The sequence below is a fragment of the Pleurodeles waltl genome, chromosome 4_2 (genome assembly GCF_031143425.1).
Source record: "Pleurodeles waltl isolate 20211129_DDA chromosome 4_2, aPleWal1.hap1.20221129, whole genome shotgun sequence".
In the NCBI taxonomy this organism is placed as follows: domain Eukaryota; kingdom Metazoa; phylum Chordata; class Amphibia; order Caudata; family Salamandridae; genus Pleurodeles; species Pleurodeles waltl.
This window is the reverse complement of record NC_090443.1, coordinates 1,064,513,265-1,064,585,353: the sequence shown is the minus strand read 5'-3', so window position 1 is coordinate 1,064,585,353 and position 72,089 is coordinate 1,064,513,265. Positions and strand designations below refer to the sequence as shown.

At 48.0% G+C, this 72,089-nt stretch overlaps 1 protein-coding gene across 1 annotated transcript; it reads right to left on the bottom strand.

The window, feature by feature from the left end:
* Window positions 1-20,432: 20,432 nt before the first annotated feature.
* On the bottom strand, window positions 20,433-65,101 carry LOC138293761 (oocyte zinc finger protein XlCOF6-like). Its single transcript, XM_069233102.1, has 3 exons — window positions 64,982-65,101; window positions 53,570-53,628; window positions 20,433-23,300 (listed from the first exon to the last, which is right to left on the bottom strand). Exon 3 carries the CDS (start codon window positions 22,618-22,620, stop codon window positions 20,995-20,997), a length of 1,626 nt encoding a protein of 541 aa, XP_069089203.1. The 5' UTR covers window positions 22,621-23,300; window positions 53,570-53,628; window positions 64,982-65,101; the 3' UTR covers window positions 20,433-20,994.
* Between the last annotated feature and the right edge of the window lie 6,988 nt (window positions 65,102-72,089).

Genomic DNA, 72,089 nt, shown 5'->3' with positions numbered 1-72,089 from the left:
TTCTGGGTTTTCTGCAGTTCCTGCAAGATAGATGTTAGGGCTTGCATAGCTGCAGCCTGATCTGCAGATGACATCATGCACGAACGCATCCCCTCAAGGCTGGCTGCCATAGTTTGCATCTCCACCCTCACCTCCTTTGCCAGCTCCTGCTGTACTCCAACTACAGTTCTCTCAAAGCTGGTGCCAGTGTCGTCTGAGTCCTCAGCTGTATTGGAGCTGGCAGGTCTTACAATTGGGGTGGTGGGTGGTTCTTCTGCGATGGCTGCTTGTTCTGTGCTCCTCCTTGTGACAGAAGGTGGGGTCTGGAGGGTTTCAAGGACCTTTTGGATGGTCTCCTGGGGAATGTTTATCGGCTCGTCATCCATGTCATCACAGAAATCTGGGACAGGCATATCGGCAGGAGATCCATCTTCCTCTGCAATGAAACAGGGTACAATTAGTGTGTCTGTATTGTGGCAATTTTGATGTGACGTGCCTGCCTTTTGATGAATTCACTTTGTGATCTTGTTTTGTGTTAATTTCTCCAGTCCTTCAGATGGGCATTCTTCCAGGCCTATGGCCCACCTGAGTGTCAAATGTATGTTATTGAGTTATCAGACTTGTCAGCCTCATCGCTTCTAGGGGTTGATTTTTGCCAAATAGTGAATTGCCACCTTCTTGTCCTACTCGACCCTCTGTGTACATCCATTCTCATGGTGAACTGGCTGTGGGTGTTCTGATGGCCCTGGCAGAACACTTAACAATCTGGACCTGCCCCAATCTCTGATCTTTCACATTGACTTAAATGTAATTGACATGTGGCATATCCTATGCATGGCAATGTTATGATCCGATATGGATGTTGACATTGGTAATGTGCCCTGCTGATGTTTGGTAATGTGTGTTACAATGGATTGCCCTTAATCGTATCAGTGTCCTATTTCCTCCTCTGACTGTGCAGGTGTATTTCAGTGACCAGTTACATGTGTCCCCTCCTCAATGCTGTTGTCTGAGCAGTATGACATTTGGGATGTTGCCTTGTTACCCAGGCACAGGATGGACCCTGACATATGCGGCATGGGTGTATCCTTAGTGCTGTGTAGCTCCTATTGTTGTTTACATTGGGTGATGTTTGTGACAACTATGGGCATTGACATTTGAGAGTACTGGGGCCTTTGTCTTATTACTGGCGATTGTTGCAGTTATCATCCTCACCCTCTAATTTAGGTATGTATGATCCATGGGGAGGTTACTGCCATTGGCTACTTGAGCTGCACACAGAGCAGAGCTGGTAGTGGCAACTGTTGTTGCAGTTACATTGCAGTTGTTGGTTTGGCTAGAGGATTGCTAATAGGGCCCTAGTTAATGTAGGGGGTATGTTGGCTGACGAGTGCCAGGATGTAAGTTTGACGTAGTGGCCTTCCCTCCTGTCGTGGCTTTCCCTTAGCTCCATCGTTGGCATGACAGCATGCCCCCATGGGACTGTTGTTGGTGTAGTGTAATGGTGTGCCCCAGCTTCTGTCTGTGCAGGCCATGCCGTGCCCCTTTACCCATGCCACTCCATGTATGTGATCACTTACATGCAATGTGTAGGAGGTGTTCCCCCCGGTTGCAGTTGACATAAGTGCATTATAATTCCCCATGCGACTTACCCTGCATGTGCGTTGTCTCCTGGTAGTCTGCGCTGTCCTGTCCTTGAATCCCTGTGACGATCTCCTCAGGGATGACGGCTGCAACCATCTCCTCCATGTGGTCCAGGGCCTCCTGGTGTGCTGGACTTCCACTTCCAGTCTGCAGTGCTGCCTTCCTGTTCCTGGCCATCTTTTCCTTGGTCCTGCGCTTGCAGTCATGCCAGCGTTTCTTGCACTCAATGACTGTTCTGCATACTTCAGCCACAGGGGTTAGGTTGCTGAAGTGCACAAACCTGTGTGCATTTTAAGACTACAATAAGCACACAGGTGGTGTAGACAGAGTAGATCAGAGGTTGGAAACTTACGCTGCTGCTCGTAAGGCTTATGTTTGGTATAAGAAATTGGCTATACATCTCTTCCATTTAGCAACTTTTAATGCTTTTGTTCAAGGATGATTGTTCTCCTGAGTCAAAGATGATATTGGTTAAGTTTCATGAATCTGTGATAGAGAGCCTTGTAGTGGAACAGGCAAGAGTTCCTATAGAAGCAGTGGTGGACGATGTGGCTACATTGAAAGATTGCCACTTTCCTGATTACATTTCTCGCATACCCAAAAGACTTTCTGGTGGACCATATAGCCTTAGGGTCGTCATCCCCCAGCTTTTTACCTGCCTCCCTCCACTTTTCTGACACGGGTTTTGCTGGTTTTACTCTGCGCACTTACCACTGCTAACCAGTGCTAAAGTGCATGTGCTCTCTGTAGGAAATTACCATCTTGTCTGGCATGTTACCCCCATTTTTACATGTATGCCAGTTTGTTTTTTCCTGTCTCACTGGGATCCTGCTAGCCAGGACCCCAGTGCTCATAGTTTGTGGCCTGAATGAGTATACCTGTGTAGTGACTAACTGTGTCACTGAGGCTCTGCTAATCAGAACCTCAGTGCTTATTGTAGGAAAGTACCATCTTGCCTGGCATGTTACCCCCATATTTCACTGTATATATGTTGTTTTAGTGTATGTGTCACTGGGACCCTGCCAGCCAGGGCCCCAGTGCTCATAAGTGTGCCCTGTATGTGTTCCTTGTGTGATGACTAACTCTCACTGAGGCTCTGCTAACCAGAACCTCAGTGACAATTTAGAAAGCAGAGAGAGCATAACCACTAACAGGCTAGTGACCAATTTCACCAATTCACATTGGCATACTGGAACACCCTTATAATTCCCTAGTATATGGTACTGAGGTACCCAGGGTATTGGGGTTCCAGGAGATCCCTATGGGCTGCAGCATTTCTTTTGCCACCCATAGGGAGCTCTGACAATTCTTACACAGGCCTGCCACTGCAGCCTGAGTGAAATAACGTCCACGTTATTTCACAGCCATTTTACACTGCACTTAAGTAACTTATAAATCACCTATATGTCTAACCTTCACCTGGTGAAGGTTGGGTGCAAAGTTACTTAGTGTGTGGGCACCCTGGCACTAGCCAAGGTGCCCCCACATCATTCAGGGCAAATTCCCCGGACTTTGTGAGTGCTGGGACACCATTTCACGCGTGCTCTATACATAGGTCACTACCCATGTATAGCGTCACAATGGTAACTCCGAACATGGCCATGTAACATGTCTAAGATCATGGAATTGTCATCCCAATGCCATTCTGGCATTGGGGAGACAATTCCATGATCCCCCGAGTCTCTAGCAGAGACCCGGGTACTGCCAACCTGCCTTTCCCGGGGTTTCACTGCAGCTGCTGCTGCTGCCAACCCCTCAGACAGGTTTCTGCCCTCCTGGGGTCCAGCCAGGCCTAGCCCAGGAAGGCAGAACAAAGGACTTCCTCAGAGAGAGGGTGTTACACCCTCTCCCTTTGGAAAAAGGTGTCAGGGCTGGGGAGGAGTAGCCTCCCCCAGCCTCTGGAAATGCTTTGATGGGCACAGATGCTGCCCATCTCTGCATAAGCCAGTCTACACCAGTTCAGGGATCCCCCAGCCCTGCTCTGGCGCGAAACTGGATAAAGGAAAGGGGCCTGACCACTCCCCTGACCTGCACCTCCCAGGGGAGGTGCCCAGAGCTCCTCCAGCGTGCCCCAGACCTCTGCCATCTTGGATTCAGAGGTGTGCTGGCACACTGGACTGCTCTGAGTGGCCAGGGCCAGCAGGTGACGTCAGAGACTCATTCTGATAGGCTCTTACCTGTGTTACTAGCCTATCCCCCTTCCTAGGTAGCCAAACCTCCTTTTCTGGCTATTTGGAGTCTCTGCTTTGGGGAATTCTACAAATACCGAATGCAAGAGCTCAGCAGAGTTCCTCTGCACTTCTCTCTTCACCTTCTGCCAAAAGATCGACCGCTGACTGCTCAGGACGCCTGCAAAACCGCAACAAAGTAGCAAAGACGACTACTGCAACCTTGTATCGCTTCATTCTGCTGGCTTTCTCGCCTGTTTCCTGGTGGTGCATGCTCTGGGGGTAGCCTGCCTCCTTCTTGCACCAGGAGCTCTGAAGAAATCTCCTGTGGGACGACGGAATCTTCCCCCTGCAACCGCAGGCAACAAAAGACTGCATCACCGGTTCTCTGTGTCCCCTCTCAGCACGACGAGCGTAGTCCCTGGAACTCAGCAACTCTGTCCAAGTGACTCCCACAGTCCAGTGACTCTTCAGTCCAAGTTTGGTGGAGGTAAGTCCTTGCCTCTCCACGCTAGACTGCATTGCTGGGTACCGCGTGATTTGCAGCTGCTCCAGCTCCTGTGCACTCTTCCAGGATTTCCTTTGTGATCAGCCAAGCCTGAGTCCCCGACACTCTAACCTGCAGTGCACAACCTTCTGGGTTGTCCTCCGGCGTCGTGGGACTCCCTTTTGTGACTTCGGGTGGACTCCGGTTCACTCCTCTTCCAAGTGCCTGTTCCGGTACTTCTGCGGGTGCTGCCTGCTTCTGTGAGGGCTCCCTGACTTGCTGGGCGCCCCACTGTCTCCTCACCCAAGTGCCGACATCCTGGTCCCTCCTGGGCCACAGCAGCATCCAAAAACCCTAACCGCGACCCTTGCAGCTAGCAAGGCTTGTTTGCGGTCTTTTTGCGTGGGAACACCTCTGCAAGCTTCTTCGCGACGTGGGACATCCATCCTCCAAAGGAGAAGTTCCTAGTCCTCTTCGTTCTTGCAGAAACCAAAGCTTCTTCCATCCGGTGGCAGCTTCTTTGTACCCTCAGCTGGTATTTGCTGGGCATCTGCCGACTCTTGGACTTGGTCCCCTTGTTTCACAGGTACTCAGGTCCGGAAATCCACTGTTGTTGCTTTGCTGGTGTTGGTCTTCCTTGCAGAAACCCCCTATCACGACTTCTGTGCTCCCTGGGGGTTATTGGTGCACTTTACACCTACTTTTCAGGGTCTTGGGGTGGGCTATTTTTCTAACCCTCACTGTTTTCGTACAGTCCCAGCGACCCTCTACAAGCTCACATAGGTTTGGGGTCCATTCGTGGTTCGCATTCCACTTTTGGAGTATATGGTTTGTGTTGCCCCTATACCTATGTGCTCCTATTGCAATCTACTGTAACTTTACATTACTTGCATTACTTCCTTTTCCTATTACTGCATATTTTTGGTATTGTGTACATATATCTTGTGTATATTTGGCATCCTCATACTGAGGGGACTCACTGAGATACTTTTGGCATATTGTCATAAAAATAAAGTACCTTTATTTTTAGTATATCTGTGTATTGTGTTTCCTTATGATATTGTGCATATGACACCAGTGGTATAGTAGGAGCTTTGCATGTCTCCTAGTTCAGCTATAAGCTGCTAGAAACACCTCTTCTACACTAAGAAGGGATAACTGGACCTGGTACAGAGTGTAAGTACCCCTTGGTACCCACTACAACCCAGGTCAGCCTCCTACACTTATGCTCTCTCTGCCTTTAAATTTGTCACTATAGGCTAGTAACCACTTTTCCCAATTTCAATTGGCACACTGGAACACCCTTATAATTCCCTAGTATATGGTACCCAGGGTATTGGGGTTCCAGGAAATCCCTATGGGCTGCAGCAATTCTTTTGCCACCCATAGGGAACTCAGACAAACCCTTACATAGGACTGCCACTGCAGCCTGAGTGAAATAACACACAAGTTATTTTACAGCCATTTTCACTGCACTTAAGTAACTTATAAGTCACCTATATGTCTAACCTTCACTTGCTGAAGTTTAGGTGCAAAGTTACTAAGTGTGAGGGCACCCTTGCACTAGCAAAGGTGCCCCCACATAGTTCAGGGCCATTTCCCAGGACTTTGTGAGTGTGGGGACACCATTACACGCCTGCACTACATATAGGTCGATACCTATATGTAGCTTCACAGTGGTAACTCCGAATATGGCCACGTAACATGTCTAATATCATGGAATTGTCCCCTATTCCAAATATGCTATTGGGGTGCCAATTCAATGCATTCCTGGGGCTCCACTGTGAACCCCGGGTACTGCCTAACCAGTTCTCTGGGGTTTTCTCTGCAGCTACTGCTGCTGCCACCCCACAGACAGGGTTCTGCCCTCCTGGGGTCTGGCCAGCCCAGTCCCAGTAAGGCACAACAAAGCATTTCCTCTGAGAGAGGGTGTTACACCCTCTCCCTTTGGAAATAGGTGTTAAAGGCTGGGGAGGGATAGCCTCTCCCAGCCTTTGGAAATACTTTGAAGGGCACAGATGGTGCCCTCCTTGCATAAGCCAGTCTACACCGGTTTAGGGAACCCCCAGTCCCTGCTCTGGCGTGAAAGTGGACAAAGGAAAGGGGAGTGACTACTCCCCTGTCCATCACCACAGCAGGGGTGGTGCCCAGAGCTCCTCCACTGTGTCCCAGACCTCTGCCATCTTGTTTCTAGAGGTGTGAGGGCACTCTGGAGGCCTCTGAGTGGCCAATGCCAGCAGGTGACGTCAGAGACCCCCTCCTGATAGGTGCTTACCTGACTAGGTGGCCAATCCTCCTCTGAGGGCTATTTAGGGTCTCTCCAGTGGGCTTTTCCTCAGATAACGACTTGCAAGAATTCATCAGAGTTCCTCTGCACCTCTCTCTTCGACTTCTGCCAAGGATCGACCGCTCACTGCTCCAGGATGCCTGCAAAACTGCAACAAAGAAACAAGAAGACTACCAGCGACATTGTAGCACTTAATCCTGCTGGCTTTTTTCGACTGTTTCCTGGTGGTGCATGCTTTGGGGGCTGCCCGTCTTCATCCTGCACTGGAAGCCACGAAGAAAACTCCAGTGGGTCGACAGAATCTTCCCCCTGCTTCAGCAGGCACCAAACTTCAGTGTCACCTGTACTCTGGAACCCCTCTCATCTCATCCTGACAAGCGTGGCCCCTGGAACACAGGTGGTGAACCCAAGTGACCCAGACTGTCCAGTGGTCAAGCTGTCCAAATTTGGAGGAGTTAAGTCCCTGCCCCCTCTCTCCAGACAGTAATCCTGTGCACCACGTGAACTGCAGCTACAAGGGCTTCTGTGCACATTTCCACAAAATCCTGCATGCACAGCTAAGCCTAGGTCCCCAGCACTTTGTTCTGTGATGCTCAGCTCCCTGAGTTGACCTCTGGTGTCGTGGGACCCTCTTCTGCAGTGTTAGGCCAACCGCTGAGTTCAGACTTCTTGAACCCGTGTTCAAGGACTTCTGCGGGTGCTTCCTTCTTATGCGTGAGCTCTCTACATTGCTGAGGGCCCCCTCTGTCTCCTCAACCAGGTGGCGACATCCTGCTCCTTCCTGGGCAGCACCCTTTTCCTTCAATCACGGCTCTTGCAGCTAGCAAGGCTTGTTTGCTGTACTTTGCCAAGGAAACAACTCTGCATCCTCCAGCACGCGTGGGACATCTTCTGCACAAAGGAGAAGTTCCTAGCACCTTTCGTTGTTGCAGAATCTTCAGCTTCTTCCATCCGGAGGCAGCCATTTTGCACCTTCATCCGGGGTTTAGTGGGCTCCTGCTCACCCCCCCCCCCCCCCCCGGATACTTTCGCTGCTCTTGGACTTGGTCCCCTCCTTTGCAGGTCCTTAGGTCCAGGAATCCATCTTCAGTGCTTTGAAGTCTGTTGTAGTCTTTGCAAAATCCCTTATCACAACTTTAGTGTGTTTCTGGGGAAATAGTAGTACTTTACTCCTACCTTCCAGGGTCTTCAGGTGGGGTATCTGTGACACCCTTAGTGTTTTCTTACACTCCCAGCGACCCTTTACACACTACACTAGCCTAGGAGTCCATTCATGGTTTGCATTCCACTTTATTTGTATATGGTTTGTGTTGCCCCTAGGCCTATTGCATCCTATTGTATTCTACAGTGTTTGCACTACTTTCTGACTGTTTTACTTACCTGATTTTGGTTTGTGTGTATATTTTGTGTATTTTACTTACCTCCTAAGGGAGTATACCCTCTGAGATATTGTCACTAAAATAAAGTACCTTTATTTTGAGTAACCCTGAGTATTGTGTTTCTTATGATTATAGTACCTATATGATATAAATGGTATAGTAGGAGCTTTGCATGTCTCCTAGTTCAGCCTTGGGTGCTCTGCTATAGCTGACTATCAACCTAAGCTGCTAGAACACTACTAATGAGGGATAATCGGACCTGGCACAAGGTGTAAGTACCATTGGTACCCTCTATAAGCCAGGCCAGCCTCCTACACTCTTCTCCTTTAAACATGGTAACATTGGTTCATTCCGAATTGGCATATTTGATTTTCTTTTAAGTCCCTAGTAAGGTGCACTACATATGCCCAGGGCCTGGAAATTGAATACTACTAGTGGGCCTGCAGCACTGGTTGTGCCACCCACATAAGTAGCCCCTTAACCATGTCTCAGGCCTGTGTGCAGTTTTCACTGCCACTTCGAATTGGCATTTAAAAGTACTTGCCAAGCCTTAAACTCCCCGTTTTCTACAGAGAAGTCACCCCTAAGGTAGGCCCTAGGTAACCCTGAGGGTAGGGTGCTATGTAGGTAAAAGGCAGGACACGTGTTTTTTATGTCCTGGTAGAGGATAAATCCTAAATGTGTTTTCTACTACTGTGAGGCCTGCTCCTTTCATAGGATAGCATTAGGGCTACCCTCATATACTGTTTGAGTGGTAGATCCTGATCAGAAAGGGGTAACCAGGTCATATGTAGTATGGCCAGAATGGTAATAGAAAATCCTGCTTATGGTGAGGTTGGATTTTATTTTAGAAGTGCCACTTTTAGAAAGTAAGCATTTCTCTGCACTTAAAATCCATCTGTGCCTTACAGTTCGTCTCCACCCCATGTCTGGGCTGGTTGACAGCTCCCTTGTGCATTTTACCCTGAAAACCACAAATACAGGATATTCAGCCGCACAGCCAAAACTTAATGACGCAGCTCGATTTCCTGAGTGAAGAATCAATACGCCTGCTGTGCGACAGAAAGTTTAACGCAACGCCTGTGTCTTAGTCCCGCACGCCCAGGATTTCCAAGCAACGTCCCTGGGCATCAAAAAGATCCCCGTTTCGCAGCGAGGAACCAAGACTGTGTGCTGGAAATCAACACAAAGAACCCTTGCAGCGTGGAAACGACAAATGGTCTGTTGGAAATTCAGACGCACACCCTTTTTTACCCCGCATCTCCTCCTCTGCGGTCTCTGTGCGTGTTATTTGTGCTTATTGAACCTTTATCGCTTTGGCCGTAAGTTAACCAGTTAAATATCATATATTTTTCTAAACCTGTGTGGTGTTCTGTGTTACTGTATGATTTATTGCAAAAATACTTTACAAATTGCCTTCTATGTTAAGCCTAACTTCTCAGTGCCAAGCTACCAGAGGGTGGGCACAGGATCATTTGGATTGTGTGTAACTTACCTTGACTAGGACTGTGGTCTCTACGACAAAGGTGAATACCTCTTCCAAATAGAAACCCCATTTCTAACACTTTCCCAATAAGAAATGTTGAGTCTGTGTCTGAAGAGTTATCCGGAGATAGTCATATGTACTGTCCCTCTAAGACTGGACAGTGTGTGGCCGCCTGTTTCAAAAGATACCACACCCAGAGAGTTATTGGTAACTACTGTGAGTGTAAAAGTGAACTGCCTGTTCTGTATTGTTTTATATATTTTTTTCAGTTTCATGGCTGACATTACTGTCATGTATTTTAGTTAGAGCTTTTTCGTTTGTAGTTTTGTATACTCTTAATTAGTGTTTTCTTTTTAAAAAAAATGTGTTGCAGTGTGCGTGCGGTGGCGCTTGGTTGGCCGTGTAGATAGTAACTTGTTGGCCACTACAAACACTACAAGGCAAACGTTAGTACACAGACTGTCAGCGGGTTCGATTGCTGTGTCAGGTATGTGGGCGCATGAAAGTGATGGGTCCTTGAATGGTGCCGTCTGTTGATGTGTGTTGTAATGTGCTTGGACTGCAGCGTGAATGGTCTTGTGCATGTCACATACGTAAGGTGTGTGATTGGCCTGTAAAGCAGCTCGTGCCCCTACATAGCTTTACAGGTCAAGAGCTAAGACGTTGGTTCAGTTTTTTGGCCTTTAAGTTATTAACAGTGCATATTATTTTGTGAAATCTCTTGTTAATAAAATGTGATCTATAGAACCATCACTTACCCTTGTGCCAAATCCAACCATTATGTGTATGCACTTGATGAATATATGGTTATGCAGTAATAATGGTCTTTTCTGTACTTCTCTGCTAGGGTGTTCATTCTCTTTACATTGTCTCTTTTCCTGAATGTTGTAATGTGCGGGGCCGTTGGCTAGTGGTGTGAATGATCTTGTGTTTGTCATGTGTGAACTACCTGTAAAGCGGTTGGTGCCTTGTTGTGGCTTTACAACTAACAAGTTGTGAGTCAGTGGTTCAGTTTTTGGCCTTTCAGTTATTAACAGTGCCTTTATTTTCGGGAAAACTCTTGTTAATAAAATTTGATCTATGGAACCATCTCTCGCCCTTGTGCCAAATCCAACCAGTATGTCCATTTGCATAAAGACAACCTGCACCGCTATAATCAGGTGTCGAAGCACACCCCTGGCACGTTAGGTGTCTTAGGTGAGACTCCAATGGTGAAGCAATGCAACAACTAGGTTGGTGGGTGAGGAGGCTTTTTAACAAAACCTATGGGTGTTTCTTTTCACAATTTCACAGAAGTGAGTCTTGATAGCGTGCTTGCTTATGGGCTAGGGAAAATCCACCAACTCTAGATATGTTTGAAGACTATCAACAAATGTCAAGGCACTTGTGAATTTATAAAGGGTCAAAAGTCCGTTTGTGTACGGTAAGGTCCTCTTCCAAACAGTCAAGTACAATGTAGACCGAGAAATGTTAGCATAAATCCAATGTATTCTTGAAGTGTGATAACAGAACAGCCAACACGTGTTTCTTCTTAAGAGAAGATAATCTCAATGACTTCCTCAGGGCTCAATAAATTGTTTAAGCAGTAATAAAACCAATGCGGGAATGTTCAAAACCTTTTCATTGTTTCCCTTAAGGTCCCAATTATTATGGATCCAGTATTGAGCACTGCAATCATAAATCCTCATTAATGCGTTAGGGGTGTGTGTGTGTATATATACACCTCCTTATCTCAAAAGTAACAGGAGGACACAGAGTAACGTGTCCGGAAAGCCAAATCGCACTCTCCGGTCGGCATGTAATTCACGAGTGCCTTGACATTTGTTGATTATGTTGTGTTTTTCTTAGAGAAACTTTGGAGGAGTGGGGAGGACCCTCTGGCCAGGAGCACCGTGCCTTTGATTGATTTATTCATAAAATAACTTGGTGATTTACTGTGAGCGCCTAATCCTATAAACTTTCTTCCCTTTGTTTCTCTATATTTATGTTTGAAGACTTGACATCCGGTGGAGTACAGGATGGTGCCTCTTGTGGATTCCAACAATGCACTGTAAACTTGAAAATGTGACTAAAATCACACATTTTTCTTGCATTTCTTTCAGAAGTAAAAATAAACCAGAAGCTTCCTACCACTCACTGTTCCTCCGATAAAAATGCTACCTCACTTTTGTGGGTGGGCCAAGTGCCCACGACAGGGAAGGGGTCAAAACACAACGTGGACACATCAAAATTATCTATTACAAAACTACCTGCTTTTGCAAGTGGGGCACCTGCGTTTTTGGTCCAGGGCTCGGTGGTGATCTAGGGAAATCTACCACACCCAGACATTTCTGAAAACTAGACACCCTGGGGAGTCTAGGGAGGTGTGGCTTGTGTGGATCCCCCATCATTTTCTTACCCAGTATTCCCTGCAAACCTTAAATTTAGCTTAAAAACAAAAAAACATTTTCAGTCCTTTCTTCAAGAAGCTTAACGGTCCCACATGAGATCCAAGAGTCTTTCACTTTTAAATGACAATGGCTACCACAAGCTCATCAGGTCTACCAAGAGGTCCACATCCTCCTCAAAAGCCCATTATGATACTCACAAGCCCACAGAAAAGGTTCAGCAGCTCCCCTTCAAGGGGCTGACTGAGCCCTCAAGAGCCTTCCATTCACAGGTGAACATCTGTAAGGTGTTCACTTGCCTTTAGGAGGTTCACCAACCTCTCTATAGAGGGCAGCAGTTCCTTGTTAAGGCTGATCAGCCCACCTCAAACAGCCGACTGCCCCATATCAACCCTTAGCTTTGGTATCCTCATTCCGATCCGGTTCTAGAGCTGTAAAGACTATAGAACTGAAACGGTGATGTTAAATGCGCTAGAGAACTTTCATTGCATGCTAGATGAAGGGAAGGCTGGCCTGCTGGTCCTGTTCGACAGCCTTCGACACAGTGCACCATGACAAACCTCTAAATATGTTGGAAGCAAGAATGGGCTTCAGTGGCAATGTGATAAACTGGTTCATATTCTTTCTTATATGACACTTTCAACTACTTAAACTGGTGAACTTTATGTCACAAGCAGAACAGGTAAACTGTGGCATCCCGCCAGGCGTCACCATCCTGCCTGTACTGTCCAACGTGCACGTTTAGCCTCTAGGAATCATTATCAAAGACACAGGCATAAAGCTCCACGGAAGACACTCAACCTTACTTAATACAGTCTTCAACCCATGACTTACACCCATTCCAGAGAGGTATTCAGAAATGGCCGCCACCTGCCTAAAATTTAATCCATAGAAGACAGAGTTTTACTAATCTCCTGTAAGTCCAATAATAAAATCGATCTTAATATAAGTGAATAATTAATTGAGTTGAGCTACATGTGTCCACACACTTAGCAACTATCAAATCGATAATGTTCATGATTGACACTTTTCTAGTAATGCTACTGGACAGGAACAAATGAGCTCATTCCCAAACTATCATCTTTACAAATTAAAGAAAAATGTATTTCGAATAACTAGCTCAAACCTTTGGCCCACGTGTGAAAGCCTACGGTGAACACTGTAGGAGGCTGGCCTGGCTTGTAGTGGGTACCAAGGGGTACTTACACTCTGTACCAGGTCCAGTTATGCCTTATTAGTGTAGAAGAGGTGTTACTAGCAGCTTAGGCTGATAGAAGGTAGCTATGGCAAAGAAGCTTAGGCTGAACTAGGAGACATGTAAAGCTCCTACTATACCACTGGTGTCATATGCACAATATCATAAGAAAACACAATACACAGATATACTAAAAATAAAGGTACTTTATGATAATATGCCAAAAGTATCTCAGTGAGTACCCTCAGTATGAGGATGCCAAATATACATAAGATATATGTACACAATACCAAAAATATGCAGTAATAGCAAAAGGAAGTAATGCAAGCAATGTAAAGTTACAGTAGATTGCAATAGGAGCACAGGTATAGGGGCAACACAAACCATATACTCCAAAAGTGGAATGCGAACCACGAATGGACCCCAAACCTATGTGAGCTTGTAGAGGGTCGCTGGGACTATTAGAAAATAGTGAGGGTTAGAAAAATAGCCCACCCCAAGACCCTTAAAAGTAGGTGTAAAGTGCACCTATAACCCCCAGAGAGCACAGAAGTGGTGATAGGGGGTTTCTGCAAGGAAGACCAACACCAGCAAAGCAACCAAAGTGGATTTCCAGACCTGAGTACCTGTGGAACAAGGGGACCAAGTCCAAGAGTCGCAACAATGTCAAGAGTGGGCAGATGCCCAGGAAATGCCAGCTGAGGGTGCAAAGAAGTTGTGGATTCTGCAAGAACGAAGAGGGCTAGAAACTTCCCCTTTGGAGGATGGATGTCCCACGTCGTGAAGAAGCTTGCAGAGGTGTTCCCACGCAGAAAGACCGCTAACAAGCCTTGCTAGCTGCAAGGGTCGTGGTTAGGGTTTTTGGATGCTGCTGTGGCCCAGGAGGGACCAGGATGTCGCCACTTGGATGAGGACACAGAGGGGGCGCCCAGCAAGTCAGGGGGCCCTCACAGAAGCAGGCAGCACCCGCAGAAGTACCGGAACAGGCACTTGGAAGAGGAGTGAACCAGAGTCCACCCGAAGACACAAAAGGGAGTCCCACGACGCCGGAGGACAACTCAGAAGGTTGTGCACTGCAGGTTAGAGTGTCGGGGACCCAGGCTTGGCTGTGCACGAAGGAAATCCTGGAAGAGTGCACAGGAGCCGGAGCAGCTGCAAATCACGCGGTACCCAGCAATGCAGTCTAGTGTGGGAGGCAAGGACTTACCTCCACCAAACTTGGACTGAAGAGTCACTGGACTGTGGAGGTCACTTGGACAGAGTTGCTGAGTTCCAGGGCCCACGCTCTTCGTGCTGATAGGGGACCCAGAGGACCGGTGATGCAGTCTTTTGTTGCCTGCGGTTGCAGGGGGAAGATTCCGTCCTCCCACGGGAGATTTCTTCAGAGCTCCTGGTGCAGAAAGGAGGCAGGCTACCCCCAGAGCATGCACAACCAGGAAACAGTCGAGAAGGCGGCAGGAGAAGCGATACAAGGTTGCAGTAGTCGTCTTTGCTGCTTTGTTGCGGTTTTGCAGGCGTCCAGAGCAGTCAGCGGTCGATCCTTTGGCAGAAGGTGAAGAGAGAGATGCAGAGGAACTCGGATGACACTTGCATTCGTTATCTAAAGAATTCCCCAAAGCAGAGACCCTAAATAGCCAGAAAAGGAGGTTTGGCTACCTAGGAAGGAGGATAGGCTAGTAACACAGGTAAGAGCCTATCAGAAAGAGTCTCTGACGTCACCTGCTGGCACTGGCCACTCAGAGCAGTCCAGTGTGCCAGCAACACCTCTGTTTCCAAGATGGCAGAGGTCTGGAGCACACTGGATGAGCTCTGGGCACCTCCCCTGGGAGGTGCAGGTCAGGGGAGTGGTCACTCCCCTTTCCTTTGTCCAGTTTCACGCCAGAGGAGGGCTGGGGGATCCCTGAACCGGTGTAGACTGGCTTATGCACAGATGGGCACCATCTGTGCCCATCAAAGCATTTCCAGAGGCTGGGGGAGGCTACTCCTCCCCAGCCCTGACACCTTTTTCCAAAGGGAGAGGGTGTAACACCCTCTCTCTGAGGAAGTCCTTTGTTCTGCCTTCCTGGGCCAAGCCTGGCTGGACCCCAGGAGGGCAGAAACCTGTCTGAGGGGTTGGCAGCAGCTGCAAGGAAACCCCGGGAAAGGCAGTTTGGCAGTACCCGGGTCTGTGCTAGAGACTCGGGGGATCATGGAATTGTCTCCACAATGCCAGAATGGCATTCGGGTGACAATTCCATGATCTTAGACATGTTACATGGCCATGTTCGGAGTTACCATTGTGACGCTATACATAGGTAGTGACCTATGTATAGTGCACGCGTGAAATGGTGTCATTGCCCTGAACGATGTGGGGGCACCTTGGCTAGTGTCAGGGTGCCCACACACTAAGTAACTTAGCACCCAATGTTCACCAGGTGAAGGTCAGACATATAGGTGACTTATAAGTTACTTAAGTGCAGTGGTAAATGGCTGTGAAATAACGTGGACGTTATTTCACTCAGGTTGCACTGGCAGGCCTGTGTAAGAATTGTCAGAGCGCCCTATGGGTGGCAAAAGAAATGCTGCAGCCCATAGGGATCTCCTGGAACCCCAATACCCTGGGTACCTCAGTACCATATACTAGGGAATTATAAGGGTGTTCCAGTATGCCAATGTGAATTGGTATGATTGGTCACCAGGCTGTTAGTGACAATTTGTAAAGAGAGAGCATAACCACTGAGGTTCTGGTTAGCAGAGCCTCAGTGAGACAGTTTGGCATCACACAGGGAACACATACATATAGGCCACAAACCTATGAGCACTGGGGTCCTGGCTAGCAGGGTCCCAGTGACACATAACAAAGATACTGAGAACATAGGGTTTTCACTATGAGCACTGGGCCCTGGCTAGCAGGATCCCAGTGAGACAGTGAAAACACCCTGACATATACTCACAAACAGGCCAAAAGTGGGGGTAACAAGGCTAGAAAGAGGCTACTTTGTCACAAACACCATGTCCAATTTAAAGCTATCTGCATTCTATAGCCCACTTAATTACAGAAAAATAAATCAGATACTGGCCCAATTGTGAGGCATCTTCATTGGCTGCCATCAGCAGTAGGGATAAAGTTAAAAGTCTTTGGACTCAATCAAATCTCTACATGCAGGCAGAGCAACCTAGGTAATTTCCTGACGGCTTCAGGTGCATTGTGATATTGCAGGAGCAAAAACGTGCTTCTTTTGTAAACACTAAGGGGCATATTTACAAGAAAGTGGTGCATCTGTACCAATGCAACACTTTTCTTGCATCCCCCTATGCTCCCCACAAACAACCTCATGGTCGCACCTTATTTTCAATACAGTGTACCATGGAGGTCGTTACAACAACAGCATCAAATGTTTTGGCGCTATTGTGCTGCTTTGCTGCACTAGTGCCAAAAATGTTGGTGCTAGGGCAGCAAAGCACAGGGAGGTCAATACAGGAGCGTCATTTTTACACCGGCCCTGAGTAGGCATTAAAGATGCTGGGGAAAAAATTGCGCAGTAAAATCTTGTAAATTTCACTCCACCATTTCTTTGGGCCTCCCTGCGGGGGAGCCCCTCCTTCCCCCTGCATACATTATAGCTTGCAGAGGCATAATGTGGCACAAGGGGTTACAAAGTTGTGCGAGGGAATAACCTACATAGAAACACAATAGCATAAAAAATGACGCTAAGAGGTGTTAGGGGCTTATAAACCTAAGTCTCTGAACCTCCGATGCCTTGCTCTGGTGCTGCCACGACCACCTGAACTCCCCACCATTACATCTGTAGATAACCCTGAACATCCTGTACTCCTGATTAGCTCTAAAGATTCGCCGTTTCAAGATGTGCCTGTAAAATTCGCAGGTTCCAGTGAAACTGTTTGAAAATAGTAACTGTAGATTATACATAACTCTGAATGCTTCCCTGATACATTGGTCTTAGGTTCTTTCCTGTCAGTCACGACACCTTGCATTTTTATGTTTCAAAATTAATTTTCCTGACCCATCTGTCCTCCTTCCTCCACGTCCTCTCCCATATCTGAGCAACACTTTCTCCTCTTCCTAACTTCAAATAGTACCACCATCTCGGAAAGCCATCAACTTGAAAATTTTGGTCCACCAATTTTATTTAGATTATATAACAAATACAGTTGCAAAAATAGTCTCAAATCACTACAAAAGTAGGAAATCATGTAAATAACATTAATGCACAGGAGTAAATTAATAATCATACTAGGCAATTAGGGTGACAAATGTAATAAAAACAATCATCTTAAGCTACTAAGAAACAATTTAATATTGGATTAATGATACTAAGGTAATTTGGATAGAAAATTAAAGAAGAAAATAATATTAAAGAGCTAGGGGAGGAGGAGATACTACTCTAAGGAAAGAGCATTTCCGTAGATACATTTATTCAATGAACAGGTCATTTTATGAACTGACCATCATAAAAATTAGAGCTGTTAGATGCCTATACGTGAAACATGTATTGCAACAAAGCCTCATTCACCCCACGGGCATTATGTTCTATGCTATGTATGAACCTTGGCTTCTCAAGTTGCTCCCAATGATAACAGAGTTCCCTTCCCGCCAACATTATGACGGACCACCTGACTTAGATTTAAGTGGACCACAGGTTTGACTATGGGAGGTCACACCACTCCAACAGCCCGCTGGGCATTGGAGTTTTTGCCATATGTCCGTCCACCTAATTTAGATGGACAGACATACAATCGATTTTCAATGCTCATCATTGGCATGAAAAAACATGGTGGTAAGGCCCACTGAAGAGTGCTCAAAGACCCCCTCACCATAGGAGGATTTTCCCATGGGGGGTGGGCCTCGTTGTATTATTCTCAAAAAGAAAATCCCACTCAAGTTTTCTGTACAACTCAGTCAAACGTAAAAGAACTGCTGTGAAGGTGGTTTCTGTTGATGCTAGAAATGTCAGCTGGGCCAGCAGACATTTCTAAATTTGACAGGCTGCATCTTTGTCAGGGTGACTCAATAATTTACTCAGTCGCCCTGGCGGAGAAAGGCCACCCACCAATCTATGAATCAGGCTCTTATTCCAAGAACTAATTATCACTCAATAATCTGTTACAAATTAGGTACAGTGATTGTGTATTCTTTTTCCAAAGGTTGTACCAAAAATCTTTTTTCTCCACACTGTTCATATTACATTACATACATTTTTACAAAATGCACAAACTCCCTCAGATTTATTGGAGGTGGCAATTGAGCAGGGAGTAATAAAAGAAATGAATCTGCAATCAAGTGGGTTTACAGCATCGTTTGGAGGCACAGACGTGTGGACAACTGGAGTCAGAGTGTTCAAGACATTAGGGCCCAGCGCCGAGAACTGATACATGTTATTCTGATGATCCCACTGATCAACATGAGAGTTCACCCCACATTCATCCTGGCCACTGCTGTGAAGCTCCCATATTGTGCATCTCTGAGGGTTCCTTAACTGAAGACAATGTTTCATCAGTGATGCTAGAAGCGCTAGCGGTAGCCTGTCCTAGGAGATTATTGGGTAGATGGCCGACTCTCATGGAGCTGTGTCTACTGATGAAGACCTCAGGCCCAGTTAGCTCTAGAGTTCACTGCAGGATGTCTCCTGCTGCTCTTGTCACTTCAGATATTTCCTGTGGCTGATCACATGGGATCTCTAAGCGGGCTCACAATAATTTACCACCAGAGTAGGAGTATTACACTTCTACATCAAACCACGGCTAGTACACAAAAACAACAGCAGTGAAAATGAAACATTTACACCACAGGGATACTGCACATTGTTAGAACCATTTAGGGTTGCAGAAGTTTGGTGTACATGTATATAACCTTTTTGACAAAATCATAAACGTATTACATGCATAACTTGTGATCTTCTTGCAGAACCCTGTGGTGCGTCTATTTACCATGGACTTGTCTGGTTAAACATTCCTTTTGAGGGAGTCCCCATATTAGTATATACTTACCCCGATACTTATAATGGGAATGGACTTTATTCTGGACCTCGGGAAAGAGACAATTTTCTGATGTGCAGATAATAAACACTGTTTAAACACGGACTGTGCATTTCATGTTTGCACAGCATACAGTTCTTGTAACATTAGATTTTGTTATTACCATTGGCCCCTTTTCATACGCTAACTCCCCAAGGCTCATTAATGACACATACAAGTCACCACTGCGGGTCATCTGTGGACCCACGGTGTTAAGGACCGGAGAACACACCATCACTGCTGCTTGTCACCCGCTGACTGCCCAGTGCTGATCTCTCAAACCCCATGGACTTCAAGCTACTCTAGGAATCCATATCCAGCACCAGTCTAATATGAGCGTGTTACTCACACTAACCACCCCACTCTTGTAGACATAAGAGTCAATGCAACTAAACAGAATCCAGCAAAAACAGCTTTATGGATCTGAGGTGCATAACTATAACAGTCAGTCCAATATCTGGGAGTGAGACACAGACCTAAATAGGATCCAGCAAAAACACCTTTATGGATCTGAAGTGCATAACTAACATAATCCAGTATCTGGGAGTGAGGTCCAGACCTAAACAGAATCCAGGAAAAACATTAAATTTTTGCTTAAATGACAAGCAAAAACTATAAAACACGAACCTTGAAGGCATTGCCTCTGTCCGTGTAAGCTCCTAGTTCTTCATTGTCACCCACAACTCATTCAAAACACATTCCAAAAAATGTGTGTGTTCCAAATATCAAATCTAGAAAAAACAAAGCCTTACAAACATCAAGCCCTATCCCACTGAGATTACAGCCCACACCATTCCTCAAATGTTACCATCAAAGTAGAATAATATGAAGCCGCAGCCCCCAACTCTAAGGACCCACTACTGCGGCTCCTTGCAAGCTCAGACCCTGTTTAAACCCATCCAAAAACAAAGAAATCCTATTCCACCACAAGCGTTTCACTTTGGTACAAACTGTAACAATACAACAAAAACATGGAACCAACAAACGAGACACCTGTGAACTCATGGTAACTTAGTCAATGACAAGGTCACTTTGTCCCGTATATGATTCAATGAAGAACTAATTATACATTTTCACTACTTATGTAACTTTCCACAACAAAGGCCACTTATAATGTCCTGGAAAAAGCTCTTTCAGAGCCCAGGTCTCGGACTGCCAGGAAAAGGATGCCCCCTAATAACTTCTGTCTTCTTTCCACTATTTTTCTCTGCTTAGCCTCAGTCATACTGTTCCCGCTACTCATTCTTTGTTGCCTTCTCTATTTTGATTGTAGCATCTTCACAATTTAACTTTTCTCCGAGTGCGAAAGAGAGACCAAAAATAGGGTCTAAAATGGACTAGAACCACACTCTGGTTTTATAATTTTAGAAAGTTCAGCAGAACATTAATAGAGAAAACACCTTGATCTCGTACAGCACTAAATCCCAGTTTTATACTTTAAGCAGTGTAAATAGCAGGTATAATATTTTACAATTTCTATGCATCTTTCTCATCACATATATCCTGGGGTTATATCCAGTTATCCCAGCTCCTCGACTCTCACCACCCCTCAGGTTTTAAGTCAGGATTGTGTTTGGTATTGTTGGTGACCTCACTAGTGCTAGCTGTAATGTTCCACATTATTCTTTTATCTGTGCACTCACTGTTTTGAGATTGAATGTTGTTCTCATGTTCCATCAAGTTTAGTGTGTCCAAGTTAAACATGTGCATCCTTTGGCGTCTATGCAAGCTTAAAACTGATAAAAAAATGTACCTATGTCTGCTAAATGAAAATGGCTTCTCTCTGGTATGTATTTGCTGGTGAATAATTAACGTTCTTACCATGGGAAATTTCTTCCCACACTCAGGACATTTATGTGCTTCTCTTTATTCCCCTGTATGTATTGTTTAATGTGCATGCATAGTTAAGTCAATATATATCCCTTTTCATACTCACTACTTGGTGTCTCCCGTTGGGTGTATTGTTTTTAATCAGTTAGGTTTAAGTTTGTGTTGAAATCACTCCTGCGTCTAGTGCTCGGATGTGGCTTATTTACTGTGTGCACTATTTTGTGTTTAGTTAAACAAGAGTTTCTGCTATAGGTCTTTCCACATTCCGTGCATGGATATCGCTTCCCTATGTGTTTCTCAGAATGTCTCTTCAGTGTTGATAAGTTACAGAAGCTCTTCTCACAATCTGTACAAAGGTATCGTGTCCCTGTATGTTTCTCATGATGTTTTCTCAGTGCTGATAAGTCAGTGAAGCTCTTCTCACACTCTGTACATGGGTATCGTTTCCCTGTGTGTTTCTCATTATGTCTCCTCAGTGCTGACAAGCCACTAAAGCTCTTCTCACACTTCGTACATGGGTGGTATCGTTTCCGTCTGTGTTTGTCATGATGTCCCTGCAGTGACAAGTTACTGGTGACATCAGTCTCGGGCCTAGAGTTCGTATGTTTTATTTTGTGTCTGTTTAAACAAGAGATCCTGCTATAGGTCTTTCCACACTCCGCACATGGATATCGTTTCCCGATGTGTTTGTCATGATGTCTCTTCAGTGTTGATAAGTCACCGAAGCTCTTCTCACACTCCGTACATGAGTATCGTTTCCCTGTGTGTTTGTCATGATGTTTCTTCAGTGCTGATAAGTCATTGTAGCTCTTCTCACACTTCATACATGGGTATTGTTTCTGTCTGTGTTGTTCATGTTGTCTCTGGAGTGATAAGCCATCAATGCTTTTCCCACTTTCAGCAAAGTTTGCGTTTGTGTCCTGATGTGGGACGAGGAGTGGAGATCGAGAGGCATGTCCTTCATTATTTGTACTTGGGATGGGCTTCCCTTGTTCTTCTGTATTTTCCTGCTGACATATTTGCAATGATGGTGGGTTATTTAAAATATTTTCTTTTTCAACACAGGGAGATAATTTCACTTGTATGTCTGTTTTCTGATCTGTGGATGGAAACCTTTTAAAATATTTCCCCAGTTCATTAAATATGTCTGAATTATCTCCGATGCATGTTCGTTGGTATTTAAGTAACTCTGTTGGTCTGCAAAAACTTTTCCCATATTTAGCACAAATATATTCTATGGATTTCTTTTTATCTCTCAGTTTCTTCAGTTTTGGTTTGGTGCTGGAACCTTGTCCACTTTCAGTTGGTTCATCTGGTGTGTCTTCAGCAGATATTGGCACATTTAGCCTTTGGTACAATTGTTCTGGGTCCGGAGACTGCACAGCTGGATTTTCTTTGTTTTCTGAGAAAGGCTCTTTTGTTTCAAATCTTTCAGGAGAGTTGTTGGGCTTCTTTATTTTTTGTTCAGTATTTTCCTCCTCTGACTTGAGGGTTTCATTTTCGATGCTCATCCTGTGACTATCTGTTTGATGTTCTTGTAAACTGAATGGTGCCTCAACATCAGCTTTGGCTTTAACTGTTACCTGCACATGTTTTGGAAAGTTTGCTGGAAGGTCAGCTTTGTTGCTTCGGACACACTGTCCAGTTGTGTCAGTACACTCTTCAGTGGCAGGTACAGCGTGGATGCTGCTGCAGGCACAGGGATGCCAAACAACCCCACAATCACCTCTACGAAGACGAGCTGCTAACCAGAGTCGTTTCATACTTTTGTCCTGTAAGATCCACAGATATGCACACGTCAAGTTCAGGATGCTCTTGGTTCTGTGGAGGTAAAAATGTATAAGTAATGCTTCTACAGGGGAACACTCAGTCCAAGGATGAGGAAGAAGAGTAAGGTCGTGTCCTGGCAGAAAGGTCACTGAAACCCTGGGTAGTTTGGTTTTTATCACCTGCACAGGTCACCACAGGCCACCACCAGGATGCTCCAGCTGTTCCGGGTCATAAAGACGATAAATATATTTGTAATGATATCAACACTCCCAGGAAGAGGACACACCAAAGTCAGGAGACTTAACTTGTCAATTCACTGTAAGCTCAGGATGCATCCTTCTCAATCTTCATCATCAAAGATATGGGAGAGGCTGTCATTGAAAACCGCCTTATACTAGCACCAGGTCAAAGGCTGCTGCTGGACACCAGTTTGTAATGTCAGCGTTCTTGCTGCAAGTGTATTTTGTGAAGGCCAGCGAGACAAGAGCAGTCTTTAGTTCAAACTTTCACTTAAAAATTGATCACTTGTGCCTGCTTTCGCTTACTGGACTAATCGGTTTCTGAGAATGAAATATCTTTATCTCTGGCTCTTCTTGCAGATATAGGAAAGTTCCAGTGTTTCTAACTCGTCTCTGCTTTTTATAATCTTGTTATATTTCCACGTTTCTGCTCTCTGTTGGATATAAAGACAATTGCAATGGACCATTAGGTAGGGTTCAATGTAGAACACAATACAATACAGCAATCCACTTTTTAACTTGTCGTGAAAATTAAAAATAAAGAAACAGTTCAGAGTAAATAAAAAAATATATATATTGTATGACACCTAAAGCATTATAAACATGTTGAATGTTCATTACGGACATCTCAAAGGTTGTGGGGAACTGTGATATTTTCTGCCATCAATAAGCTGCTGATATCCCTAATCAAATATGTGCTCTGTTTTAGACATCCAGAGACAGATTAAACTCTTGAAAAACTGAATTTCTGTTCATCTAAACTGCTGCCTCTGCTACACAAGCCAGCTCCCAGTTGAAATATCTCACAAAACGTCTAGGATTGAAAGTCACTTGATGCAGCAGCCAACTGACACCCGATCCAGATTTTATTTTCAGGCAGTCACAGTGTGTTTTCTTATGGAAGAGAGCATGGTCTTCAAGAATATACACAAGTCTTTCTCATCTTGCTGGATTTGTTGGGGTACCCTAGTTTGGTGGACTTGGACGCAGCCCTCATCAATCGCTAGTAGCAGAGATTAGTTTGTTCACCTGGTTGCAGTGGACACCTTACACGCAATAGGTGCCACTCTCATGTTTGCTGTGAAAGAGGGCTCGCTGATGAGGCCTACTGTGAGGAAACCCTCTCTTTGTTATGGTTAGCCCCCCACGTTTTGCCTGGTATTGATGTAGTCGCAAAATTTTTAATGCCCAGGGTCCCTGCTACCCAGAATCCCTGGGCCTGATCTCTTTTCCTAAAACTGTTGTGATGCATTGGCACAATTGGCAACACCTTTAGCTGCCACTATAAGTCCCTAGTAAATACTACTGGCCCCTGAGGGAAGCAGCCCAGATTGTGCCACTCTCAAGGGCCCTGCATCCAGATGCACCCAGCACTGCCATTGCAGGCTCTGTCCTGGTGCAAACCTAAATTGCAAACTCGACATGGCACACAGCCTGTGTGCCCTGTCCACTCCACACTGCATGCACTATGGGTAAGTCACCCCTCTAGCAGTCCTTGCAGCCCTAAGGCAGGGTGCACTATATTGTATGTGAGGGCATAGCTGCATGAGCAATATGCCCTACTGTGTCCTTGCCAGACCTGGGACAGAATACGTGAACAGAGCAGCCATTTTAAATGCATGTGCTGGACACTGGTCAGTACGAGTTTCACAGCCACATAATGGCACTCTGGATTTATCATTCTGGGTTGTTTGATACCAAACCAAGGGTCCAAACGGGTACCTTTTGCAATAAATCTAATCCTGGTACCAATGGGCCACCGTAGAGGTGACTCCTGCAAAACTAACTACCACTGGCATGGTTGCTGGCCAGTCCCAACCGGTCTGCCACTGCCAGACAATTCTGGAACCTTGGGGTTAGAGATCCTGCTCTTTGGGTCCAGGAACTAAGCCTTTCATGGTGAAGGTATAACACCGCCCTCCTCAGGAATATGCACTGCCCGGTTAGCAAGTGTAGGCCTGCTAGCAGCAGATGGCCACCTCCCGTTGCAAACCCACACTTTTGGTGGGAGATACGGCGGGAAACCACAAAGGACAGGGGAAGTAGTCAGCTTGCACCACCCTTAAAGTGTTGCATGAGAGGTGACACCTCCATTTAATTTTTCTCCATCTTACATGGAAGAAAAATAGGATATCAGATGTAGGAAAGTGACCTCTGCCTACAGGAAGTGGTCAATGAGTGGCTGTAGCCACCCCAAGGTATATGACCCACTGGTCACTACCAGGACCCCCCCATAACGCCCCCTAAAGTACAAGTTACTTACCTTTGGTAACAAAATATCTGGTAGAGACATATTCTAGTTGGAGATTCCTTAACTTAGAATTTTCCCCCAGGCGTCAGACTGGATCCGGAGTTTTTTTCTTCGAGCAATACCCTTGCACGTCGGTAGGTGGCGTTGGTCGACTCCGCAGGCGTCGTGGTTGCCGTGATGACGTCGGGAGTAGTACAGACGCCGCCCTTGTGCAGTGACGTCAGTTTCTTTTAACGACTTTCCACGCCAGAGCACAGAGCCGCTAAGAACACTGATATTGGTGCGCCAGAGCTAATGACCTGAAAGGGGGGGAATCCCTGTCCCTAGAAATCAGTTCGCAAGCGGGGAGGATGGGTGGGCGGTAAGGAATCTGCAACTAGAACATGTCTCTACCAGATATTTCGTTACCGAAGGTAAGTAACTTGTACATCTGATAGAGACTTCTAGTTGAGGATCCCTTACCTTAGAATAGATACCCAATCAATGCCATCCTCGGTGGTGGGCTGCGAACTAAGATCATACTAGAAAGTCCTGCAGGACCGAACAACCAAAGTAGCCTTCCCAACAGACCTGACTGTCCAGGCAGTAATGCTTAGCAAACGTGTGCAGAGACGCCCGCATAGCTGCCTGACAGATATCCAGGACAGGAACTCAGCATGCTAACGCAGTGGATGCAGCAGTGGCCGTGGTAGAATGAGCCCGCAAGCCGTCAGGAGGTTGCTTTTTCGCCAAAGCGTAGCACATTTTGATGCAAAGAAGCGCCCATCCAGAGATGGTACGTTTCTACACCGCCTTCCCTTTCTTCGCACCCACATAGCCAACAAAGAGTTGATCGTCCACCCGGAAGTCTTTAGTACGATTGAGATAGAACGCCAACGCTGTTTTTGGATCCAGACGGTGGAGTCTCTCCTCCTCGTGGGAAGGATGTGGAGGTGTGCAGAAGGTAGGCAAAGTGATGGACTGGCCTACATGAAACGGTGTAACCACCTTAGGAAGGAATGAAGCCCTAGTGTGTAGCACCACTTTGTCGGGGTGTATGGAGGCTTTGAAGAAAGGGCCTAAAGCTCACTCACCCTGCGAGCAGAGGTGATGGCGATGAGTAAGACAGTTTTGAATGTGAGGAGCTGTAAGGGACAATTATGCATAGGCTCAAAGGGAGTACACATCAAGAAAGTAAGCACAAGATTAAGATCCCACTGAGGCATGATGAAGGGAGTGGGAGGAAATAAGTGGGTGAGCCCCTTTAAGAACCTACTCACAAGAGGAGATTTAAAGAGTGAGGGCTAATCAGGAAGCCTAATAACGGTGGAAATGGCAGACAGAAACCCCTTAAGGGTGCCCAATGCAGAGCCCTGCTGGGCTAGGGAAAGAATGAATAGAAGAACCTCTGAAAGAGGGGCAGATAGGGGGTCAACAGATTTGTTGGTGCACCATGCCACAAATTTATTCCAACGACAGGCGTATAGAGTTTTAGTCGAGGGACGCCTGGCTGCCAAGATAACATTGCAGACTTCGGGTGGAAGGGCAAATGCCGTCAACTGTTGCCTCTCAATCTCCACGCATGAAGGCGGAGGTTGGTCAGGTTCGGGTGGAGGACCGTCCCCTGCTGCTGCGACAGAAGATCTGCCCGAATAGGCAATCTGCGTGGAGGATCGATGTACATGCTCAGTAGCTCTGGATACCACACTCTTCGAGCCCAGTCCGGAGCCACCAAGACAACTTGGGCCTGGCTGCTCTTGATCTTCTTGAGAACTCCGGGCAGAAGAGGGATAGGCGGGAAGGCGTAAAGGAGGCCGGAGTTCCACTCGAGACGAAAAGCGTCTCAGAGCGAGTGCCGCCTTGGAAACTCCAACGCGCCAAATAGCTGACATTGCGCGTTCACTGCGGAGGCAAACAGATCTAACCAAGGCTCTCCCCACTTGAGAAAGAGTCCTTGCGCCACCTCCGGATGGAGACGCCATTCGTGATTGACAGTCCGTCGGTGGCTGAGTTCGTCTGCTCTGGCGTTGAGAGCGCCTGCCAGATATTGAACCATCAGGGTAATGCCCTGATGTTCCAGCCATGTCCAGAGGCGTTGTACCTCCTGACATAGGGTCCAGGACCCTACCCTGGCTTGTTTGTTGGAGTACCACATGGCGGTAGTGTTGTCTGTGAATACCTGCACCATTTTTCCTTTGAGAGAGGGAAGGAATGCTTTCAACGCAAGTCTGATCGCTCGTAGCTCCAGCATGTTTATGTGGAGTCCCGACTCCGCCGGAGACCAGAGGCCTCTGATCTCCGCCTCTTTCATGTGGCCGCCCCAACCCAGAAGCAACACATCTGTCACTATTGAGAGATCTGGTTGGGGAAGGAAGAGGGATCTGTGTTTGACCCAATTGGGATTCGAAAGCCACCACTGCAGGTCTTTCGCAGTCCCCTCTGAGATCTGGACCATGTCAGAGAGATTCCCCTGATGCTGCGCCCACTGGAACTTCAAGTCCCACTGCAGAGCCCCGCATATGCCACTTGGCATGTGTTACTAGCAGGAGGCCATGAGGCCCAGCAGCCTCAGAGTCAGTCTCACCTAAACCCAAGACCAAGGCTGAAAGATCGGAATCATAGCCTGAATGTCTTGGACTCGCTTTTGGGGAGGATAAGCCCGAAACCGCACTGGGTCCAGAACTGCCCCAATGAAAGGGAGCATCTGAGAGGGAGTCATGTGCAACTTCACACGTTGATAGTGAACCCCAGCTGGTGCAGGAGGTTCGCCGTAGTCTGGAGGTGTGAGACCACTGTCTGGAGCGAAGGCACCTTCAACAGCCAGTCGTCTAGGTAGGGGAAGACTGAGACCCCTATCCTGCGCAGATGAGCTGCAACCACCGCCATCACTTTCGTGAACACCCGAGGGGCACTGGTAAGGCCGAAAGGGAGCACGGTAAACTGAAAGTGCTTGTGACCTACCACGAATCGTAGGTAACGTCTGTGGGCAGGCAGGATGGGGATGTGGAAATAAGCTTCCTGCAAGTCCAACGCTACCATCCAGTCTCCCGGGTCTAAGACAGACAGAACCTGAGCCAGGGTGAGCATTTTGAACTTCTCCTTCTTAAGGAAGTAGTTCAGGTCCAAGCCTTTGTCCTTCTTTGGTATCAGAAAGTAGTGGGAATAACAAACACAACCTACTTCTGGCACAGGGACCCTTTCTATAGCTCCCTTGGCCAAGAGAGCTGCGACTTCCTGGCGGAGAAGCACCAAATGATCCTCCGAAAGGGGACGGAAGGATGGTGGCAGGTGTGGTGGTGCGGATTCGAAAGGGAGGGAGTAGCCTTTCCGAATTATTTGCAAAACCCACCTGTCTGTGGTGATATGTTCCCAGTGGGGCAGGTGATGGTGGATTCTGCCACCTACTGGGCGGGAGTGAGGGGACGGACTAGGAAGGTTTGGAGGCTGCTGCAGGGGCAGGGGTGGACTGGACAGACCTCTGGTTCCCTGTCCCACGACCACGAGGGATTCCGCGCCCCCGGCCAGGCATAGGCTGTCCAGCATGCATGGCCAGGTGGCTGGGTTGAGGACGCGACAGGGCGCTCCTTCCGTGGCCACGAAAGGGACTAAAAGTGGACTGTGGGGGGAGTGTGGCGGCAGAAAGCCCATGTGACCGAGCTGTAGCCCTGGACTCCTTGAACCTCTCCAAGGCCGAGTCTGCTTTGTCTCCGAAGAGACGGGTGCCATCAAAGGGCATGTCCATGAGTGACTTTTGGACATCTCCCGAGAAACCAGAAGTACGTAACCAGGCATGGCGCCGTAAGGCCACTGTCATAGCAACTGATCTGCCCAGAGAGTCAGTCGTATCCAGCCCACAACGAATTGTGAACTTCGCTGCGTCTCTCCCATCTCTGACTGCTTGTGAGACGATAGCACGGGCCTCCTCCGGTATCTGCAGCAGGACTTGCGCAACTGTATCCCACAGGGAGTGGGAATAATGGTCCAAAAGGCATGCGGTATTCATGGACCGCAGCGAGAGGCTGGAGGAAGAAAATAACTTCTTACCAAATTGTTCCAGCCTTTTGGATTGTCTATCCGGGGGTGCGGCAGGGAAAGCGCCAGAAGAGGACGCCTGGATAACAAGACTCTCAGGCGTAGGATGTTGGGACAGGAACTTCGGGTCGTTCGGCGCAGGCCGATGGTGGCGAGCGATCGTCCTGTTCACAGGAGCCTGTGTTGGCTCTGGACCATGTACCCAAAAGGAAGTCAGTGAGGGCTTTATTAAATGGGAGAAGGGGTTCAGATGTAGAAGCCCCAAGCTGAAGCACCGCGTCAGGAGGTTACACCTGACTTTGACAGTAAGTAGCTCAAGGCCAAGGACCTCAGCCGCCCTACTAACCACCATACCATAGGTAGTTCCCTCCACCGTAGCCACGGTAGGAGGAGACATCATGCCAGAGTCAGGAGAAGTATCAAGACCACTGGCTTCGCCCAAGTCCTGTGCCCAGTCCATAGTAGGGTCTTCCCGGTATTCATAAAGGTTCAGGGACCCCTCCAATTCCTCCCCGTATGCGTACCCATAGGAAAATGGGTCAGAATCCAACCTCGGGCGAATGGGGCCCACCGAAGGAGATGGTGGCGTCGTCCGACCCCGCTCCGACTCCGTGTCGTCGGGAATGAGAATCAGGTTGACGTTGATAGTGGGCACTACAGACGTCGGGAGCGTCGCTAAACGACCCGGCGCTGGGGAAGGTCTCGACTGTGAGACCAGCGTCGGTGCGGATCCGTGCACGGATCCGGAGGCGACCTCGGTGGCCGGGGCCACCGGTGCGGAACCCGAAGGCCCCTCAGCCAAGCCCCTTGGGCCCAAAGATGCTCTATCGGGGTCGGCACGCCCAAAGATGAGGCGCAAGGCCTTGTAGAACTCCTTGAGTTGGGCGGGGGTCGCTCCGGCTCCGGGAAACTCTGGGAAGAGTGGAGTCGAGCCAGGCGTAGGCTCCGAGGGCGGAGGCCTAGTTCATGGACGCTCGGCCCATGTTGCGTCGACCGATTGACGGGGTGAAGTCGGAGAGCGATGGGACTTCTACTTCTTACCTTAACCTGAAGATTTTGAAGACGAGTGGTGGTGGCGGCTTCGCAACCGATCTTGAGACCTTCCTCTCGAGCGAGATCGGGATCTACGCGGAGTCGAGTGCCGGGCCGCAATCAGCTTTAGGGACTGCTCCCTCAAAGCCTTCGGATGCATTGCCCGGCACTCGGAGCACGACTTCGGGTCGCGCTCGAGGCACCACAGGTAGACACGATGAGGGTCCGTCACCAACATCATGCGGTGGCAGTCCTCGCACGGCTTGAACTCCGTCTTCAGGGACATCCTCGACGCACCAAAGGTTGCATCAAAAAATATCGACAAAACGGTCAATTCGGCCAAAAAATAGCCGAGTGTAGCTCTCCCTCGGATCAGCGCGTGGCAAGGAAAGAAAATAACTGAAGTCACTGCACGAGGGCGGCATCTATGTACTACTCCCGACGTCATCACGGCAACCACGATGCCTGCGGAGTCGACCAACGCCACCTACCAACGCGCAAGGGTATTGCTCGAAGAAAAAATCCCCAGATCCAGTCTGACGCCTGGGGGAAAATTCTAAGGTAAGGATTCTGCAACTAGAAGTCTCTATCAGATTGCAGTATTTAGAGAGTATGCCTAGACCAAGAAATCAGGTTCCAAGGTAAAAAGAAGAACAGCAACAAAGATGCCCCCTTCCCCCAAAGCTGCTGCACAAAGAAAAGATGCCAAACCCTGCCTGCTGCACCCAGGACTCAACAATCGTATCTAAGGGATTGCTTTGACATCAGATGTACTCTAGAAACCCCCAGAGTACATCCACTCTTCAAAAATAGCTGAAAATCTCCCTCTATAGAGAAGGGATCACTCCCTTGCATTCAAGGAGCAAAGAACCAGTGAAGTCTACTTCACTGACCGGCTGCTGACCAAGGAACCAGATGCCGCAGCAGGACCAAATTCCACCCGACGGACCTGGAGGACAAACCCTGCAAGTGTGCCACATTTAGTGGCACTGCGGCCTCCAGTGGCTGAACTGTGCAAGAGCACCAGATGCTGGTCACTTCATGTCAGACAACCAGAAGGACAGTCCACTCCGGAGTAAAAAAAGGACCAGGAGGAACTCCCAGTGGGGGGACTTCAGGAAACACCAGGACCTCCCGCCAGAGTGCCCCATCTGACCTGCAAGCGACCCTCAGAGAGAACTACCTCCTGCTTCCCAGGGCATCTTTACGCACAGCTCCTGGCTCACCGATTCACTCTGCATTCGGCCACCATGTCCCCAGCACCGAAGATCCAGCTGTGCCCTAAAGGGACCCACCACACTTGCCTTGGAGTCCGTCTGCGTAGCGCTTTTCCAAGCGGCCCCCCACAGTGGTCTTGCATCAGCTCCAGTGGCTCTTCAGTAGCTGGTCCCACAAGAACCGGGAGTATCCCTAACTTCTACAGCTGGTCCACGAGTCCCACAGACGACCTCAGACTTATTTATAAAAGGAGACACTGGTAAAAACACTGCCTGATTTTCTATGCATTTTTAAAGCATTTTCTCCATTGATTCCTATGGTGCTCCAAATTTTACAAATGCATAACTTAAAAAGTACTTACCTGATTTTGATGATCTTGGTCTTAACATTGTGTGTCTTGCTTTACTGATACTGTGTGTACAACAAATGCTTTGCACTTGTCCAAGATTAGCTCAACTACTCGACCAAGGTACCATAAAAATTATAGGTGGTCTAGTTTTCACCTCAGTAACCCAACGTGTGGTTGTCCAGACCCTCTGCACAGCGCCCACAATTTGTGCACTACATAGAGGGCCAGCCTCCTACATTTGGTCTCTCAGCGGTTGGATAAAGACTTTGCATTTGCTGATTCCAATCAAAGTCAATTTGGGAGCGCTCTAATAACTTTTCAAGTTGCCTTTAGCTTAACTGAATTTTTTTCAATTAGCTAAAATGCTTGCAATTAAAAAAAAAAAAATGTTAGGACCCTGATTAGGTCCCTACAACAGTAGAAAACATCATAAGTCCTTACTTTAGTTGGCCTTATCCTTTAAGGGGTTCTAAATTTATAAAAAGGTCCCAACTTTAGTAGAATACACATGTCTGATGCAGGGAGCCAGAGCCAGGAGCTCGACTTGGTGGCCCCTTATCAGGCATACAGCTATCCCCAGTTAAGGAAACTCTGCAAGTCGTACAAAATACATACTAGCAAACATGCCACCACAGACAAACTTGGGCTTCTGGTGGCCCAGTATGAGCAAGATCACTCACCCCCCAGAGGAAGGAGATGAAGTCTCTGGAGAAGAGGACCCTGTGGACAACGGGGATGAGGGTAGCTCCTCTAGCCCCAGCATTAGTGCACCTACAGAGGTGGCCCTAGCCAGGCTAACCAAAAGACTGGTCTTAAGAGGCTCAACGTTTGGAGACTGGAGAAAAGAGTTCTGTGCCTTGGACCCATCACTGGTGACAGCATACACATCTTGAAGGAGAAACCTTTCTATCTCAAACTCCCAAAAGGAGTTGTCTCTCCCTTCACTCAAAGTGATGATATAGTAACATGGTTTTATGCCTTTGAAAGAGTCTGCATTGGGTGGGATACTGAGAAAAAACACTGGGGCACACTTTTACGGGAGTTGTTGTCATGAAAGTGCAGGAATAGGCTGACAGTGAATGAGGCAAATTCTGAATCCTATGACCTCACGAAGGGTACCCTCATTGAGGGCTTTGGATTTACAACTGAAGAGTACCAAAGAAAGTTCAGGGAGGCTAAAAAATCCTAGAGCCAAACTTGGTTAGAGTTTGTGTTTTCAGTTTAAAAAAAAAAAATGCTGGGTGGTTGGTTAGCTGGTAACAAGGTACAAGATTATCATGGGCTGTATCAACTATTCCTAAAAGAGCATCTCCTGACTACTTGTTAGAATGAAAGGCCACATCAATACCTGGTAGACCAAGGTACACTTTCCCCTTAAGAGTTGGGGAGGAAGGCAGACCACTGGGCAAAAACTAGGGTGACCAAAACTACCACTGGAGGGTGAGACCAAACGAAAGAGGCCAAAAAGCCCCCAAGGGAAAGATGGGAGCCAAAACAAATATAAAGTGTCTTCACAAGGGCCCCACAAACCTGCACAGGAGAGTGAACCTCAAGACTCCTCACAGCCTGGGGGGGGGGTACAAAGGAAGGCACTTTGAATCCAACAAGGCTTGGTGCCATGACTGCAAAACTAAAGGGCACCCAACTGGAGACTCTAGCTGTACGAATAAGAAAGAATGCCTCTATTCAACCTGCAGTAAATGCAGCTGCTTATCTCCAGATGGGATTAGAGGTGCAGCTTGACCATGTCGGTGACCCCACTGAGGGATGGGTAGAACTGTCCAGAGCTGTCTGGCCAAGTAATATGCAAAAATACAGACAATACCCTTTGATTAATGGTGAGAAAGTAGAAGCACTGAGGGACACAGGAGCTACTATTACCATGGTAACTAATCAATCAATATTTGTAAAGCGCAGCTACTCACCCGTGAAGGTCTCAAGGCGCTGGGTGGGGGGTACTCATCCGAAGAGCCACGTGTCGAGGTTCTTCCTGAAGATGGTGAGCAACCTGCTTTGTCTGAGGTGCAAGGGGAGCACCTGGTCCACTCAAATGAGTTCTTTGTAGTGAAGTCATATCCTATCACCAATATTGAGAATGAGACAAAGTTCCATCCCAGAATGGGCCTGTGTCAAGATCAGGGCACAGAGTAAACTTCAGAAAGGAGAGTTAGATCCTGAAATAGTGGACCAACCTCCCAAGAGAAACGACAGGAAGACTTGGGGGGATCGGCTTCCCAACAGATCACCAGTCAGGACCCCTCTTCCCAGGAAGAGGACTTGCCATTCCCAGGGGGAACTGAGACTGCAGAGATTGGGCCTTACCACCCCCAGCTCTTGGGCCCAGGGGACCCTCTAATGAGGATCTGTACCAGGGGCAGAGAACCTGTCCCACTCCTGAAGGCCTGCAGCAGCAATCTGGACAGGATACACAGGGTAATGTCAGTGGTACACACAGGGTTTCTTAGAAGGATGGGCTCCTGTTCACTGAGGCCAGAGACCTCAATCCTGGTGCAACCAGGAGGGTGATAGTAGGGCGGTAGTACCACAGAAGTTCAGAGAGTTTCTCCTCACTCAAGCCCATGATATTCCCCTGGTTGGGCATTGGGCCAAAACAAAACTTTGAGTAGGTTAGTTAACCACTTTTATTGGCCAGAAATACCCTAAAATGTGAAGGACTTTTGCCAGTCCTGCACTACCTGCCAAGCCAGTGGCAAAGCAGGTGGACACTTAAGGCTCCCTTAATGCCCCTACATGTGGTTGTGGTTCCCTTTGAAAGGGTAGGGGTTTGCCGTTGTGGCACCCCTGGACCCTCCATCAACATCAGGACACATATATATACTGGTGGTATCATGTCACTAGATATCCCGAGGCTACACCCATTGGGACCATAACAGCATCTGCAATTTGAGAAGGCCCTCCTGAGTATTTGTACCAGAGAAAGGGTTTCCTAAGGTGGCAGTATCAGACAGAGGTACACACTTCATGACTACATACCTAAAACACAGGTGGAAGGAATATGGCGTGACTTTTAGGTTTACTACCCCACACCATCCTCAAAGGAAAGGGTTGGTTGAAAGGTTTAACCAGACCCTAAAAGGCATGATTGGAGGACTCCCTGGAATACTCAAAAGGAGATGCTATGTCTTGCTTCCATGCCTGCTTTTTGCCTACAGGGAAGTGCCACAAAAGGGAGTATTTTCTCCATTTGAGCTTTTGTTTGGGCATCCTGTTAGGGGGCCATTAAGGTGGTCATTCCAACCCTGGCGGTCCATGACCGCCGGGTTGGAGGACCGCGGGAGCACCGCCGACAGGCCGGCGGTGCTCCAATGGGCATTCCGACCGCGGTGGTAAAGCCGCGGTCGGACCGGCAACACTGGCGGGCTCCCGCCAGTGTACCGCCGCCCGTTGGAATCCTCCAAGGCGGCGCAGCTAGCTGCGCCGCCGAGGGGATTCCGACCCCCCCTACCGCCATCCAGTTCCCGGCGGTTCTCCCGCCGGGAACCGGATGGCGGTAGGGGGGGCCGCGGGGCCCCTGCAGTGCCCATGCCACTGGCATGGGCACTGCAGGGGCCCCCGTAAGAGGGCCCCTAAATGTATTTCACTGTCTGCTGCGCAGACAGTGAAATACGCGACGGGTGCAACTGCACCCGTCGCACAGCTTCCACTCCGCCGGCTCGATTCCGAGCCGGCTTCATCGTGGAAGCCTCTTTCCCGCTGGGCTGGCGGGCAGCCGCCCGCCAGCCCAGCGGGAAAGTCAGAATTACCGCCGCGGTCTTTCGACCGCAGAACGGTAACCTGACGGCGGGACTTTGGCGGGCGGCCTCCGCCGCCCGCCAAGGTCCGAATGAGGGCCTAAGTCTTGTAAGAGAAGGTTGGGATAGACCTCCCAAAGAACAAAAACAAGACATTGGGAATTATGTACTTTGGCTACGTTGAAGGGTGGCAGAGTACATGGAAAAAAAGCCAGCCAAAATCTTCAGGCCAGCCAAGAGCTGCAAAAGCTTTGGTATGACCAAAAAGCTGCAATGGTGTTTGTCAGAAGATTACCCATTAAAACAAACTTCCACAGGAGTAGATGCTTTTTACCCAACTTCCTCCAACAGGTACGTGCTCAGACTTTAACTGATTATCTGAACCCTGCATCCGCTAGGTGGAAAGGGGAATGGGAATAGAAAAAGAGAGAGTCTCCAGATCCAGTTCCAGCCTGTGTTTCCCACTTGAAGATAGGATATTCAGTGTGTGTCTCTGAAAATCTGCACCTTTCTTCTTATTGGGATTTGTTTAAAGGAAGGACCTGCAGTCGGGTGATAAGAACATAGATAGGTACATACCTACTGTGCATTCAACTGTTCAGACATTCACCCAATTCTATTGTTCTTCTAACCTGGATCTTTGGAGAGACTAGCCTTCTGTAAGAGAACAATGTTAACTTAATATCTTCTTTTCTCCAGGAGTCAGGGGTTTCCAAGGTTCTCTGGAGAACAGTTCAAAAGATCACTAATATACAAACACTTAATGTATTTTACAGGAAACGAAAACTCCTTCTCAAGCTTCAGTTTTCTCAATCACAGTCTCTAGGAATTAGTCTGAGCACTGAGGTTTGTCTCTAAGACTGACAAGCCTGCAAAACAAAGTGTGTGTGTGTGTGTGTGTGAGATATATATATATAGGCAAGTCTGGAAATCATACAAAAGGATTCCTTACTGCAGTTGTTTGAAGTTCTGTTAAGACAAAACGAATTCTCCTCAGAAAGCCGATAGCCAGTTGTTGGAAGAAGGAAGAAATTCATCTTCTTCAAAAGGGAAAAAGTAGCTGGTGTGCACACTGTAACAAAAAAAAATTAATTACTCAAAACTGGAAGAATTCTCTATGAAGGGCCTCAGGAACCTTGCTCATTCTCCTCAGGACGACAGTGGAAGTGCAGGGCTTCCAGAGAGAAACAGCTGGAGGGACACTTCAGCACGAGACTAAGGTAGAAACACTAGAGCGCTGACCTCACAAGGATTTGCGGGCACCATCTTGAGTGGCAATTAAACCTGAAGAAACTAGTTCTAAGAACAGCCTCCGCAAGAGCCACTGGGAGTGAGGACGCCGCTGCAACCAACGTGGGTACAAGGAAAAGGGGAATTGTTTTTGCTGAGGGAAGAACTTAACAACACTGGCAATAGTTTTCCTGACAGTGGCATTCGAACCAGGGCAGAAAGTTTGGGTGTTGGAGCCTGTTGCTCCAGGGGCTCTCCAGTACAAATGGTCTAGGCCCTATCCCATACTTGAAAAGAAAGGGAAAGTCACCTACTTGGTAGACTTGGGGAGTTGCACAAACCCCAAAAAGAATCATACATGCCAACTACCTAAACCCCTATTATCATACAGCTGATGTAACCATGCTCATGGTTACAGATAAGGGACGGGGTGAGAGCAAGACTCTCCCTGATCTCCTCCTCGCAGAACAACAGCAAGCTGACTGTAGGCAAGTCCTCAACCTGACGTTTTCTCTCTGACCTTGGAAAAGACTAACTGGTGTACCCATGAGGAGGAAACTGGTGACAGCTTGCCTGTCAAAAACAAAAATGTACAGACAGTCTGACCATGTCAGAGAAAGCATTCAAGCTGAGGTGAAAAGGATGCTGAATTTGGGTGTCACTGACCCCTCAGAGTCCCTGGGCTAGCCCAGTAGTTTTACTCCCCAAACCTCCCGCCAAGGGAAAGAAAAAGGAAATCAGGTTTTGTGTGGACTACAGGGGCCTCACTTATGTGACAAGAACTGAGGCACAGTCAATACCAAGAGCTGTTGAGCTCATAGATTAGGAACAGCCAAATATCGGAGTACTTTTGATTTGAGTTCAGGGTGCTGCCAGATTGGCTTGTTGCCAGGAGCAAAAGAAAGGTCAGCATTTCCACTCTTAGTGGGCATTATCAGTTAACTGTTATGCCCTTTGGATTGATGAATGCACCTGCCTCCTTTCAAAGGCTGGTGAACCAAGTCCTTGCTGCACTGGAATCCTTTAGTGCAGCTTACCTATGATATAGGTGCCTATAATTCCACCTGGCAGGATCACCTGATCCACCTGGGAAAGGATTTAGAGGCTCTGCAAAAGGCAGGACTCACCATCAAGATCAGTAAGTGTAAGATAAGGCAGAGAAAAGTTGTTTACTTGGTCGGTGGAGGCCATGTGCAACCCCTCCAACCAAACATTCAGACTATTCTGGCTTGGGAAGGCCCCACAACCCAGACTCAGATCAGGGCATTTCTTGGCTTGACTGGGTATTATAGATTTGTGAAGGATTGTGGAACCATAGTTGGCCCCTCATAGTTAACCTTCAAGAAAATTTCCAAAAAGGTTAACTGGACAGTGAGTTGTCAAAAGGCCTTTGACTAAAGAATGCTATGTGCTCTGCTCCAGTCCTACAAGCTCCAGATTACTCCAGGCAGTTTATTGTCCACACAGATGCTTCACAAAGGGGGGGGAGCAGTCCTAGCCCAGAAAAATGATGGACATGACCAGCCACTTGCTTTTATATGCAGGGCACTACTCCTTAGGGAACAAAACGTGAGTGCCATAATAGAGAGGGAAGCCTCTGCTGTGGTCTGGGTCCCGAAGAAGTTGAGGACAAACCTGTTTAGCTCTCACCTCATAGTTCAGACTGACCACAGGCCTCTCAGATGGCTACAAGAAATAAAAGGTGAAAACCCCAAACAACTTAGTTGTTCTATTTCCCTACAGGAAATGGACTTTTAAGTGGTGCACAGATCTGAGACTACCCATGCCAATGCAGATGGCCTTTTCAAGTTCTTCCACTTAAATGATGAAAACTCACTATTGAAAGGGTAGGTTCGTCCTCTTTTGTTTGGGGGTGTGTGGGGTGGGTAGTTTGAGGAAAGGCCTGTTTTGTCATGGTTACCCCGCACCCCCACACTTTTTGCCTAGTTCCCTGGGCCTGACCTCTTTGCCTAAAACTATAGTGATGCATTGACACAATTGGCAACACCTTTAGCTGCCATTATAAATCCCTAGGAAACGGTATTTAGGAACTCAGGGCATGTGGTACTAAGGATAGGTCCCCGAGGACAGCAGCCCATATTGTGCCACCCTCAAGAGTCCTGCATCCAGATGCACCTAGCACTGCCATACAACGCTGTCATGGTGCAAACCTAAAATGCAAACTCGACATGGCACACAGCCTGTGTGCCCTGTCCACTACACACTGCATGCACTATAGGTAAGTCACCCCTCTGACAGACCTTGCAGCCCTAAGGCAGTTGCACTATATTGGATGTGAGCGCAGAGCTACACAAGCAATATGCCCTACTGTGTCCTTGCGAGACCTGGGACATAGTAATTTAACACAGGAGCCACTTTAAATGCATGTGCTGGACACTGGTCAGTACGTGTTTCACAGCCACATGACGGTCACTCTGAACTCTGCGTTGTTTGGTACCAAACAACTCAGAATGATGAATCTGAAGTGGAACCAGTATTGGATTTATTGCAAAATGTACTCAGGGGCCACCTTAGGGGTGACCCCTGCAAAACTAACTACCACTGACATGGTTGTTGGCCAGTCCCAACCAGCCTGGATCTCTGGGTCCCAGAACAAAGACTTTCCTGGGTGGAGGTGTAACACCTCCCTCGCCAGGAATGTGCACTGCCCTGCTAGCGAGTTTCAAAGACCTTGGCGTCTTTGAAACTCGACCTCCAGGCCTGCTGCTAGCAGCGGATGGCCGCCCCCATTGCAAACCCCCACTTTTGGAGAGACCAATGACTGGAAACCACACAAAGGACAGGAGGAGTGGTCAGTCCCAGCTTGCACCGCCCATAAGGTGCTGCAGACGAGGTGACCCCTCCATTTCATTTTCCTCCGTCTTGCATAAAATGCAAAATAGCTTATCAGGTGTAGGGAAGTGACCTCTGCCCACCGGAAGTGGTCACTTAGTGGGTGTGGCCAACCTGAGGCAGATGACCCATTGGTCACTCCCAGGTTCCCCCCTAAAACAGTATTTAGAGGGCATCCCTAGACCAAGAAATCAGATTCCAAGGACAAAAGAAGACCAGCAACAGAGAAGACTCAAAGCTCGAGAACTGAAGTCCTGCTGCACAAAGAAAAGGAGCCAACCCATGCCTGCTGCCCCCGGGGATGCGACAATCGCTGCTGAGGAGTTGCTCAGACATCAGATGAACTCTAGAAACCCTCCAGAAGACCTTCACTCTTCGAAATTGCTGAAGACCTCCCTCCAGAGTGAAGGCATTACTCCAATGTATCCAAGGCACAAACAACCAGTAAAGTCCACTTCATTGACCGGCTGCTGACCAAGACAACAGACGGCGCAGCTGGACCAAATTCCACCTAATGGACCTGAAGCACGAACCTTGCAAGTGTGACAAGTTTGGTGGGACTGCGACCTGCAGTGGCTGAACCGTGCAACAGCACCAGGTACTGGTCACCTCACATCTGACAACCACAAGGACAGTCCACTCCGAATTGAAAAAGGACCAGCTGGCATCTTTACACACAGCTCCTAGCTCACCGATTCACTCTGCACCGGCCTCCCTGTTCCCTGCACCGAAGATCCAGCTGAAAGGTACCCCGCCCCCTTGTGACCTCAACACTCCAGAGGGACCTACCGGACTCCCCCTGGAGTCCGCCTGCTAGTGCTTTTTCAAGTGGTCCACAGCAGTGGCCTTGCATCAGCTCCAGAGGCTCTTTTGCAGCTGCTCCTGCTGCAACTGTGAGTCGCCCGAACTTCTCCAGCTGGTCCACAGGGCACACTGACGACCTCGACTGATCTGCAAAAGGAGACATTGGTAAACATACTGCCTGATTTTCTATGCATTTTTAAAGTATTTTATTCATTGATTCCTATGGTGAGTAATTACGCACAGAACCGAGACATTTTCCAAACTTTACAAATTCATAATTAAAAAGTACTTACCCAATTGATGATCTTGGTCTTAATTTTTTAAATAAAAATCTGAAGTATTTTTGTAAATTGGTCTCGAGTTATTCTTTCAAGTGTGTGTCTTGCTTTATTGATACTGTGAGCACAACAAATGTTTTGCACTCCTCCAAGATTAGCCTAACTGCCCGACCAAAAACTACAACAACAATTAGAGCATTAGGTGATCTCGTTTCTACCTCCATAACCCAACATGTGGTTGCCGGGGACCCTCTGTACAGTGCCCAACTACATAAAGGGCCAGCCTCCTACACCTACATAGGCTGAAACTGGTCTGGGGTTGCGAGTCTTCCCATCTGGAGGGGACTTGACCAAGCAATTCGAGGAGGACTGTTCCTACTGGAGGACCACCAAAGCGGGTTTCCAAATGGCAAGTGTCTGTCTAGTGCGACACAGAGGGCAGAAACAGACTGGAATACAGGCAGAGATTAAATCAAGCATTCCTTCCATCATCATGCTATTTGTAGCTGGGTACCTGAACGCTTCATCACATGTCTGCAGGAGGCTGGCCTGGTTTGTGGTGGGTACCACAGGAACTTACACCTTATAACAGGTCCAGTTATCCATCATCAGTGAAATGTAGGCAGTGTTCTAGGAGGTTAGGCTGCCTGAGATACCATGGTGATACTAGCCCCTGTATCCCTCAAGGCTTCTGTTTCCTCCCCATTAATCACAGGGTGCTGCCTGTATTTTTTCATGTTACTTGGCCAGGCAGCATAGGATAAATCTACCCCACCCTCAGTGACTAAGGTTGCTTCTGTGAGGGCACTGACCTGGTCAGGCCACACCTCCGACCCCATCTGGATGTTGGCAACTGCATTTACTGCAGGTTGACTAGAGGCACTTGTAGGAGGTTGGCTTGGTCTGTAGTGGGTACCTTAGATACATACACCATACACCAGATCCAGTTATCCCTTATTAGTGAAATGTAGTGTTCCAGCAGCTTAGGCTGATAGAGGTAGCTGTAGCAGAGCAGCCAAGGCTGAACTAGGAGACATGCAAAGCTCCTGCAATACCACTATAAATACACACTACTTATACACAATAAAAGACAATACTCAGAGTTACCAAAAACAAAGGTACTTTTTTTTTTTTAGTGACACAAGGCCAAAAATATCTTAGAGGCAATACTCTATCTGGAGGTAGGTATTATACACAATATATACACTAGTAACCAAAATCGGGTGAGTAAACAGTCATAGAATAGTGCAAACAGTAGAAAATACAATAGATTGCAATGGGCCTAGGGGCAACACAAACCATATACTAAAATAATGGAATGTAAATGTGGAATTTCCCCCTAGGCAAGTGTAGTGTGTAGAGGGGCGCTGGGAGTGTAGGAAAACACCGGAGGTGAGTAAAGTACCCCAACCCAGAGCCCAGGAAAGCAGGAGTAAAGTACAGCAAGTTTCCTCAGAACACACTACAAGTCGTGCTGAAGAATTATGCAAGAACCAAGCTGCAAGCAACCAACAGTGAATTCCTAGACCTGAAGACCTGTGGAGAGAGTTGACCAAGACCAGAAGTCGATGAGTCCAGGAAGAACAGGACCCCCAGCCAACCTGGAAGAAGGTGCAAATGTGGATTCTCCGGTTAGAGGAAAAGTACAGAAATGCACCGAAGAAGATAGCTGCGATTCCTGCTTGGTGCAAGAGATGTCCCACGTCGAGTTGTGGGATGCAGGCTGTTTGCATCGCTGGATTCCACCAACAAGCCTTTGTTCAAGGGGTACTGTCACAGCACGGGGAGGCAAGCTCTTACCTCCACCAAATTTGGACTGCTGGACCTTTGGACAGTCTGGCTCACTTTGGTCCACCACCTGTGCTCGAGGGAGCATGCTCGTCGTAAGGCGAGGAGTCCCAGAGTACCGGTTGTCGTCACAGAAGGGTGCCTGCTGAGGCAGGGAAGTGACTGTTACTCCAAGGGAGATTCCTTCAGTTCTGGTGCAGGGTGAAGACAGGCAGTCCTCAGAGAATGTACACCTTGGAAACTGTTGCAAATGCTGGCTGGAGCTGAAGTTGCAGGTCACGAGTCGTCCTGGACATTTTGTTGCAGTTACAGCGGTTCCTGGAGCAGTCTGCGGTTGATCCGACGGTCAGAAGCTAAAGCAGAGGATGCAGAGGAGCCCTGGAGGAATCTTGCAAACCAAAACTGAGGAAACACCCAGAGGAGAGTCCCTAAATAGCCCTGAGAGGGGAATTGGCTACCTACCCAGGTAAGCACCTACCAGGAGGGGTCTCTGACGTCACCTGCTGGCACTGGCCACTCAGAGGTCTCCAGAGGGTCCCCACACCTTGGAATCCAAGATGGCTAACACCAGGGACACTCTGGAGGAGCTCTGGGCACCACCCTATTGTCCAGTTGCGGGCCAGAGCAGGGACTGGGGGTCCTTGAACCGGTGTAGACTGGATTATGCAAGGAGGGCACTGTTTGTGCCCTCTAAAGCATTTCCAGAGGCTCTGTGAGGATACCCCTCCCCAGCCTGTAACACCCCTTTCCTAAAGAAAATGCATTGTTCTGCCTTCCTGGGATTTAGCCGCTCAAACCCCAGGAGGGCAGAAACCTGTCTGTGAGGTGGCAGCAGCTGGGGCTGCAGTGGAAACCTCAGAGAGCTGGTTTGGAAGTACTGGGGGCCCATGGTGTAGCCCCCAGGGTGCATGGGATCAACCCCCCCCCCCCAATACCAGATTTGGACTGGGTGGTCAATTCAATGATCTTAGACACCTAACTTGGCCATATTCAGAGTTACCATTGTGAAGCTACATATATGTATTGACATATATGTAGTGCACGCTTACAATGGTATCCCCGCACTCACGAAGTCCGGGGAATTGGCCCTGGACAACGTGGGGGCACCTTTGCTAGTGCAAGGGTGCCCCCCACACACAGTAACTTTGCACCTAGCCTTCAGTAACTGAAGGTTAGACATATAGGTGACTTATAGGTTACTTAGTGGAGTGAAAATGGCTGTGAAATAACGTGTGCGCTATATCACGCAGGCTGCAATGGCAGGCCTGTGCAAGGGTTTGTCTGAGCTCCCAAGGTGAGGCAAAAGAAATGCTGCAGCCCATAAGGATCTCCTGGAACCCAATGCCCTGGGTACCTAGGTACCATATACTAGGGACTTATAGGGGGGTCCAGTGTGCCCATCAGAACTGGAATATGGAGTCACTAAACTATGGTGACAAATTTGGTAAGTAGAGAGAGCATAAGCACTGGAGTTCTGGTTAGCAGAACTTCAGTGACACAGTCAAGCATGCAGACAACACACATAGGCCACGAACTATGAGCACTCACAAACAGGCCAAAAGTGGGGCTAACCATGTTAGAAAGAGGCTACTTTCTCACAGTGTCAATGCAACTGATGACCAGGCCTGGCTTGTGTGCTCTGACCTTCGTGCAACAGAGCAGTTTAATAAGCTACTAACGAATGCGTGTGGCCCCGGTGACACGTTATTCGTGCCGTGCATCAATTCTTTAGGTGATGATGGCGGTGTGTGGGCACTGTGCCCCGACCTTTGTGCACTGCATCCTGTAGGTTATTCAGGCCGTGCATCAATTCTTCAGGTGATGATGGCGGTGTGTGGCCAGTGCGCCCAGACCTTTGTGCACTGCATCCTGTACGTTATTCGGGCTGTGCATCAATTCTTCAGGTGATGATGGCGGTGTGCGGCCACTGTGTCCTGACCTCTGTGCACTGCATCCTGTCTTCAAGCAATGATTGTGTGTCTTCAATGCACTTCGCCTTTCTAGAGTCCTTGCTCACTCTATTCATCATGGACCACTGCCTACGTGGGGAAAGGACATGTATCCAGCTCCGCGGCTGCCACCCTCACCACCGACTCTTCCATCATGGGATCCAACAGGTGCAAATTTACACACGTGTAAATATACTTCCGCACCTATGTGCAAAATCTACACTTTTAAAAACAAATATTTATTTTAAACTTCTAGAAACTAGTGACAGAGGTAATAAAGATCAGATACAAATAACACTCACGTTAGAGGTTTTATCTCCATTACACTAGATCAGTTATTATGTAATGATGGGGCCAGGCCTCCTGCATCAAGCAAATGGGCTCCTGTACCCAAGGAAGTCTTTGAAGAAACTGACATCATGGGTCATTAACAATCTATATAGTCCTAGCTGTAGTTCTGGGTTCTACCACCGTCTGGAGAAGAAAATCTGCTTGGAGCGGCCACCAGATATCCTTGGGTCTGGATAGTACCTGGGGCCGTGTGTGTTGTGTCAAAATTGCCACGTTTGTGCACTGCCAAGTAAGTTGGAGAAACCAAGCATATAGGGACACACGCCTCATATAGTTTGGGTTGTCTCGCAGAGGTCCTCAGAAGTGTAAGAGTTTTTCATGTATCAGCCTCAGCCTATGGTTTGGAAATGGCTCCTGTCTGTTCACTGGTGGGGAATGGACGTAGCTCAGCAAACCAATTTAATTTGGCCATTGGAAAACAGGCTATAATTTGTGCCGTGGGTTTGGGCCTACATACACTGCATTGTTATTAATAATGTAATTTATAGATGTTGTAGTGATGTTATCAATGGTGTTCAAAAACATGTAATGAGTGATATAATAAGTGGGTATTTAGTTGTGAATGGAGAGGGTGTATGTTATAGTAACCTTAGGGCGTGAGTTATAGTTACTAGAGATAAGTATAACTTAAATTTACAGTCTTTTCTTTTAGTTTAAAACATTACATTGACTCTGAAATTTTCACCTAACTGTAATATCATGTTAACCTTTGTTTAGTGAATTTGTAGGGTTTAACATAAAGTAATATTTTATTACTATATGTAAAGCCAATAAACACTCTCCCACATTTACTGACTGTCAAAAAATCCCAATACCAAAATATAAAGTTGGGCCTATTGGCTTTATCAAGGGTTAAGCTTATCAGTACACATCAAATTCTTATATATATATATATATATATATACACACATATATATAAAATAAACTGCAACCTGTTGAGAGTGCGCTTACTATCTGGAGGACAACTTTGTTTCCAGACGTGAAAGCAGCACCACTGCAGATAGAAAGCAGTGTGTGTGACTTTACCATATCGTCATATAAAGAGCAACATGAGGTAATAATTTCAGCAAAACTCTGTAACTGTGCTTTGAATTCACCTACTAAGATTTTTAAATGTGCTTTTATGTGTGTTTGGCTGCAGCAACCTACTAAGGCAAAAATGTTCATCTACTAAAGATGTAATATAAATGTGCAGGACTACCACTACCAGGATGCATTGTGTAACTCACCAGATTATTGGGGGGGGATGTCTCTCCTTTAGACATAACTACACCCCAAACCACTGGACGGAATTGCAGCAAAACTGGCAGAAAGCTAGCATTCGTATGCAGATTGTGCTTTTGCTTATTTGGTGTATATCCGCTCATTAGTTTTTGTGATATTAAAGCAAATTCAAATGTGTAGATCTCTGATTGCGAATCTGCCTGTCTCACTGGGATCCTGTTGGTCAGGACCTCAGCTCATAGTTTGTGGCCTAATGTGTGTGTCTGTGTAGTGCCTGCGTCACTGAGGCTCTACTAATCAGGACCTCAGTGCTTATTCGCTCTCTGCTTTTAAATTTGTCACTGTAGGCTAGTGACTTCATTTACCAATTTCAGTTGGCACACTAGACCCCCCTTTATAAGTCCCTAATATATGGTACCCACGTACCCAAGGCATTGGGGTTCCAGGAGATCCATACGGGCTGCAGCATTTCTTTTGCCACCCATAGGGAGCTCAGACAAACCCTTACACAGGACAGCCACTGCCGCCTGCGTGAAATAACACACGTTATCTCACCGCCATTTTCACTGCACTTATGTGTCTAACCTTCACCTGCAAATGTGCCACCACATAGTTCAGGGCCATTTCCCCAGACTTTTTGAGTGCGGGACACCATTACACGTGTGCACTAAATATAGGTCAATACCTATATGTAGCTTCACAATGGTAACTCTGAATATGGCCATGTAACATGTCTAAGATCCTGGAATTGTCCCCCCCCATTCCAAATCTGGTACTGGGGAGCCAATTCCATGCATCCTGGGGGCTCCACCATGGACCCCCAGCACTGCCAAACCAGCTCTCTGAGGCTTGCACTACAGCTACAGACAGGGTTCTGCCGTCCTGCGGTCTGGGCATCACAGAAGGACCGAAGAAATCTCACGTGGAGTGATGGGAGTCACTCCCCTGCTCCAAGTAGGCACCTTCCAAGACAACCGGTACCCTTGGACTCCTCTCACAGCAACGAGCGTGCTCCTAAGGACACAGAGGGTGGACATCATCGACAGACTGTCCTGAGGTCTTGCTGATGCAATCTGGAGAAGGTAAGACCTTGCCTTCCCCGAGAGCGACGGTACCCCTGTGTACTGCATCTTCTTCACCTCCTGAGGCCTCTGTGCACTATTTGCAAAATTCCTTCGTGCACAGCCTGGCCCAGGTCCCGAGCACTCCATCCTTCGACGCTCAACTCGCTGAGTTGTTCTCCGGCGGCGTGGGACCTTCCTTTGTTGTGTGTGTGGGAGGGGGGGGGGGGGGGGGGGGGGAGGCAGGGTGCTGGCTGGCATCCTGAGGGCTCTCTAAAGTGCTGAGGGCCCCCTCCAGCGCCATTTTGACGCAAAACACAGTTTTGTCGTAGCCAAGGCCTGTTGACGACTTCCAACACGAAACTTCGACTAACCGTGGACTCTTCTTTTGCTCCCTCTTCTGGGTCAGAAGGGGCTCCGGGCCTTCCTGGAACTTCTTTCGACTTCTGGACTTGGTCCCCTTCCTTTGCAGGTCTTCAGGTCCAGGAATCCAGCAGTTCTTTGCAGACTTGGTTGGTTGCTGCAAAATCCCAATCATGAGGTGTAGTGTGTCCTAAGGAAACCTGCAGTGCTTTACTCCTGCTTTTCTGGGCTCCTGGGTGGAGTAATTTACTTACCTTTACTGTATTCTTACTCCCCCAGGTATTCTGCATACACTACACTTGTCTTGGGGGGGGGGGGGGGGGGGGGGCAATCCACTTTCTTAGTATATGGTTTGTGTTGCCCCTAGACCTATTTTCTCCCATTGAATTCTATAGCATTTCCTAGTGCTTGCATCGTTCCATAGCTATTTACTTGTCTAATTTTGGTGTCTAGTGTATGTATTGTGTATAATACTTACCTCCAGAAGGAGTATTGTCTCTAAGATATTTTTGGTACTGTGTCACCCAAATAAATACCTTTATTTTTGGTAACACTGAGTATTGTTTTTACTTGTGTATAAGTACTATGTAACTATAAGTGGTATTGCATGAGCTTTGTATGTCTCCTAGTTCAGCCTAAGCTGCTCTGCTCTAGCTACCTCTATCAGCCTAAGCTGCTAGAACACTACTAGTTTTCACTAATAAGGGATACCTGGGCCTGGTATAAGGTGTAAGTACCCAAGGTACCCAATACAAACCAGGCCAGCCTCCTACAGAATCATTGATGGATATTTGCGAATTAGCGTGCAAAAGGAAGAGTTGTAATTGGCTGAACGCAACCTGACTAGAATGTTGCAGTCGCCGTTTTATTTCACAGGACATGTTCTCTGCAGGAGAAAATCCTAATTGAAAGTGGCATAAGGGGTCAGGGTGAAGGTACCCTAACCCAAGGAGTGTGACATAGGTGTGTTTTAGTGGAATATTGGTATAAAATAATTTTGCGTCACAATGCGTGATATTCGCTGAACTTTGCACATTTTTCACAAAATATTCAACATGAAAAAAATTGGAAGCAAACCCACATACTCATTCAAACACTAATTCATTCACTTATACATGCAGTCAGACTCATGCGCCCACTCACACACTTAGGCACCCACTCAGATTCTCATGCACCCGCTCACAGACCCACTCAGACACTGATGCACCCACACTCAGAGCCTCACAGACTCACTGAAACCCTCACACATCCACTCACAGACCCACGCAGACCCTCAGGCACCCACTCAGACCCACTCAATGATGCACCTACTCACAGACCCACTACGACCCCCACACATCTAGTCGCAGACTCAGACACTCACGCTCTCACTCACAGACCCACTCAGACACTAACACACCCACTGAATGATGCACCTACTCACAGGCCCACGCATACACTCACTCACCCACACATACCCCCACACACCCACTCACAGACCCACTCTGACCCGCACACGTCCAGTCACAAACGCATTCAGACACCGACGCACCCACTCACCAACCCACTGAGACAGTGACAAATCCATTCACAGATCCACTCAGCCACTGATGCATCCACTCACAAAGCCGCAGTCCCTCATGCACCCACTCACTGAGACCCTCATGCACCCACTCACAAATCCACTAAGTCCCTCATGCATTCATTCACAGACGCACTCAGACACTGTCACACCATTCATAGACCCACTCAGACCAGACCCTCACACCCATTCACAGACCCACTGACACATCAGCTCAGACCCATTCAGATCCTCAAGCACCCACTCAGATCCACTGAGACCCTTATGCACCCACTCAGACCCTCGCACACCCATTCACAGACAGACACATCCACTCACAGACCTACTCAGACACTGATACGCCCACTCTCAAAGCCAGTGAGACACTGATGCACTTACACACAGACCCACTGAGACACCCATACACCAACTCAGACCACTTACAGCCTCATGCACAGACTCACAGACCCAGTCAGATACTGACACACCCATAGAGACACTGATGCACACACTCTCCCACCCAGACAGACTCTCTCAGCCACTCTGACCTCAAATACACTGTCTTACACCTATTCTCACACCCAGAGGAATAGCTAAGGCCAACTACTTTTGGCCATACGCAGCGGTGGCTTGATTAACGAAGAGTAATGAAAAATTTCTGTAAGTTAAAAAAAAAACTTAGAAAATCACTGAAAGAAAGCAAAGGCAATATGTGCGCTAAGGGAGCACTTAGTGAAACTCCGGCAAAGAGCACCCACATGGCACGCCTGCATGATTCTGATAGAAAAGGAATTCTGTTTCTTCTACATGGTGGTTTCATTTGGGGGACGAGCAGTTTAATTTTAGATTGAGCACTACAAGTATGTAACATCTAGTCTGTAGGTGGAGGTTATGACTCCTTGATCTACTGAAGTATTTTTTTCTGGTTCAACACAATATATATTGGGTTCATTTGCAGTTTTTCTCCATTTGGATTACCTTTGAAGTGGCTTCCCTGAAGGTGGTGCGAGTCGCTGAAACATGTGAAAAGTTAATGGAGCCACATATGTAAATCAAAGTTAGGAAGCAAAAATTAAAATTAAAAGACCAACAAATGTTAAGGAAAGTTAAGATGTGCAACAGCACTCAAGATGAAAAGTTTTTAATTTGAGGAATCCAACTACAATTGCCTCTCCTGCAGTCCCTGCTAGCCCGTAAAGGGATAAAAAAAAAAAAAATGAATAAAAAAGAAAAAAAATTACATAGCTGAAATGTGAAGGCTGCAGACCATCACACTGAGAGAGTTTGAATCCAGGTGTGTTCCTGGTTGTTTCCCTCTTTTTTTTTTTTTTAACTTATTCAAATGTTTATGGCTCATACTGAAAGGTAATCTTACTCTTTTTAAGTGACAAATACATTTTGTTTTCAAAATATTACGTAGTTTCCATACAAAAAAGGTTATTTTTTTGCCTTGCTTGTATCTTTGGCGCCGTTTGATAAATCTTCATTAAATTTTACAAAAAAAAGTGTGCCGGAAAATCTTGTTGTGCATGGGAAGTTTCAGGATGATCTGCCAAGCGGTGGCTGTGGAAAAAAAGGGGTGGGGGGAGGGTAGCCAGGGACAAAATCAACCCAAGGAGGGGGTCATGCACCCCCCCCTTCCCTAGAGTCCCTGGCTCTACTTTTAAATTGATATGAGTGCGCAAATGTACAAATCATCTGCAAACTCTGCCCACTTGGCCCTTCACTGCCCACCTTAGTAATATGCTTACATCTTCCTGTTCTTTTGCCAGGACGAAGCGCAGCTTATCGAAGGGTCCCCCGGGTGAGCTTCCCAACAATTTTTATGGCACGTTCTTGATGCCAAGGAATAGGAGGACATTGCCACAAAACAAAGAAGCACTTACATCAAATAGCTAAGAAGAAGGACCCTGGTTTGGTGGAGATTTATAGTCATGTTGGGCTCTCTATAGGAATATTCATGTTATCACAGAATTCTGGAGAATGACATACAAGGAACAATCACATTGCCAAATGCACGCAATATCACTGAAGACATTCCATTGGGGTCCATTATTACACAGCAGTAGTGTAGAATGCACACTGGACATTTACCCAATGAGGTAGCACATACTAACTAATCAGTAGAAAGTATTTGAGTTGAGTAGGCATTTTGTGCAAAATGGTGGACTCTTGTTGGATAGAAGGGCAGGTGAGGTTCCACTGTGGCTAAGTCACTCACACAGCTACAGACACACCTACTCACCGATGCACTCAAGACACTCATGTGCCCACTCACAGACCTACTCAGACACTCATGCAGCCACTCACAAACCCAGACATTCATGCACCCAATGACAGACCCACTCAAAGACCCCCGCACTCACAGACCAACTCAGAGACTCACAGACTCACTCAGACACCCACCCACAAACCCACTCAGACTCACAGACCACTTACAATCTGCACAAATTCACAAGCCCACTCAGACATTCATGCACCCACTCACAGACCCACATACCAACTCACAGAGACGCTCTCACACTTAGAGACACACAGCTATGCGTAGCACAGAGCTGGACCAACTCCCGCTGGGCACGGCGAAAGGCTGTGAGCTGCTGTGGTTGGATTAACGTATAGTAATAGAAAATACACGTTAAAAAAACAACAACATATGAACTCAATGAAAAACCAAAGGTTATAGGGGCGTTATAGTGAAATAGAATTTACAAAAACATAGAAATTCACTTTAAAAAAACCAAGGTCACAGGGATGTATATATTATCTAAAATTGCTAATCAAATGTATATATCAGTCATTCACACAATACGATGATGGTTATCATATACATTTTCAAACAGTTTTAATAAAAAAAGGTCAGTAATTGTTTCTTTTGATGCAGTTTTAATTATAACATTTTCTGGATGAAAAATGTCAACAAATATTTTTTTGTGGATTCTCCTTAGTAAATAGGCTGGACATCCCTTTTTTAGCTTTAGGCCCGTAGCTTGTGCCTTGAAACGCTCATGCACGTTGTTTTTGTATTTTAACAGCTGCCGTTTCTCAGAAGGCGCAGTAATCTGCGATGCACATTTTATCCGCATCCGACACGCATCTCACTCTGTGCCGTACTCAAGGCTGTTGCGATCGTTACGTGATTGCAGGAAAGTACCCTCTTGTTGGCACGTTACTCCCAATCTCTGCATGATCTCAGTGTGTTCTGACTGTCACTGGGATCCTCCTAGTCAGGACCCCGGTGCTTATGGTTTTGTGTTCTGCTTGTCAGTGTTTCACTGTTTTCTAAAGTGTCACTGGAGTCCTGCTAACCAGGACCCCAGTGCTCATGCTCTCTCCGCTTCTAAATCTGTCCTTACATACTAACTCAGCAATTTACTCAAAACTGGCATACTAGTTCTCACTTATAAGACCCTAGTATATGGTACCCTAGGGCATTGGGGTTCGAGGGGATCCCTCTGGGCTGCAGCATTACTTTTGCCACCCATAGGGAGCCCGTGGAAAGGCTTCTACAGGACTGCCATTGCAGCCTGCGTGAAAAGGTGCATCCACCCTTTCACTGCCATTTACACTGCACCGGGTCACTTGTAAGTCACCCCTATAGCAGGCCCTCCAGCCCTGAAGGCAGAGTGCAAAGTACTGTGTTTGAGGGCACCCCTGCATTAGCAGAGAGGGCCCCACATCGTCCAGGACCATTCCCCGGACTTCGTGAGTGCGGGGGCACCATTTTACAGGTGCACTGGACATGGTTCACTACCTATGGCCAGCTTCACAATGGTAACACTGAATATGGCCATCTAAGGTGTCTAGCAACTGGGAAGTGTACCCCAGTACCGATTCCAGTATTGGTTGCACAATCCCATGCACTCATTCCACTTCCAGACAGTGTAGGACTGACTCAGTCACATACACTCAGTGGTGCTGCCGTCCCAGGACTAAGCAGACTTACCCCCCAGGTAAGTCTTACAACACAGTCAGACTTTTTTTTTATATAAATAAAAACAAAAATGTGTTTGAGTGTATTTTAACATTTTTGGCCCTGAAAATGCAATCCTAAAAACAATCACAAGAGTGCCATAAAAATTTGGATTCAATGACCCAGGAGACTTACTGTTTTATTTTAGTTGTGCTGGGGGAGTGCTGGTCTTCCTGCAGTCCCCATCTACACAAGAGAAAAACCTTGGTGGTGTCCCTCCTGAATCTGCATGTGGCGTGCGGTTACATTTACATATGGTAAATAAGTATAACTAAATGTTAAAAAACCCTAGAAATTCACTGAAAAAAAACAAAAAGGTTAAACTAATGTTATAGTAGATGTGAAAAAAAAAAGCTTAGAAATTCGCTGCAAAACCCAAAGGCTTAAGTAATGTTATCGTTAGGTGAATTTGTCAATGACATCAGTAACTTTTTGAACTTTAAAAAAACCACACAAAAAACGCAGAAATTCACCAGTTATAATTAATAGCACTAACATGTGTTCTTGTCATGCACTGATTTTGACCTCATATATGACATCACTCATGACATGTTCTATGGCATAATTCATAATGGATGGGAAATCATTTTCTGGGCTTATGTTCAACTAGTAAGGTTCATGAGCCACCAACTTTTTACTATTATTTCAAAGTTCATATTTCACAGATAAGAGGTCTTACCTGTACATTATTTTACGGATTTCAAATTGCTGAATTCATTTGCAGGATATTTAGCGTCCCTACAAAAAGAAACAGTGAAATGAATGGTTAACACAGTATTTCTTCTTTGGTTCAGGTCTGCTCATGATGTGGGTGCGTGGGCATTTCAAGTTGTGCATTAAATGACTCTTACTGGGATACAAGAGAATAAGCGTGGCTTGGTGGTCGTGTAGATGGGGTTACGTGCGCCTATACTGGCGGAGCGTGGACATAAAGTAACTTAAGTAACACCGTTTACAAACAGTGCATTGCACTCGGATTCCCACATTAGCAGTGTTCGGTTTCTTTTCACTGAATCAGCTTTGGGCGGCTGGTCTGGGGTAGTCGTGCCAGCTGTCCCCGTCGCAGACTCACAATGCCGGTTGTACAACATTCAAGAAAAAGACATTGCAAATGGGAGAGAGGTTTTTTTTGTTAAAGAACGATAATATATGATGCCTAATCCCTGTAGTGCCATCATCTATGCACTTGTATCACATAAGGTGCTCTTTGATTTAGGGAATGGATAGCTTACACTTCTTTACTGGGTAACATTTGTGTTGGGAACACTTGATTTCAGGTATGTTATTTTGTTCTTACTTGTCCCTTTCTATTCCACTTAACTTAGGTAGGGGGTCTATTCGTCCTCACAGCCATCGCCTTTGAACTTGGTCATATTTGTAGCCCAGGTCTACGCACATTCAGGTTTCCTCAGTCCTCTTTGTTTCCGTGTGGAAAGTAGGGTACTTTCACTGTCTGTCCATTTCAGAACTTCACGCTGCCATTTAAGGGCACAGGATGCGTCTATGCTTTTCCAGACAAGTCTGTCTTTTAGCTAAAACAAAATATCCAACTTATAAAGTTACCTAAGTGTGTGGGTAGGCATCTAGGAAACTGTGTATTCAATTTGTCTATCAGAAAACATTGTCATTTTAGAGTTTGGTCACGCCAATTACTTATGTGTTGGAGCACAAGCCATGGGCGCCGCCTTCCTTTCCCCCGGCTGCTTCTGTTTACGATCCCTATGGAACCGCCGTCATGCGCATTCGAGTGAACACTCAAGTCTGGGGAATAAAGCTACCACACAGTATATACATTATTTCACTTTATGCGGAGGGTGCACTTCTACACTTAAGAGACCTGACCAAAAGCTTGCCGAGATAATGACACTGTAGGTGAGTTTGGTAATACGTCAGTACTTAATACTAACATACAAGCCTCTTATTCCATCTTAGACAAATGGGACCCATGTAACAATTAGATGAACTGGAGGTCACACTGAAATGGGAACCTTTGGGTACGCAGGAGTTCACATTTTTCAGAAGGATAAGCTTATGTTGAGAAACCTGGAGAAAGTTGTAATTGCATCAAAAAAGATCCATCCTCTTTTGGAGCTAACTTCCCCTTCCTTCTTTAGGAAAAGTGGCAAGAGCCAAAATGTTGGTACTCCCTAAACTAAAGCATCACTTTTCAGCATTAGCTGCTAAAATAAGAGAACTATTTTGGCTGGCACTGAGCAAAGTCTTATCAGAACTGATATCTGGAAGTGACAGGAGAATAGATATAGGGAAAGTCATGCAACTGTTGACTGGAGGACTGGGAGAGGTCCTAAAATTGAGAATGACTATTTTCTGGCCCAATTTCAATGGCAAATGAGATGCGTGGGCAGTGCAGCAAATCATAAGAAGTAGACAAAACTATGCATAGGTAGAAACACCACACAGGGAATGATATGGAGGGAACACAAAAGCGACCAAAACTCACCCCAGAACATTGGTGCAACAATACCCAAGTGAGAATGAACAATACAATGGGCTATGCCAATGGTTCTTAACCTTCTCACTTCTGTGGATCCCTCCCGCTAAATCACTGCAGAAAGGCAGGAACCCCAGCCTAATATTTACAACTCAAAACAAAACACAAATATACAGAAAGAAGTACACACCAAACAAATGCACAAATCATGATTTTTTTTTTTTAATTTACAAACAAAAAAATATACAAAAACCTAGATTAACAGGAAGGATCAAGCTTTTCAGAAATGTGGTTTTATTTTTAAAAAGAGAAAGTGATATGCAGTAGACTCTAGCCTATCACAACCTTCTTTGCTCCAAAGGTATGCTCTCTTTTTCTATGTGCATATCAGTGCATCAATTGAGGCCACCAAGCATGCATACTAAATTCTATTTGCAGTACCCTTGCTGCACTCCTGAGTCAAGCTAAGGATATCAGCCTAATTTTTAGTCTTCAATTTCAAAATTCCACATTTAAATTTGGGACATTGCTGACATTAAAATTTTGAAAAAGATGCATACTCCAGGAGTAAGTGTTGTGGACCCCAGGTTACAAACCGCTAGTATATGCCAGAGATCCCACTTTCGTACCTATGGAAACCTCCTGAATTCTATTAAGGACCAGAGGCTTCGGATTATGCTTCTCCTTCTTTGTAGTTCATTATTTCCAACATACAGCAGCCAATACAAATGTAGCTTTTATCAAAACTACAAACCCCAAAATGCCCCCTCATAACATCATCTCTTCTGTACCAATCACACCACATTAATCTGTATAAAGCAGCGAGGAACCATTGATCATCCTCTTTCTTTTCTGCTTCGCATGACAGATAAGTGTGCTTTTCATTAACATTCCCTTTATTGTTTATTTCACGCTGTTATTTCGGTGGTATTGCCTTGCTGGGTGGCGAGGTGACGCAAGTATTCTTACAACGCTTCCCGCGCTCACCCACTGCATCAGCCGCGTTTGTTTGAGGCACCCGGCCGGGTGCAAGGAGGTGGAGGGATGGTGCGCTATGGCGTGAGGACAGCTTGTCCTCTCTCTGGCTCACTGCCCATGCGAAGCGCCATGGGTCAATTTTACTGTCAGAAAGTGACAGCGAGCACATGCCTCGACATGCTTAGAGTCCCATCCCGTTAGCAAGCAATGGTCGAGCAGAGCGTCCCTCCTACACCCGGTAGCCTGGGCTGCATTTTGGGTATCTCAAGCTCTGTCCTGAGGGAGCTATAACCAAATAATAACTAAATAATAATACGATTGCCATCAAAATTATATTCTCTGGCAATTCTCAAGATAGACAGACCGCCAACGAGGCAGCTCTCTAACAAGAGTAGGAAGACCTTCTTTTGGCTGAAGACATTGTCCATGCACTGGGTGCTTCAGTGGCCCAGTCAGTCAACAAGACCCTTGCGGCGGCACTGCAGCCAACTGCCAGGCAATTAAAAAGATACGCACTAACAGTCCCGCCCTATGGCCAGCCTACCCCAGGGCCCTCCGCTCCCCAGACAGACACCCAGGTGCCCCACCCCATGACTTGGCCCCACACAGCCCCTCCAGCCCGACTGTCCCAGACTATGGTCACAGACCATGAGTACTCAGCACAGCCCTCCACCAGCACCCAAGGTCTGCCCCCTCCTCCACCTGACACTGTCAGATGAGTCTCACTCCCCACACCGACTCAGACGATGACTCCCCACAGCCAAAACAGCGATGACATTCCCCTGGTAGCCCCACTTCTTCTTTTGAGGACCCTGAGCCTTTTTCCCCAGTGCACCCTAGATCTTCCGACTGGACATCCCTCCCAGCGGTCACAGACTACGTACAGACAGGATTAGGGAAACCCCTAGACAAGGAGGTTAGGAACAGACTTCGGTCCGAGTGTTCTCACCCAGATATCCCTTGCAAGGATCCCAACTGGATTCCAATTTGGTCACCTTCTTTAAAAGGTCCTCAAAGGACCCAAAAAAGGGTATAGACAGGCCCTGGAAAATGTGTCAGGACAAAGTTCTCGATAGGACAGGCCCCCTCTGTAAAATATTAGACCTGGCTGTGACAGCAAAAAACGTCGGCTCCAACATCTATCCGGATATCCTAGAAGGATGGGCTCAACGAGCATTATGTATGCTCGGAAATGCAAAATGCGTGCTCTCCATAGAGGGAAGGAAGTTCCTATTGATGCGCATAGATCCCAAGTTAATGGAAGTAGCCACTGCAGAACCAGGTCCTCCATCTGTTTGGGGACAAGTTTGTTAAGGATCTTGGGAAGTTCATTCACACCTTCACGGCTTTGGATAAAGCTCAGACTTCTCTCAACAAAGTGTTCAAACAACGCATTTTTGCCAGGGTAGGCAGAAATCGAGGGCGTCTGTCCGGCCGCACCTCCTCCCGCAGCCCTCTAACAAACTACAGTTCCTCAGGAAGAGGCTACACAACCCAGACCAGGGACACCTTCTACCCAGCGAGGGCACAATCTGGACGTGCCCGCTTCAAACCGCGGCTTCCGTCCCCACTACAACGTTAAATTTAGCACCACCTCTCAAGGTAAGGCTATCACCATCGGCAGTAGTATTGGGGGCAGGACCAGGCATTTCCTATGCAATTGGGGTCCGTTAACCTCCGATCACTGGGTTCTGGAGATGATCACGGGGTTTCATCTATAATTTTTTGGGGAACCACACCAAACAGTCATTTCACAGCCTATTCTTTTTTCCACTCTTGACCACACTTTTATCCGGCAAGAGATAAACCAGCTGTTAAGCAAAGGCGCAATCGCCCCTTGGCAGGCAGATCCATCAGGTTTTGCAGCAGTATATTTGCAGTGAGCAAGAAGGGCGGGGGGTTCCCAACTGGTGAGAAATCTGAAAGATTTCAACAGTTGGATGATTTATCGGCGCATTTACTCAGAGACACCCTCAGGGAAGGGGACTGGATAGTCCGCCTGGATCTCAAGGATGCCCATTTATCGATCCCAATATTTCCCCCACACAGGAAATACTTACAGTTCCAGTGGGACAACCAATGGTTTCATTTCAAAGTCTTTCCCTTCGGCCTTTCTTCTGAGCCCTGGTGCTTCACCAAGGTCATGCATTCGGTGATAGAGAAACTCCAATTGTCTATCTCAACGACATTCTTCTCATGGCGCAGGGCATTATGCAGCACCTCAAATAGACCATTGAACTTCTACAGGATTTAGGTTTCCTGATCAATGCCACCAAATCCGAACTGACTCCTCGTCAGATGGAGTTCCTGGGATTCCAGAAAGACAATACCACTTCCCTTTTATCCCTTCTGGTACAAAAATTACAATTAATCCAGAAGGAGATCCGGTCAGTCCTCCACAAAGACAGGATTTCCCTCAGGATTTTAGCCAGGACAGTGGGATTACTATTGTCCTCCATTCAGACCATATTTCCAGCCCCTTTACAGTACAGGGCTCTTCAACATCTCAAGGTCCACCATCTCCAAAAGGGCCTTAGTTAAGCAGAGCTCATAGATCCCACTCCAGAGACAAGCAACGAGTTGCAGTGGTGGCTGGATCACATAGCGGCCTGGAACAGCAGAGCCTTTTTCGGATCTCGTCCGGATGTTGTCCTAGATTCAGACGCCAGCAGGTGGGGCTGTGGTGCCCGATGCGGCAACATCTCCTCTGGCTGTCGGTGGTCTCACGAAGAATCAGACCTTCACGTAAATTGTTTGGAGCGGTTAGCAGGTTCATTTGCAATAAGAGCACTGGCTCCACATTCCAGTTGTACCGTACTACTTTGAGTGGACAATGTATCTGCAGTCTGTTACATCAAAAAACTGGGAGGGACGAAATCACAGGCTCTAGTCCAGATAGCCAAAACATTCTGGCAGTACTGCCTGAAGAATCGAATTTCAGTAATGGCAAAATACCTACCGGGCCAGCTCAATGTAGTAGCGGATTGGAACTCCGGAATTTCTCAAAGACCCCAGCAAGTGGAAACTCCATCCGACAACATTTCAAGCGTTACAGACAAAATATGCCAATGTCATATAGCCTTTTTGCATCTTATCTTTCACATCAAACAGACCAATTTTTTTCCTCAGAGAACGGATCCCATAGCCATTGCCTCGGACGTGTTCCTACAACAATGGACAGGTCCGCTTCTTTATGCATTTCCCCCATTCATAATGATTCCGAGAGTGGCAACTCAGGTTCTACAACACAGAGCAGAACTGATTCTGGTCTCACTAGTTTGAGCACAGTCATGGTTTTCTCTTCTGTTAGAACTATCCTGAGATCTCCTAATGACGATTCCAACAATTCGCAATCTTTTATCAGACCCATCAGGACAATCTCAGCCACTCTTTGTTCAGAACAAGCTACAGCTCATGGCCTGGCACATTTCAGTCAACACTGGTGTCTACCGCTCCTTTCGAAGCTCGCTATCTTATTCATCTCCGCCCTCTGGATAGACTCCACCCATAAGCAATACCAATCCGCCTGGCGTAAATGGGTAGGTTGGTGCAACTCACTGAACCTGGATCCTCTGGACCCCCATTAATTAAAGATATAATCAATTCCTTGGCTGAACTGGCTTCAGAAGGCCAGAGTTACTTTTCAGTCAATAATTATAGATCAGCTATTTCAACAGGACATATGTCTAAAGAGGGGAAACCAGTAGGTGAGCATCCGATAGTAAGTAGTGATGAGAAGTATTCGATTAGCCAATCCCCCACAACCCAAGTATGTGTATTTATGTGATGTTGATATCATCCTAAATTTTTGGGAGATGGCCATGCAATTCTGATTTGTCCAGAAAGCAATTGTCAGCAAAACTAACCATTCTACTGTGCCTGCTCTCCTGCAGGGGAGTTTCTGACATTCATGCCCTGGATATTGCAGGAAGAGTATATTCTCCTGATGGTGTTACTTTTTCTATATCCCGGAGAACTTGCCTGGAGACCTTTTCCAGGCAAGTAACCTGTCCTAGTTTTCCAAAATGTATTGTACAATGTTTAAGAGACTATGAAGATCGAACCAGGGAATTTTGTCAATCTCCTGTGGTCAACTACTGATTGCTCTGCAGAAGCCTTTGCACCCTGTGTCTTCAGCTACGTTGGCGGGTTGGGTGAAGTGGATTGTGTCGGAAGCAGGTATCGATACATGCAGATTCGGGGCCATGGCGTCAAAAATTATCTCTTCTCTTTTGCAGCTTCCGATCAGAAGACTGGATAACTGGAAACCTAAAGACTACATTGCCGGGACACGGATCTCCTTGTCCTGCTAATTCAAGGGACAGTTCAATTCTATGTATTTCAACCAGCAGAACGTTTTTGTGGGACCTATTTATTAGTTGATATTCTTATTTCAGGGCAAAGAAAGAGGACGATCAATGGTTCCTCGCTCCTTCATACAGATTAATGTGGCGTGATTGGTACAGAAGAGATGATGTCATGGGGGGCATTTTGGGGTTTGTAGTTTTGATAAAAGTTACATTTTTATTGGCAGCTGTATGTTGGAAATAATAAACAGTAAAGAAGGAGAAGCAGTATCCTCGTCTCCGTGTCCTTAATAGAAATGTGAATTCTATTTCAGGACCGGAGGTGAGGATTAAGCAGTTCTTTCTTCACTTTATTATAGTCAGCAAATTCAAAGTTCAACAAACAAGAAACGTTCCAAAACTTCAAGTCCCATGACGCTAAGCACATAACCATGACAACCAATAAACCAATCCACTGTTCGTAATAGTGACTATATAAATAGCGGACAGGAGCAGTCCTTCCTCTTTCTTCACTGCTGCCCGTCAGTTAAGTCCTCGCTCCTTCTCGTTTCTACACAGGGTTGTCAGGGATTGCCTTATGGCTCGCTTTTTGCCTTGTATTTGCCTTTTGCTTGTTTAGATACGCTGGTTACTGTAGTGCATATTTCACATTCTGCACATTTTTTTTCTTGATAGCATATACGCGGTAGGCCCTTGACATAAATTATTGAACTGGCTGAGTCAGGCAGGGTATTAGGAGAGCCTTTGCCAACGGATATGGTCGCCAGATGGGCTCAAAGAGCGGTCTGTCTGCTGAGGAACGAGAATTGCGCCATCTCTACGGAGAGGCATTGGTCCCTCTTGATCAAGATTGACCCAAAATTGGGGGAATTAGCTACCTTGGAGGCAGGTGCGGTCGCTCAAGGCAATCTCTTCGGGGACCCCTTTGTGAAAGAGTTGGAGAGGTTTGTTGCTACCTTTTCTTCTCCGGACAAGGCACAGTCATCTATGCACAAGATCTTTCCGGGGAAGGTTTTCTCTGGGGCCGGAAGCAGAAGGGGTTGCTCCTCCGACCGACCCGGCAACCAGGCCCCACCAGATCCCAGGGGAGCCGCAACAACGGCTGGAGTGATGGGAGATACAGTGCATTCTTCCCCAACAGAGGTTCCAGTAGAGGCCGTCCCTCACACTTCAACTGAGGTTCCAATGCTCCAGGAGAAAGCTGTGGCGAGCATTCCCCTTTCCCCCCCGCAAAGCCTGGGAGGCAGAATCGCTCTATTCTTAGAGAATTGGGTTCGGATCACTTCCGACCCTTGGGTCTTGGAGACGGTGGCTAGTTTCCACATAGAATTCTATGGGACGCCGGTACAGCCATTGAGACCTCCTCCCATACGGTTCAGTTTTCAGGAATCTCCATTAATAGAGGCGGAGGTACACCACCTTCTTCTCAAAGGAGCCATTGCACCGACGAGCCTTCATCTGAAGGGTTTCTTAAGCAACATTTTCTTGGTCGAAAATAAGGACAAGGGTTTTCATCCGGTGATAAACCTCAAGACATTCAACGGAATGGGTGGTTTATCAACATTTCAAAATGGAAGGTATCCATCTCCTCAGAGATCTTTTGTGTCAAGGGGGCTGACTGGTCCGTTTGGACCTCAAGGACGCTTACTTACAGTCCTGATTTTGCCTCCTCACCAGCGCTTTCTGCAATTTCAGTGGCAGAACCTACTTTACGAATTCAGGTATCTACCTTTCAGCCTATCATCAGCACCATGGTGCTTCCCGAAGCTACTATAACCTGTAGTGGAGTACTTGAGGACCCAAGGCATTAGGCTAATTATTTACCTTGATGACATCATTTTGATACATCAATCCTGGTCTAAACTGTTGGTATACGTGAACATGACTATTGCCTTGTTTCAGGATCTCGGTTTTGTGGTCAATGCAGAGAAGTCTATGCTTCTCCCATCGCAATCCACGACCTTCCTGGGCTTTGTAATGGACACTACGTCTGCAAAACAAGCTCCCAGAGACCAAAATATCCAAGAACAAGAAAGAAATATCCAAAGTGCTCAGGAGAGACAGGACCTCCCTCCGCCAGATAGCCAGGATTGTGGGCCTTCTGACATCCTCTATTCAGGCTATCTTCCCGGGTCCTTTGCACTACAGGGCCCTGCAACGATTGAAGGCGTCCCATCTCAGGAAGGGACACAGATATTCAGCACTGGAGGAACTTTCATCGGAAGCTCGGTCGGAGATGCAGTGGTGGTTGAACCACATGGAGGCGTGAAATGGGAAAGCGATCTTTGGCTCCCTCCCCGACCTATTGATAAGAGTCGGATGCCAGCAGAATGGGTTAGGGAGCCCAGTGCAGTCGGATTTCCATTTGGGGGGGGTGGTCCGAGGACCTCAGGGGAGCTGAATCTTCATATCAATTGCCTCAAACTCTTACGGGGTTCATTTGCGATTCGGTCGCTAAATCCTGTTGTATTCTACTACGTCTGGACAACATTTTGGCCGTCCAGTACATAAACAGGCTGGGAAGCACTCGGTCCAGAGTCCTGGTGGAACTGACAAAGGACTTTTGCCATTATTGTCTGCAGAGGCAGATCTCTGTAACTGGAATATTTTCCAGGAATTCAAAACAACTTGGCGGACTGGAACTCCTGTTACATCAGGAATTCCAGCGATTGGCAACTGGACCCTGCCATCTTTCGGTCTCTGATGGATTGTTGGGGGTCCCTGTGGGATGGATCGGTTTGCCTCTCACTAAATGCTCAGCTTCCAGTTTACTTAAGTTGGAGACCAGACCTGGGAGCTACAGCTGTGGATGCTTTTCTGCCGGATTGGTCAGGAAACCAGGGTTATGCATACTGTTGATCCCCAGAGTGGTGACACGGGTGAGGCATCAATGGGGCTGTTGGGAAGACATCCACCTTTCATGGGACGCTATGGCCTTTATCAGAAAGGCTCCGGGTACCATCAAGCGATACAAGTCAGCCTGGAACAGATGGGCTTCTTGGTGTCTGGAGAGGAAGGTGGATCCCGTGGGAGCCCCAGTTGCGTTTGTAGTCAACTTCCTGGCAGAAAAGTATACTTCTGGGTTGGCATATTGTACCATCAATTCTTTCCGTTCTGACATTTCCGTGGGTCAGGTTAATAATTTACCAGTTGGGGTACACCCCTTGGGTAAGTAAACTGCTAAAAATTGTTTGTCTAGACCTCCAGAACCTAGATATTCTGCTTTACGGGATGTCAATAAAGTTCTCAACTTTATTTGTTCCTGGCTGGATAATAGGTTTTTGTCCAGGAAACAGATCTCAGCTAAGCTGGTGATGCTCTTATGTCTCATTTCCTGAAAGAGTTTCCGACGTGCGTGCTTTGGATGTATCAGCACGGGTTTACACTCCTGAAGGGGTTACATTTACCATCTTGAGAAGGACTAAAATGAGTACAAGGTCAGATTCCTATACCAGTTTTGGAGTCTCATCCTAATCTTTGTGTGGTCAGATGTCTTAAGACGTATGAGGTGTACACAGAGGAATCTAGACCTCTGGGTGAGAGACAACTTCTGCTTACTATCAGTATTACCCACTGAACGATGTTTTTTTTTCAGTTTGCGTCTTTTTTGGGTGGATTCTTCCGTTTACAGGTCAGTTGAACTATCCACTCTCTACGAGCAATTAATTATGTTGCAGTGTTATTTGTCGCAGATTTCCGTCTGATGTTGATATGGTTTGGGTTTGTCACATTGATGTCCTCTTCATGCGTTGGATGATGTACACTTGTTAAATCGTCTCTCTTCCATGGCTCGTTTGGTATTTGATGCCTCCTTTATTTTGTAGGTGATTCCAAAGGTGATTCAGATCTGGAGTCTTTAACTTTCTACAGTGAAGAAGAGGAGGGGATGCTCCCGTCAGCTACTGACAGTCACCATGACGGCCAGTGGGCTGGTTAATGGGGTGTCTTGGTCATGTGCTCCGCGTCATGGGACTTTAAGCTTTGGAACGTTTCTCGAACTTTGAAGTTGCGGACTATAATAAAAGGACTGCATAATCCTCGCCTGTGTCCTTCACACTGAAACTTTCCTTCACGTGAGCGAGTAAATGTTACAGTGGCGAGGGCCGGGACCGACCCAGAGGGCCGCAGCGGCCTCACTGGAGGACAACCTCGGTCTCATCTGGGAGCTGCGATGCGGGAGCGGAGGCCGCGAGAGCCCCACGGGCGGGAGGGAGCCCCCGCGGGGCGGAGCGCCGGCAGGTGCCCCGGAGCACGGACGCCCGCTGCGTGTGACGACGGAGGAGGGACCCGCGGCTCGGGCCTGTGACTGTGTCAGGAGCTCACGTGAGGGGCAGTGCAGGGCGCGAACACTCACCTCACCGCTGCGGCGCCGCTGAGGGCCGCGAGACGCAAGGGACGTCACCGCCCACCGCGGCCAATCAGAGGCCCTCACGGTGACGTCACTTCCGAAGCCTCAGACGGTACTGGCAACATCCACCCCAACCGGAGGCCGTGCGCGTGACGTCACTTCCGGCGGTCTGAAAGCAGCGCGCACGCTCTTCTCTCAACGGACGCAGACGCCGCCGGGTGTACTGACGCTTGACGCTCCCTGTCCGACTCTGCACCCCCTACGTCAGAGGGGGCTCGTTCATTCAGCTGCTTCCTGCATGTTTCAGCACGTGCGTCCGTCTCCGCTCCCCCAGCGCGATGTTGCGCATGCGCGAGTGCTCACAGCAGCACAGATCCAAGCGAGGTGTTTAACCCCGTCGCTGCCAATGTTTAACCCCGTCGCTGCCAATGTTTAACCCCGTCGCTGCCAGTGTTTAACCCCGTCGCTGCCAGTGTTTAACCCCTTCGCTGCCAATGTTTAACCCCTTCGCTGCCAGTGTTTAACCCCGTCGCTGCCAATGTTTAACCCCGTCGCTGCCAATGTTTAACCCCTTCGCTGCCAATGTTTAACCCCTTCGCTGCCAGTGTTTAACCCCTTCGCTGCCAATGTTTAACCCCTTCGCTGCCAGTGTTTAACCCCTTCGCTGCCAATGTTTAACCCCGTCGCTGCAAATGTTTAACCCCTTCGCTGCCAATGTTTAACCCCGTCGCCGCCAATGTTTAACCCCGTCGCCGCCAATGTTTAACCCCTTCGCCGCCAATGTTTCACCCCTTCGCTGCCAATGTTTAACCCCGTCGCTGCCAATGTTTAACCCCGTCGCCGCCAATGTTTCACCCCTTCGCTGCCAATGTTTAACCCCGTCGCCGCCAATGTTTAACCCCGTCGCCGCCAATGTTTAACCCCTTCGCCGCCAATGTTTCACCCCTTCGCTGCCAATGTTTAACCCCGTCGCTGCCAATGTTTAACCCCGTCGCTGCCAATGTTTCACCCCTTCGCTGCCAATGTTTCACCCCTTCGCTGCCAATGTTTAACCCCTTCGCTGCCAATGTTTCACCCCTTCGCTGCCAATGTTTCACCCCTTCGCTGCCAATGTTTAACCCCGTCGCTGCCAGTGTTTAACCCCGTCGCTGCCAGTGTTTAACCCCTTCGCTGCCAGTGTTTAACCCCTTCGCTGCCAGTGTTTAACCCCTTCGCTGCCAGTGTTTAACCCCTTCGCTGCCAGTGTTTAACCCCGTCGCTGCCAATGTTTAACCCCGTCGCTGCCAATGTTTCACCCCGTCGCTGCCAGTGTTTAACCCCTTCGCTGCCAATGTTTAACCCCTTCGCTGCCAGTGTTCAACCCCTTCGCTGCCAGTGTTCAACCCCTTCGCTGCCAGTGTTTAACCCCTTCGCTGCCAGTGTTTAACCCCGTCGCTGCCAGTGTTTAACCCCTTCGCTGCCAGTGTTTAACCCCGTCGCTGCCAGTGTTTAACCCCTTCGCTGCCAATGTTTAACCCCTTCGCTGCCAATGTTTAACCCCTTCGCTGCCAGTGTTTAACCCCTTCGCTGCCAATGTTTCACCCCGTCGCTGCCAGTGTTTAACCCCGTCGCTGCCAGTGTTTAACCCCGTCGCTGCCAATGTTTAACCCCGTCGCTGCCAGTGTTTAACCCCGTCGCTGCCAGTGTTTAACCCCGTCGCTGCCAGTGTTTAACCCCTTCGCTGCCAATGTTTAACCCCTTCGCTGCCAGTGTTTAACCCCGTCGCTGCCAATGTTTAACCCCGTCGCTGCCAATGTTTAACCCCTTCGCTGCCAGTGTTTAACCCCTTCGCTGCCAGTGTTTAACCCCGTCGCTGCCAATGTTTCACCCCTTCGCTGCCAATGTTTAACCCCGTCGCTGCCAGTGTTTAACCCCGTCGCTGCAAATGTTTAACCCCGTCGCTGCCAATGTTTAACCCCGTCGCTGCCAATGTTTAACCCCGTCGCTGCCAATGTTTAACCCCGTCGCTGCCAGTGTTTAACCCCTTCGCTGCCAGTGTTTAACCCCGTCGCTGCCAATGTTTAACCCCGTCGCTGCCAATGTTTCACCCCGTCGCTGCCAGTGTTTAACCCCTTCGCTGCCAATGTTTAACCCCTTCGCTGCCAGTGTTTAACCCCTTCGCTGCCAGTGTTTAACCCCTTCGCTGCCAGTGTTTAACCCCGTCGCTGCCAGTGTTTAACCCCTTCGCTGCCAGTGTTTAACCCCGTCGCTGCCAGTGTTTAACCCCTTCGCTGCCAATGTTTAACCCCTTCGCTGCCAATGTTTAACCCCTTCGCTGCCAGTGTTTAACCCCGTCGCTGCCAGTGTTTAACCCCTTCGCTGCCAGTGTTTCACCCCGTCGCTGCCAGTGTTTAACCCCGTCGCTGCCAGTGTTTAACCCCGTCGCTGCCAATGTTTAACCCCGTCGCTGCCAATGTTTCACCCCGTCGCTGCCAATGTTTAACCCCTTCGCTGCCAATGTTTCACCCCGTCGCTGCCAATGTTTAACCCCTTCGCTGCCAATGTTTCACCCCGTCGCTGCCAATGTTTAACCCCTTCGCTGCCAATGTTTAACCCCGTCGCTGCCAATGTTTAACCCCGTCGCTGCCAATGTTTCACCCCTTCGCTGCCAATGTTTCACCCCGTCGCTGCCAGTGTTTAACCCCGTCGCTGCCAGTGTTTCACCCCGTCGCTGCCAATGTTTAACCCCGTCGCTGCCAATGTTTCACCCCGTCGCTGCCAATGTTTAACCCCTTCGCTGCCAATGTTTAACCCCGTCGCTGCCAATGTTTAACCCCGTCGCTGCCAATGTTTCACCCCGTCGCTGCCAATGTTTAACCCCGTCGCTGCCAGTGTTTAACCCCGTCGCTGCCAATGTTTCACCCCTTCGCTGCCAATGTTTCACCCCGTCGCTGCCAGTGTTTAACCCCGTCGCTGCCAGTGTTTAACCCCTTCGCTGCCAATGTTTAACCCCGTCGCTGCCAATGTTTCACCCCGTCGCTGCCAATGTTTCACCCCGTCGCTGCCAATGTTTCACCCCGTCGCTGCCAATGTTTCACCCCGTCGCTGCCAGTGTTTCACCCCGTCGCTGCCAGTGTTTAACCCCGTCTCTGCCAATGTTTAACCCCGTCGCTGCCAATGTTTCACCCCGTCGCTGCCAATGTTTAACCCCTTCGCTGCCAATGTTTAACCCCTTCGCTGCCAATGTTTAACCCCGTCGCTGCCAATGTTTAACCCCGTCGCTGCCAATGTTTAACCCCTTCGCTGCCAATGTTTAACCCCTTCGCTGCCAATGTTTAACCCCTTCGCTGCCAATGTTTAACCCCTTCGCTGCCAATGTTTCACCCCGTCGCTGCCAATGTTTCACCCCGTCGCTGCCAATGTCTAACCCCGTCGCTGCCAATGTTTCACCCCGTCGCTGCCAATGTTTCACCCCGTCGCTGCCAATGTCTATCCCCGTCGCTGCCAATGTCTAACCCCGTCGCTGCCAATGTTTCACCCCGTCGCTGCCAGTGTTTAACCCCGTCGCTGCCAATGTTTCACCCCGTCGCTGCCAATGTTTCACCCCGTCGCTGCCAATGTCTAACCCCGTCGCTGCCAATGTTTAACCCCTTCGCTGCCAATGTTTCACCCCGTCGCTGCCAGTGTTTAACCCCGTCGCTGCCAATGTTTAACCCCGTCGCTGCCAATGTTTCACCCCGTCGCTGCCAATGTTTAACCCCTTCGCTGCCAATGTTTCACCCCGTCGCTGCCAATGTTTAACCCCTTCGCTGCCAATGTTTCACCCCGTCGCTGCCAATGTTTAACCCCTTCGCTGCCAATGTTTAACCCCGTCGCTGCCAATGTTTAACCCCTTCGCTGCCAATGTTTAACCCCTTCGCTGCCAATGTTTCACCCCGTCGCTGCCAATGTTTCACCCCGTCGCTGCGAATGTTTAACCCCGTCGCTGCCAGTGTTTAACCCCGTCGCTGCCAGTGTTTAACCACTTCGCTGCCAATGTTTCACCCCTTCGCTGCCAATGTTTCACCCCGTCGCTGCCAATGTTTAACCCCGTCGCTGCCAATGTTTAACCCCGTCGCTGCCAATGTTTCACCCCGTCGCTGCCAATGTTTCACCCCGTCGCTGCCAATGTTTCACCCCTACGCTGCCAATGTTTAACCCCTTCGCTGCCAATGTTTAACCCCGTCGCTGCCAATGTTTAACCCCTTCGCTGCCAATGTTTCACCCCGTCGCTGCCAATGTTTAACCCCTTCGCTGCCAATGTTTAACCCCTTCGCTGCCAATGTTTCACCCCGTCGCTGCCAATGTTTAACCCCTTCGCTGCCAATGTTTAACCCCGTCGCTGCCAATGTTTCACCCCGTCGCTGCCAATGTTTAACCCCTTCGCTGCCAATGTTTAACCCCGTCGCTGCCAATGTTTAACCCCTTCGCTGCCAATGTTTCACCCGTCGCTGCCAATGTTTAACCCCGTCGCTGCCAATGTTTCACCCCGTCGCTGCCAATGTTTAACCCCGTCGCTGCCAATGTTTAACCCCTTCGCTGCCAATGTTTAACCCCGTCGCTGCCAATGTTTCACCCCTTCGCTGCCAATGTTTCACCCCTTCGCTGCCAATGTTTAACCCCGTCGCTGCCAATGTTTAACCCCGTCGCTGCCAATGTTTAACCCCGTCCCTGCCAATGTTTAACACCTTCGCTGCCAATGTTTCACCCCGTCGCTGCCAATGTTTCACCCCTTCGCTGCCAATGTTTAACCCCGTCGCTGCCAATGTTTAACCCCGTCGCTGCCAATGTTTAACCCCGTCGCTGCCAATGTTTAACCCCTTCGCTGCCAATGTTTAACCCCGTCGCTGCCAATGTTTAACCCCGTCCCTGCCAATGTTTAACACCTTCGCTGCCAATGTTTAACCCCGTCGCTGCCAGTGTTTAACCCCGTCGCTGCCAGTGTTTAACCCCTTCGCTGCCAATGTTTAACCCCGTCGCTGCCAATGTTTAACCCCGTCCCTGCCAATGTTTAACCCCTTCGCTGCCAATGTTTAACCCCGTCGCTGCCAATGTTTCACCCCGTCGCTGCCAATGTTTCACCCCGTCGCTGCCAATGTTTAACCCCGTCGCTGCCAATGTTTCACCCCGTCGCTGCCAATGTTTCACCCCGTCGCTGCCAATGTTTCACCCCTGCCAATGTTTCACCCCGTCGCTGCCAGTGTTTAACCCCTTCGCTGCAAATGTTTAACCCCGTCGCTGCCAATGTTTAACCCCTTCGCTGCCAATGTTTAACCCCGTCGCTGCCAATGTTTAACCCCGTCGCTGCCAATGTTTAACCCCGTCGCTGCCAATGTTTCACCCCGTCGCTGCCAGTGTTTAACCCCGTCGCTGCCAGTGTTTCACCCCGTCGCTGCCAGTGTTTCACCCCGTCGCTGCCAGTGTTTCACCCCGTCGCTGCCAGTGTTTAACCCCGTCGCTGCCAGTGTTTAACCCCGTCGCTGCCAATGTTTAACCCCTTCGCTGCCAGTGTTTAACCCCGTCGCTGCCAGTGTTTAACCCCGTCGCTGCCAGTATTTCACCCCGTCGCTGCCAATGTTTAACCCCGTCGCTGCCAGTGTTTCACCCCGTCGCTGCCAGTGTTTAACCCCTTCGCTGCCAATGTTTAACCCCGTCGCTGCCAATGTTTAACCCCTTCGCTGCCAATGTTTAACCCCTTCGCTGCCAATGTTTAACCCCGTCGCTGCCAATGTTTCACCCCTTCGCTGCCAATGTTTCACCCCGTCGCTGCCAATGTTTAATCCCGTCGCTGCCAATGTTTCACCCCGTCGCTGCCAATGTTTAACCCCTTCGCTGCCAATGTTTAACCCCGTCGCTGCCAATGTTTAACCCCGTCGCTGCCAATGTTTAACCCCTGGTTGCCAATGTTTAACCCCGTCGCTGCCAATGTTTAACCCCTTCGCTGCCAATGTTTCACCCCGTCGCTGCCAATGTTTAACCCCGTCGCTGCCAATGTTTAACCCCTTCGCTGCCAATGTTTAACCCCGTCGCTGCCAATGTTTCACCCCGTCGCTGCCAATGTTTCACCCCGTCGCTGCCAATGTTTAACCCCGTCGCTGCCAATGTTTAACCCCTTCGCTGCCAATGTTTAACCCCGTCGCTGCCAATGTTTAACCCCTTCGCTGCCAATGTTTCACCCCGTCGCTGCCAATGTTTCACCCCTTCGCTGCCAATGTTTAACCCCGTCGCTGCCAATGTTTAACCCCTTCGCTGCCAGTGTTTAACCCCTTCGCTGCCAGTGTTTAACCCCGTCGCTGCCAATGTTTAACCCCGTCGCTGCCAATGTTTAACCCCTTCGCTGCCAATGTTTAACCCCGTCGCTGCCAATGTTTAACCCCGTCGCTGCCAATGTTTAACCCCGTCGCTGCCAATGTTTAACCCCTTCGCTGCCAATGTTTCACCCCGTCGCTGCCAATGTTTAACCCCGTCGCTGCCAATGTTTCACCCCGTCGCTGCCAATGTTTAACCCCTTTGCTGCCAGTGTTTAACCCCTTCGCTGCCAATGTTTAACCCCGTCGCTGCCAATGTTTAACCCCTTCGCTGCCAGTGTTTAACCCCTTCGCTGCCAGTGTTTAACCCCGTCGCTGCCAATGTTTAACCCCGTCGCTGCCAATGTTTAACCCCTTCGCTGCCAATGTTTAACCCCGTCGCTGCCAATGTTTAACCCCGTCGCTGCCAATGTTTAACCCCTTCGCTGCCAATGTTTCACCCCGTCGCTGCCAATGTTTAACCCCGTCGCTGCCAATGTTTCACCCCGTCGCTGCCAATGTTTAACCCTGTCGCTGCCAATGTTTCACCCCGTCGCTGCCAATGTTTAACCCCGTCGCTGCCAATGTTTAACCCCTTCGCTGCCAATGTTTCACCCCGTCGCTGCCAATGTTTCACCCCTTCGCTGCCAATGTTTAACCCCGTCGCTGCCAATGTTTAACCCCGTCGCTGCCAGTGTTTAACCCCTTCGCTGCCAATGTTTAACCCCGTCGCCGCCAATGTTTAACCCCGTCGCCGCCAATGTTTAACCCCGTCGCCGCCAATGTTTAACCCCTTCGCTGCCAATGTT

Coding starts and splice junctions, on each gene's coding strand:
- LOC138293761 (XM_069233102.1), bottom strand. CDS start 22,620: ATGAAACGACTCTGGTTAGCAGCTCGTCTTCGTAGAGGTGATTGTGGG.